The 60,267-nt window shown below is 40.5% G+C and overlaps 3 protein-coding genes across 4 annotated transcripts; 2 read left to right on the forward strand and 1 right to left on the reverse strand.

Annotated features, from left to right (window-relative positions):
• The first annotated feature begins 2,810 nt into the window (after nt 1-2,810).
• btbd8 (BTB domain containing 8) lies at nt 2,811-28,521 on the forward strand. Of its 2 annotated transcripts, none has more exons than XM_061077857.1 (19): nt 2,811-2,861; nt 3,693-3,811; nt 6,353-6,532; nt 7,241-7,365; nt 8,834-8,951; nt 10,720-10,809; nt 12,069-12,149; nt 12,237-12,333; nt 13,526-13,614; nt 15,040-15,142; nt 15,605-15,787; nt 15,868-16,038; nt 19,636-19,765; nt 20,675-20,736; nt 21,430-21,973; nt 22,905-22,992; nt 23,435-23,553; nt 23,644-25,539; nt 27,713-28,521. In XM_061077857.1, the coding sequence occupies exons 2-19, from the start codon at nt 3,708-3,710 to the stop codon at nt 28,210-28,212; spliced, it is 4,680 nt and encodes a 1,559-aa protein (XP_060933840.1). In that variant the 5' UTR covers nt 2,811-2,861; nt 3,693-3,707; the 3' UTR covers nt 28,213-28,521. The 2 variants fall into 2 exon arrangements, with proteins under 2 accessions (XP_060933840.1, XP_060933841.1); XM_061077858.1 differs by having other exon boundaries at nt 2,811-2,853.
• A 1,594-nt stretch (nt 28,522-30,115) lies between these two features.
• Nucleotides 30,116-33,387, forward strand: LOC133010034 (protein SPO16 homolog). Its single transcript, XM_061077445.1, has 5 exons — nt 30,116-30,178; nt 31,003-31,096; nt 32,759-32,930; nt 33,090-33,168; nt 33,280-33,387. Exons 1-5 carry the CDS (start codon nt 30,116-30,118, stop codon nt 33,385-33,387), a joined length of 516 nt encoding a protein of 171 aa, XP_060933428.1.
• A 214-nt stretch (nt 33,388-33,601) lies between these two features.
• LOC133010991 (glomulin-like) lies at nt 33,602-43,119 on the reverse strand. Its single transcript, XM_061078667.1, has 18 exons — nt 43,078-43,119; nt 42,365-42,490; nt 40,773-40,883; nt 40,576-40,684; nt 39,408-39,657; nt 38,960-39,050; nt 38,708-38,874; nt 38,550-38,603; nt 38,431-38,461; nt 38,260-38,349; nt 36,382-36,423; nt 36,216-36,289; nt 35,690-35,774; nt 35,457-35,566; nt 34,365-34,428; nt 34,130-34,265; nt 33,779-33,873; nt 33,602-33,697 (listed from the first exon to the last, which is right to left on the reverse strand). Exons 1-18 carry the CDS (start codon nt 43,117-43,119, stop codon nt 33,602-33,604), a joined length of 1,773 nt encoding a protein of 590 aa, XP_060934650.1.
• Between the last annotated feature and the right edge of the window lie 17,148 nt (nt 43,120-60,267).

Below are 60,267 nucleotides of genomic sequence, written 5' to 3' on the forward strand. Positions count from 1 at the left end.
TCTGCTCAAAGATGCTTTGCTCTAACGTGGATGATGTTGTTATCTTGATCTTCCTGTAAAGAAATGTCAGTGGTGGTTGACTATTGTACTATTTTGTATTTCTTCCTACACACTGCATTTTGAAATTCACTGAGCCAGGTCGAACACCATTTGATTTTATAAATAAAGTGGGTAAGTGTCAATCTGTTTCCTGACTACACTGCTCCCTAACATTTACAGCTGGTTTTAAAATAAGAATATCAGTAGTGTGTGTTTGAAGCTGCGCCACATGCCCCTACGTGTTTGTCTCAGATCAGTCACTCCAGCGCTTTTACACAGAAGACATTAAAAACACCAGAAATAGAATTGGATGTGCTGTTAAATATAGCCCAGAGCTGAGTGACACAGCAGTTGACGTTGGTTATTGTGGATCTATCTGTAGAATAAATAGTTGAAGTGTTATTTCTGGTTTATATTTATACCTTCAGCACATATGCCAGCTGAGATGTCGATGTGGAATCACATCGAGCTGTGTCAAAAGGAGCATCGACCTGTCAGAAGCTCAGTCTTACATAAACAAGATTTAATATAGTGCCAGCTCGCAGCCACACACATTCGCTGCTGCTCCTTTTAGGGAAGTAATTGATGATGATTTTTTACACCAGGAAAGTAACTATTTTCTTAATAACCACTCTTTTTTTGTGTCTGCAGAAGAGGACAATGACAGCAACCTCAGTCAGGAGCCAGTGCTGCCGTTGCCTTCAATGACAAACAATAACAATAGAGAGAATATGTAGATGAACTCTAGACCTATATAAAGAGGGAAACACGTCAGAGACCATTTTCACAACAGACATTTAGATGATTTTAGTTTTAACATTGATGGCTCTGGGTGTTTAAAGTGCCCCACTAAGACAGAACAGAGTGACAGTGAGTCAGCATTTGCAGACCCTGAAACTGAAGCAGCAAAATGGAATTCCGCATCATCAGTCATTTATTTCAAACTGTGCTCTTCCTGCTGTGATGAAAGCAAATGTCTGATGCTAAAAAAGGTTTCAAAGGCCAGCTAATTAGTGCCTACTCTTTATCGGTGGTTTCAATGTCACTTTTAGTTGTAGAGAATCGTACCGGGAACCATCTTTGGGTGAGGTGACAGTATCATTATATTTTAATGAACGTTCCATTGTCCAATCCAGCACCACCAGAAAACATCCCAGTGCAACATCATTGCTCATTGCATAAACACATCAAGTATATTTTCATCCATATCAGTGACAGATGCTTCTGCTCCTTTTGAAGCCATTTGGATATAGAACTACTTCTTCTTCATTTCAGTGACATTATCACAGGTGACCCAACATTAACAGGACGGCTATAGTCTCTCTCTTGTTCCATCTCTGACACTATTAAAGATAATCAATTTCCTCTCTGAATCTCTATAATCAGAACATAAATCTCTGCACTTTAAACACCCTTCTTTTTACTTTGATGCAATTGTCATCGCTGAACAAAGAATACCCATGAATACAAAGAATATGAACATGCATGCAGGATTTACAATATCATTAAAGAACAGTCTGAGAAACAATGCATGTCAATGTCATACAGAGGAAATCTTTTTTGAAGTCAGAATAAAATACTCAAATCTATAGCGTTCTGTTAACAAGAAGACTTTACTGATGCTGTTCACATTGCATGCTGCAAAAGAATCCTCCTCCTCCTCCAACCAAGATGACCCAGAGACCAAAGGGTGACCACCTTCGGGCTGTGAGCTTGAACATACTGACAAGCCTCTCCCTGTTTCCCAGGGCTTCACATATGGGTGTCTATATGTGGAGTATCTGTTTATCTATGATAAAATGTGTCAAATTTTAACATAAACACAATAGATTTCAATGGATAATACATGTAATGTCATTACAAATAATGTGACAGATCCGAGCCAATCAAGGTCAAGGTTGTGCAAAAGGCCAGGTTGCTGTTGAATCGCGTTCAAAAGTGTTTATTTAATTTAATCTCAATCTTAATATCCAGCCATATATGCAAACCAATGATTTGATTTAATTCTATTTATTTATTAATTTATTTTTACCATGGGCTCTGTCTGTGGGTAGCTGATACATCTGCCATAAGACACTGATTAACATAAGATAAATAAAAGGATAATATCCAGGGCCGGGTCTAGGCAGGGGCAAGAGGGGGCCTGGCCCCCTCAAATAAATGTTGTGCCCCCTCAAACTAAATCCCAATTTATAATAATAATAATATAATAAAGCACAATGCCCCCTCAAGATTTGTGGCTGCCCCCTCATACATGCCTGTAGACCCGGCCCTGATAATATCATTCTTTACTGATCCCCCCTGAGGGAAATGCTGGTATTACAGCAGCCCAAGAACAGAATACATACAGGTAAACAACAAAAGAATGGAAATAGAATCAAATAGAATAGAACTGTTTGAAGAAAAAATAGACACAAAATATTACGACAATAACTCCACGAGTGATGTGTTTAAGCGTGTTAACCTCAAACTCAAAGTGGCAGAATGATGATGAAGCTGAAGTTGGTTCATACAATAATAATATTCATTATTATTATAATAATTATAATAACAGTTTATTTTAATTTAAACACTCAAACTAAATGGATTAGATACATTCAGCATCACAAACTGATCACGACACGGCAAATCAATGCAGCATGTGGGACGTTCAGCAGAAACACCACTAGGATGCGACAATGAGCACAATGTCATTTGAACTGCGCATGTGCGTCAGCTTCCGGGTCGTGACCAGTTGTCCGCTCCTTGTGGATTTTTCAAACCCAGTGGGAGGTGGATGAACAGCGTGCGGTGGCAGTGATGTCAACAACCTCGGTCAGTGGGTCAGTAGATAAATCAAGATCATCTCTTAATCCACGTAACAGAGACTCGTACATACAGACAGCTACTGTTTAGTTATTAATAGACATGTGTGCAGATAGTCAGGGTATGAAAACAAACTACTAACGGTAGCCCAGGTTAGCTAGCGCTAGCATGCTATTCGCAGGAGGAAAATGAAAGTGATGGTGTAGAATAGCTGACAGGACAGACCGAGTCCAGCTGAGGAACAACACACACCTATGTCCGTATGTGTGTGTGCAGCGGTGTGTGTTTTATATCGGATAAGTCAAATTATTTATAATTAAAGGGAGAGGAACAGTGATGCTAGCAGAGGTGCGTTTTCCCCTGGAAGCTACGTCTCTATCTATTATTAAAGCTAATTGCTATTTGTTATTTTATTATACAGCTGATGACAGTTCTTGGTTCATTTAACAGTAGTAGAATTTATGTTTAGTCGTGCTCATCTTCTCCCATCTCCATTGGCCTTGTTTACATCGATGAAACAGCGCCCCCTGGTTCACAGTGGTTGGTAAATCATCAGTTTGTGTGATAGTGAAATATGTTGTTCATCACACTGGATATAATCAATAATGTTGAGTTTAATGTATATAATAAAATAATCGTTGTGTTTAACAGTAAAGTATGAGTGGCTTGCTGTAACTGATTGTAAAACAACACTAGCTGGCTTAATTCATGACTAGCTTTCATACATGTTTTACTTGGCTTCCTCTGCATGCCATTAGGTTTATCTTGTCCCATTTTTCTTATCTAGTCTTATCTAGCGGTGCGTGACACATTCACAAGCTGAACTCTGTCTTTTCTCTTTCTGTTAGAGAACACAATAAACCATGATCACCACTGAGGCTGCCAGAGAGTTCCAGGCCAAAGAGCGCAAATACAGAGAGCAGCTGAAGAGATGTTTATCATCTGCTTTGTCAGCAGACCTGAACAGGTAAGATATGTGACTATACGCAGTGACCTGTCAGTGGCCCAATAGATCCCTTTCACCCAAATCTTACACACTGAACCATTAACATTTGAGGGTTATTTGGGGACTGGTGCTTGAACAGGACTCCCTGGTAAAAGAGCTATTGTATCTCAGTTGGATCTTACTCATTAAATAAAGGATAAAGGAAAAATCCATCTGTAACAACACAGTGCTCCGAAGGTTGGTACCTTAAGAATTTCTCTCGTGATAAAATATTGTAGCTACTGACAAAGTCAAAATAAGAGCTGATGGAAATTCAACTCCAGAAAAGCGTATCTGGACATTTTCTGGAGTTTGTCTTTCACATATGAGGAACACACAGGAATATTGTCAAAGTCAGGCGTGTTCATAACAACAGAAAAATGTCTGGAACGTTTAGGCAAGGTGCTGGGGCCTGAGCTAATTAGATTGGATTCTTCGCAGTCAAAGCTGAAGGTCGCTGTGACCTCATAAAACACACGTTTGCTTTGTGAACGCCTTGCATCCAGAACGCTTCGACAGACTCATTGGAAGATTAACTGTTTCGATTTTGGTGGATAACAGTCAAGGTCACAGTTACCTTACATTCTTTTTCATGTGAACATGGTAGACCACATTCCATACACCCACAGAGAATGTCATTACCTCTGGCGCAAACGTTTACTTGGACCAGAGGATGTCCTTATTACAATTTGGAGCTCAAGCTTTTTTTTCTACATAACATATTTTGAGCCTTTCGCAACTGGCCTGGTTCATTGATCACAAGTTTGTTGAAATTATAAAGAAAAGCATAATCATTTACTAAGTGATGGAATGAGACCTGTAAGAAATAAGAGATAAATCCAGCTCTTAGACACATAATACCTCCTAGAATTGACCTAATCTGCACAATATGTTTATATAAAAGTATTATTATTATTAGTCACGGACGCGGCTTTTACTCAGATAATAGAATCAGTGGATTTGGAAAATAAAAAACAGGGTGAAGCTGCAATATATTTCACTGATGAGTGGATGTTAACAGTAAACTGTCCCATGTTGATATGATTAGTGCAGTCCAGTGGGTTTGTGTGGACAGGGGTATGAGTTTCCTTGTTGAATTCAGACTCTTCTCATCAGAACGTTACAGAAACGGACACAGCACCAGCATTAGAAGTCGCGCTGCCCGACTGGCTCTAAGCTGAGGGATTTCTGTGTCACACAGATCAGTCACTGAGGCAGGATGAGAGATAATGATGGTGAAGAAGAAGTGGAGTGCCTCAGGTCCGCACTTGGTGTTCTCAAGTAGAAAAAAATAAACCCTCAGTTTCATCTTTAAATGCTGTAAATTGTAGACGGTTAAGAAGGCCCTTATATATTTTCTCTGCATGGGAATATGCAAAATAGTTATTGCAATAAAATCGTAGCAATACAAACAAAAGTTTGATAGATATCGATATATTGCCTATACATTGTTCAAGCAATGCAAGGAGGTATAACACATGATTGATTTTAGTGTTTAAAACCACAACCTTTACTCAGGAGCACAATGCTGTCTTTAATAATAATAATAATAATAATAAAATAATGTATTTACATAGCACCTTTCAAAACATTACAAAGTATTTACAAATAAAAAATTAAGACATGAAGGCAAGCTATTGAAAACAGTTTCAAGATCACACAAAATATTGGGCAGAAGTAATAGAAATAAAAATGTTACAGATGAGAAAAGACTAAACACAGTAAAACTAGAATGTCACTCAGCAAAGTGCATACCCTCTCTAGTCCCCTTAAATTCTATCAAGCTGCACCATGCATTATTCCCTGGGTAAATTCTAAGATATCATAAATGCCTTTTTTCACAAAAATCTGAGATCCGTCTTCTGATCCAGATCCGCAAAAAAATGAAATGGCTTCTTCGCTGACTGATACTAAACCTTCCACCAAGTTTTGTTGAAATCTCTTCTGTTGCTTTTCTGTAATCTTGATTGCAAACTTACTAACCAACCAACCAAACATTTGACTGGAATGAAATCATCACGTCATTGGCTAAGATAATAAAGCATCTACAAATTATTGAAATAGATTATAGCCAGGATTAAAAACTTGGATATTTTAATATTTTATTTCTTTGAAGAAATAATTGTGATTATTATTGACTGAGGTAGATAACATATTTGGCCAGATATCACCCAGCCCTGTTTTCTCTTTTTTATGTTGGTCTTTGTGTGTTTTTTCATGCCGATGGTTTGTGCATGGAGTTTTCTAGTCTTAAAGCTCTTAACACTAAAAATTGTGTTCAGTCATTCATGCACGCTGTCATACATATGCCACACTTATCTATCAATCACTCTGACGGCACAGTGGCGAATGATAATTTAGGGTTAAGTGTCTTGCCCAAGGAGGTCAAACCACGACCTTCTGGTTAGCAGACAACCTGCTCTCTCCCCTGAGCCAGAGCCATAATAATGTCTCCTTTCAGTCAGTAAGTAAACAACATTTGATTGAATGCCCCCTTATAAAGGGTCATAATGTTTTTCCCAGGTTACTGCAGGAGGAGCTGGAAGCTGATGTTTCTCTGTATGCTGGCTCAGGCTCACTCCGAGCACACAAAGCCATACTGTTAGCTCGAGCTCCTCATTTCCTACAGGGACAGATCCACAAAGATCCAGCCATCCTTCACCTGCCCGACTGTGAGCTGTCCATGCTGAAAGATGTTCTCAGGTAAGCAGTGAGTTCTCACAGAGCCCTGACCTTGACCCAATCAAACACCTTTGGGATGAACTAGAACGCAGATTGCGAGCCAGACCTTCTCATCCAACATGAGTGTCCGACCTCACAAATGCTTTTCTGGATGAACAGGCAAAAAATTCCCTCAGACACACTCCAAAATACTGTAGAACGCCTTCCCAGAAGAGTGGAAGCTGTTAGAGGGGGCGACCAACTCCGTATTAATGCCTATGGATTAATAATGGGGTATCGTAAAAGCTCCTGTCGGTTAAATGTGGAGATGTCCCAATACCTCTTGTCCATATTGGGTATGTAGTAAAGCAATAAAGACGAAAGTAGGTAAAATAGCGCCACTACGGGAGGGAGACCTATTATAGTCCTATTTTAACAACATTAGTTGTCCCTTCAACATACCAAGAATTTTGTATCATGACTCACTGACAGACTGTCTGTCAGAATGCCTAAAGTCATCAAATTGTGTTGTGCTCTCAGAAACAAACAGAGCCACAGATGTGTAGTAGTGACACTTAATCATTAATCATAATTAAACAACGTTATCGATATCACCTTTTAACCCTAATATCGTTCACCCCTACACAGCATAGTTGCTTGCTACTGCACCACTGAAGTCACAGTGAGATTGTAATGTAATGTCTGTGAAAGGCCTAGTTTTAATTAACATTTAGTGTTTCCCCCCCGCAGGCGAGTGTACACAGCAGAGGAGAGCATGCGCTCGCCTCAAATAACTCCAGACGGGGAAGGCTTCATGCCAGACAGAAGTCTGTGCTATCCCGACTCCGCAGATCTTCATTGTTCCACAGACTCAGGTGAACAGGTCAACAGGTTTATCTCTGGAGGGTTTTTTTTCCATGTAATGTGACCGTCCAGCTGCCTCCTTCCTCTTTCTACACATCATGCTATCTCAGCTGTAATCCACTTTACCACTAATCACATTTGGATCTTTGTTGTCGTTACTGCTCATAGTAATGTGGCCATGCTGTTGATAATTCAACATTTAGCTCTGCTTTACCAAACTTCTTTTTGTATTTACAGTATTTCAATAGTGGCCTCTGGTTTTTCACACTCAAAAATACACTTATAAAGTTGCAAGAAAGAATAAGTGAACCCAGTAGAATTGTCTGCTTTTCTTTATTAATTGGTCATAACATTTGATCTGACCTTCATCTTGGACACAAATGCAGCAAAACACCAAATGCTTAAGCTAAGACCACACAAACAATTAAAATCTAAATGTGTGGTAGTTGCTTATCAAACCTTCACAACGTTAAGGAGGAATTTCTTCATTACAGAACAGGTGCAGCTCAGATGTATTCGAAAGGATGTCTGTGACTATTAAGTATCCTGTTTATGCATTTAAGCATGTCAACATTCTATTCCCATTCCAGTGTCCTGGATCAGGCTTCATTATGGTTTTGGAAAAACTTGATTTTACTAGATAGAATTACTAACCAGGATACTGGTGCATGTATACATCGTATCCCGGGCTCTGACCACTGCTGAGTACCTTCACAGGCTCCATTATTACATCTCAATCCCATCTACTGCGCCCTGGTTCTATGCGTCGGCAGTGACTGCACGACACAGACCAAAGTGGAGGACATGTTTAATACCTGCTGTCATCTCTCAGCTCCCATTGCTGGCAATAAGGTGGATAACACAATTACGCAATGCGATGTTGGCATTTGATAGGACAAAGCCAAAGCGGCCTAATTTTCACTAGCCACCATACAGGAATCTAAACAAACAGCACATGGTTATAAGTAACCGGAATACTTGTACTGATCATGTATACGGGCATATGAATAACCAGATTTTACAATGTTCCATGTAAAAACTATTATTGAATATGATCAAAACTGGGATAAGCTTAAAAACGGGGATACTATGAATGTCTCTATTGGGTAAAGACCTTGTCTTCAATGGGCCGCTCCAACAGGTGGACTTTCAATCCCTTTCGGTGAATAGGCATGTTGTCTTACTGAACTGAGGACTTTCTTAACTCTGATAACTTTTACCATTTCCAGCTTAAGTGGCATATTCAAAATGGACTAAAATAATAATATGACTTCTGTTTAGTTTTTTGAAGTAGCTTGGGTGTAGTTTTGACCATATTTCATAACAAACATACAGATATGCAGATAACTCCAATGGGTTCACACCCTTCACTTCATATAACTGATTATGGCTTCTACAGATTGTTATACACCTCAAGTCTTTTGCCCTGACCGCTCTCCCTAATGACCTTCCTCGTTATCCATCTCAACTTTGGTCCAGATGCTGATGTTCCTGAGCCAGCCTCTGGCCTCGGAGCTGACTTGCTTGATCTGTACCAGAGGAGAGAGCAGTGTGACATCACCATCCAAGTAGCAGATCAGGTTTTCTCCTGCCACAGGTGAAGTAATTCTATTTCTTTTGTTTTTCTATTGTTTCCTTTCCGTTCCTTCATGGCGCTACACCAGCCCTCTGTATCAATACATCAGGAAAAGCACATTCTGTTAGTTTTTTTCCTCCTAAAAGTTTCATAGCTAATTTCAGTACACCACAGCCACATTTACCAACTGTAAAACAATACAGAGGTTGTCGACTCATGCCAGTGTTGAGCAGCAGTGAATGGTCAATCATTGATGCAGAGGTGGTAGTAGTAGCAGTTGGTAACCATGGAGACAGGTTTCTCCCAGGGTATGCTCGGGGGAGCAGCCATCCAGCAGAGGCTCATCAGAGAGAAGAAGCTGGGCTGTTTTTCAGTTGCTCTGCAGCAGTGATCTGTATGACAGCCCAGTGTTAGCTGCTGCAGCAGCTCTCACCCAGAGGCTGAATCAGGGCCACCCCAGACCAATGACTTTACTGTTCCTACTTTACTATATTAATCTGTTTCACACTGTGGAGAACCATTTATCACTTTTACAAAAGAGACACAGGCAGAATGTAATCGTAGAGAAGTTGAAGGGAACATAAGTCTGTGCCATACACTAGTGAAAGACACATTTCCATCAATGCCTGCATTATTGAACAACACAGTTCTGAATAAATAAGTCTCAGCTATTGCAACTCAGCAAAGATAAGTACTAACAGCTTTTTACTTACCCATCATTTCTTTTCTTCTTCTGAAGTTAGCATTCTAACCAGCTAGCACTGGTCCATCTGACAATAACGAGACACTGTAGAATCGAGTCTGCCCTGAGGAGATAGTGCTGCTCTGAGGGCCTATTATAAGTTGTTGTCTTGTAAATGCAATGACAGCTGAAGCTCTTGACAAGTCCCCAGCACCAGCTACCGGTAAGAAACCTTTTCTCTAGGAAGAGAAAACTTGCATGAAGCATCTTTAACAAGGTCACATGCACACAAGGATAACCAACAGCATTTACATCTATATAGCTCAAAAGCAGAGGATTAATGAAGAGGCACAAAGAATAGTGCTTGTCCATACCGAACAGTTACATTACTTTTTTAAATTAGGTTAGTCTGGAAAGTTATTCACTATATTTTGTGTATTATTGTTTTACTTGGTTATTATAATACTTGGGAGTTTTTAAGATGATGTTCCCAGACTTTTCAGAACTTTTCTGATGTTTATAAATTGCTTTTGGTTGGTGTGTTTGTTGAGATCTATTTTGGTCTGAATATTAATCCACATTTAGATTATAATTACTGACGCTTCAATCCCGAGTATTTATAGCAACAGGATGGTCCATGTGGGACTGAGACAAAATAAACTTCAGTGCTGAGGTTGATTGTAAAAAAGGAAAATGTCAGTCAGTGCAACAACGTGAGTCGTTGATGTTCTTTTAATAGTTTTTGGGCAACAATGGAGCTCTATGGTGCAGAGGAATGAGATGTAACAGACTTTTATACACATAAAATACTTCCAAATAGGATCAAGTCATTGTTGGTTTTATTTACAATTAGAAAATATACATAATCACCAGACGTATCCTTTAATGTAGCCTATTAGGTACTCTAAACACCTCAGTGGAATTTCATTTTAATATCACTGACAGTACAATTAAGCCAGGGAGAAAAAAAACACATTCTCCAGGGACTAGAGAACAGACACAGATAATGTTTTGTCCTCCCGCTTGTCACTTCAAAGCCTAAGTAAACACAGACAGGCCAGATGATGTAAAATATTAAAGTGGTGACCTGCTTTATTGGGTTTCTAGGGCAGTGCTGTGTGCACGTTCTCAGTACTTCCGAGCCATGCTGAGCGGGAGCTGGATGGAGAGCTCCAGACAGTGCATCACCCTGCAAGGGTAAGATCTGTGCATCGGCATCATTAAGCAATAGATCTCAGGGATCATTAATGCACCTCCACCACTACTCTGACAATTCTACATTTCACCCCTTAACAATACAACTGAATCACCGCACTATGCTGCATTAAGTATTCATGGATTGCAACCGAGGTGTATGTACAGTTTGAGGGTTCACTCACAATGTCATGTTTAAACTCACACAAACACACACAAACATACACAGAGCGAGAGAGATTGTGTCTCCATGACTTCAGAAGACATTACATTGATTACCTGAAGAATTTAGGTGAAAGGGATTTATTGGCAGAAATTGAATACTAAATAATTCGAGTGATGTTTTCATTAGTATGTTTCATCTAAATTGTACAAATTGTTGTTTTCTTTCCCTAGAATGGGGCCTTTTTTTTATAAAATATAAAAAATACTTTATATTGACAGCCGGAGCATGTCCTCTCTGAGGACACCGGAATCTTTTTTACTGAAGCCCAAACTAAACACCTTTTGAATTTGATTACAACTGAAGGTTTTTACAGGTTCATGTTTGGAAAGGGGAGGGGGAGGAGTGTTCAGCTGCAACATCGGCTTCACCACTAGATTTCACTAAATTCCACAGACTGAATTTTTAACCATAGTTACTACTTGTCTAACACTAACCTTAATCTTCACCTTCAAATTGTAATGATTTAATTTATGGACTTTCTTTTGTCCCCATAAGGGAACCAATATGTGTGAACTTATTTGGGTCCCCACTACATGAGTCATACCTGGGCCTTACACACACACTCACTCACGCACACACTCTGCCCCCTCCCGCCAGTAGAATGTCCAATTAGGATGCACATGAATGTCTTCCCATCTGCAACCCACAGTCTACAGTCAGAGCGTCATTAGGAAACGAAGCCCAGTTTTTCATCCAAGGAGAGACGTTTCACTCGCCTCAGCTTTACTGATGTGAGAGTAACTGTGGAAGACGAGGCTGTCAGAGTAGAGAGCGGCTGCATTGACGTATACGGGAAATCCTGTAAACTAGTCCTCCAGTTGCAGTCATGTGATGTACTGCAGGATATATGGATTTCTTTTACAGTGATCTATGTTGTGTTTCCAGCCCTTACAGAAAAATATACATTACATACTATAAAATTCATATACACTGTATGCCAGGACTTGTATTGACAATATTAAATTGTGACTGGGGGACAGTTTGTGTTTTGGCAAGTCAAATGTAGCTTGTAATCAGATTGTGTTTATCCTTTCAGCTTAGGGCCCGATGAGATGGAGATTTTGCTCCAGTACATGTATGGTGCCATTGTGGATCTGCCGTCTGGAGCGAGTGCCAGGTACAGTGTGTGAATGAACTGAGTCCAGAATTAAAATACAGTTCCTGAAAACAAACTGAGCTGCATTCTGTGTCTCCTATCCCACAGTCAGGTGATGCTGGCAGCAGACATGTTGGGTTTGGAGGGGCTGAAAGATGTAGTAGAGATGGTTCTGATCCGGGACTACTGCCGCTTCTTTCCTAAGGTTATCTGTGCAAAAGAAATTATTAAAGAATGGATATTATTAGCGTTTTACCTACCAATGTGTACTTCACTGTATTTGTCTTTTTGCTGGTCAATTAAGCATAGTGATACAGAACATATGTCCAGTTCAAATTCTTTTAGATGAACTCTTAGAATGCTGTGCTGCAGTTTTCTTTGACTTTATGACCATTCTCTACATGTATAAAGCTCTAATTCATTTGAGAGCAGCTTCAAGGCTCCTGGCATGAACCTGGGCTTAGCCCCCCGAGATACATACTGTCAGTGAAGGAGAGCTGTTCAGCTGTGAGAATTCTATCAGAAAAAGAAAAATATATTTGGGAAAATAAGGAGAACTTGTCCTTGCTGGAGTTTCACTCCTTCTGGATCCTTCTATGTTCCACATTCCCAATTTAACACATTCATCAGGTTAATACTCTGTTATTTCCCCTCTAAAATTGTTTAAAATTCAATTATCCAACATTTTGATTTTTTTTTTGTTGCATTTAGCCTTTATATTTAGTGAATCCTTGTTAGGAGTAATTATCAAATTCATGTTTGATGACCCCCCCCCTCCCTTTCCATTATTATGTAATAGTATTCATATATTATGTTGATGATTGCAATATTTATGTCTCCATTCATATGTTTGTTTCTATAGGTTATATTTATTGTCTTTATTGTTCCCCCTCTCCGTGTGTGCTTTTTAAAAACCTATTTGTATTATATACATGTAGTTTATGTTTGGGGCAGAAGGCATCACAAATATGTCAGAAAAAGACAGCAAAAAAAAGTAAATCTGGTCCAGTGTCAATATTGAATCAAACATAATGAATTCCATATCAAATTTGTATTTTTAAATTAAGAAATATCTTCTCTGTTACGCCTATTGGTCTCTCGTAGTTCAACATTTAAGATAGCAGTGAAACATGTGTTGTAGTTATCTGAGATGACAGCTAAAAAACATAAGAACAAATCTCTTATCTGTTATTCCCTTTAGTTTACGTTTGCAGAATTTGTACTTTGACTGCATGTCCAGTGTCGGTATTGATGTTGGTTAAATTCTCTAAAAGCCTCATAACCATCTCACTCTGCCATGTGTTAATTAGTCACTTTTTCAACTCCTGCACCCGACAGATCCCTCAGAGATTTCAATCACTGTATGAACTTAAATTCATTGTTTTTCGTGTTTGCAGCCGATTGACGGAGTTCAGAGAACAGTTCTTGAGTGCCTGTCTCTCACACACGCCTTAGGCCTTCACAGTCTCCACCTGCTGTGTAAGAGGTGAGTGTCAAGGAAGTTTATAGTACTGCCATTCAAGCCAATAGCCAGTAAGATTTACCTTTAGCCTCAGCGTACCTTCAAGTTCGGCCAAAACACTTGATGACGCTAAGGTGGACTTCTAAAGTGATGTCCCACTCCCTAACATCCACTGGTGGCTGCTGACACCTGCTTACATCTACTGGTAGTTGGTATCCTAAATTGTGCAGAAGACTTTCAAACGTACAAGTGATATTCAACATCTTGTCCTATAATCTAAAAAAAGGAAACTTGTTCTTAATGTCATACAGGCTGGTAAGTGTCACTTTGTTTTAATTTATGCTCCTGAAAATGGAATTTTTGACCTTAAGCAAATCACATGTGAAGCATGTTCCAACCTGTCACCACTTTTGCCACTGCAAGTTACATCAGCACCTTGTTGCCAGGTTACCAGCACGTGGGTTCAAACTCTAACTTTTTGAGTGATTAATATTTGCAATAGAAATAAAATACAATTGAGAAGACACTTTTGGAGTTTCTGGGTTAGACAGCGTTGCAGCCAAATCCAATACAGTTGAAGTAAATGGTGAGTCCTTTTTTGGATGTAATAAAACAACAGAAAAACCATAACATGCCTCCATACCGCTCCTGTGGTGTCATGCATGTGTCCAGAAGCCCCGACATTCATGAAAATGTCTGCTGCTATCTTGCGACGAGGTGCATTCAGGGACCGTTGCTAGCTTAGGCACGTCTGTTGGACGTTTAGACCCAAAGCTTGGTGTAAATGACCTCGTTTTCACACCACATAAGGATTATGTGGGCATGTTGTGTTTTTTTCTGTTGCTTTATTACGACTTAAGATAGATCACTTATCAGCTACACTTCCCCCCTCTCCATCAGCACGGGGGTAGATAATGAGTGAATTTTCATTTCTGGGTAATCTATCCCTTTAAGGCGTCTCTAAAGACACTTATTTTGTAGAAGACATTTCATAAACATGGGTTTATTGCATTGCATTACTCTGATAAGGCTGCAGGTTACCTGTGCTCAGTGAACAGGCAAAGAAGTTTGCCTGTTCAGACATTATAGGGGGACAGACATTATAGGGGGACAGGGGGTACCATGTAATATGGCTGCCATGATTTAATTTCCTGTATAATTCACACAGTGACAGCAGAGATCTGCTTCATTGATTAAACTAGACCGTGTTGTATCTGCTGAGTCTGATGAGTCACACAAAATGCTCTGAATGCATCTTGTCCTCATTCGCTCTGTTGTTTTCTGGAGCAAAGCTGAGCAGACTGCTGCATGGAGCCTCAGACTCTGAGATTCCCCAAGGTTAGACTGCAGACACATTAAAAATGCCACCAGGATGTTGTCTGACTAGGGTGGAAGAAATTTCCAAATTGTCCAGAAACTGAACCGTCCACTATTTTTGTGTGTTTCCAGTTGGGTTGCTGAACATTTTGTGAAGACCTGGTGTGAGAGGAATTTTTCCCTCTTGTCCCCCGAGCTCCAAAAAGTCTGTCTATCTGCTGTCACTGAAACCATGGTGAGTACCTCCCCTCCCACAGTCGTCAGCCATACTCTATTCATGGACTCGCGAAAATATCATCAACCCATTCTTCAGTGTTTTGCCACAGGAAGGAAACTCAACCATGATCTTATCAAAGACGACCTTTATTAAATTCTCAGTTATTAAAGATGGGCTAATTTAGGAAAAGGATGTGGATGCAGACAGATGGGGAGTAAACCAGGCTTGTAATTGGTAATTGAGTCAGTCGTTCTTTGCTGCAAAAGAGCTAGTACCCACCCTGTGAGTAACTCAAGACAAATGTACTATTGTCTCTCTCTGCAAGTACAAAGGTTCACAGCTGTTACACAGTTCAGGGAATCCCTTCACTGATCAACAGGTCCCAGGCAGGAAACAAGGAATCAATCATGAATGATTATGATTACATGACTTTATTTTGTATTGTCCTAGTTTCTTTAGCTCATAGATGTTTCCATTCAGACTGTGCAGAATGCAGTAACCATGCTCGGTGGCACTGAGCAGTTGATTGGCAGTCTACCAGAAGTCAAGTGGGCTCAACAGGTGAGGTCTCTCGCGACAGAGTTACAGGAGGAGAGCCTGCGAGTCATTGTCCAGCACCTTCCCAGCGTCACAAGAACTCAGGCCTTCCAGGACCTCCGCAGGGTAAGACTGTGCTGAAGCCGTGCTGATGTATTGCGTAAGTTTCTTTCATATTTCTCAGCGTGTGTGTGGCTTTGTTACAGAGGGAAGAGTTCACCCGAGACCCCGCATTGCTGAAGAAGCTGTGTTCAGCCATCAGGGAAGGTGTGACTGTGGATAACTGCTGTGAACTTTTCACTGCTGTCAACTGTCTGTGTGGAGATGACATGGAGGAGGACTCTCTCCTCAAGCAGAGAGAGCAAAAACTAGAGGAGGTGAAATGAAGCATGTTCCCTTGGCTGACCCTTTTGTCTTTATCTCTTCATTAGACATCGTACTGTCATCAGAATCAAGCAGTTGAGCGAATAGTCAATGTAGTATGATTAAAAGTAATATTCCCTGTTTAATCTAGTTTATTTAGGCTTATGAGAATAATGTAAGTCATGGCCAACTAGCTTCCTTTTCTGTTCCGACCTGATGTTAACATCCGTTTCGAGAGATCTGATCACAAGTGGACAGCAATTAGTACATGGGCTCAAACCTGGTATTAAAGGGCCCATAAGATGATATATCAGTGGGTTAAAGTCGGAAAAACCTGCTGCAGTGTATTTCCATGTCCTCTATTCTGCCTCTCTCTAGTACTCCAGACAGAATAGGCTGTTTTTGCCTGCCTCATTCATGATTTATGAGCCCCCCCTCTGATTGGCTGACTGCACTTTGAGTGACACACTACCAGGCCTATCACCGGTCTCATTCTGGCGCATTGACCAGCTCTCTGGTAAACACAGCTGAAAGTCACGGTGTTATGTTTGGATACAGCTATAGAAGACCAGCCACATATTAACAGTCGGTTACAACAGGATGTTTCTGAACATTAAGTCCAGAGCTGAGAGAAGAGTGCAATTTCAAGATGACTGACACGGACGAAGGAAGTACGAAAGGCGACGTTTCAATGCAGTGACTGTTTTCATACTTGGAGGGTCCTTACTGACCCCCTTCAAGTCATTAAGGATTGTAAAGCCCAGAAAATGTATTTTACACAATATGGGCCCTTTAAGAAGTGTCATGAACGTGTCTCCTGTGACCACTCGTGACCAGAAGACACTTCTCGCGCTCTATATTCAGAAAAGAAAACCCACATAATGATTTTTGTTTTTGTTCAGTTTTTTTGCATGTGTATCTGTCGGAATGAGCAAGAGAGAATCAGAGGGAGAGAGACAGTGGATTCAGGAGAGTCTAAGATAAAGATTTTGCCCATTAGAAAAAAAGAATCAATCATTTTATGGTGGACACAAAGAAATCAACATATGGTGACGAGGTTTAGCAGGTCGCAGAATTTCAGTTGATTATTGTCATTCAGGTTCACACGGCTTAAACAATGTGACCATGTTTGTCCCAGAACACCTCTTAATGTAGTTTGAGTGATCAGGTCTGAAGACGCATTAAGGATGCATTTGGCTCTGAACTTAGCCCTGACCACTTGTGATCGGATCATTAGGATCGATATTCATGTCTGAATGGCATATAGGAGAACCTTTTCTTCTTTCTGTCAACCTTTCATTTTCTTTAAAGTTGCAATGTGTTGAATTTAATAACATAAAGCGGTGAAGTTGCATGTTGCAGCTGAATACCCCTCACCTCATCCTCCCCTTTGAAACATAAAAGAGAACCTGTGGTAACCTCCAGCTTTCATAGAAACTCAAAGGGTGTTTAGTTTGTCCAGACCCCCCCCCCCCCCCCCCCCCAATGTAAATATAAACTATATCAATTTAAAGGGCCAATTCTAGGGTAAAAATTACAACAATTTGTATAATTTAGATGAAACACACTCCTTAAACCATCACTAGGATTATATTGTATTCACCTTCTCTCAAAAGGCCTTTTTTTTATCTAGTAACTTTAAAAATCTTAACTAACAACGACTATCTGCTTTGTCATCTTGTGCTTAGCCTCAGTCTGGATGCAGGGTAACGTACAGGTTCCACAGTCACTCAGCTTTTCAGACCAAACAGAGGACTGGGGGGTAAATATGTGTTTGAGATTCTGAGTGGTCTGAACTGGGCGGCATGTTTGGAATAGCCTGGCTTTGCTTCATGGATTCCTAATCTGGGTGTGATGTGGGACTGTCCCTGCTCAGCTTTGGTATAAAACACTGGAATAGGGTTTCTGAAATTTCTATTGCATCACTATCGTGTGATCAAATCTATTACTGGTGATTTCTAAACCCTCTAAGCCACACATTTAACTGTCAACATCAAACTGTAGAGTTGTAAAAAACTATGGCACATTGACAGGCAACTACCAAATTTTAAGAGAATAAAAGTGTTAAAAATGTTGACTAGAATGTCACTCAGTAGTGAGCATACCTCCATCAAGGCCCAACAGTCCTCTTATGAAACCAGATTTAAACTCACTAGATCCATCTTTTGGGAGGATCTGCACCGAATTGCACACACTCATAAACATCAATCATCTCATCAAGATCTATGAATTATTTCCAGGGGAGTCTGTGAAAATGTTAGAAACGCTCTATTTGGCAATATTAAAGGAAAAGGATGAAAAAACTTCCTGGAACCACCCTCAATCTGGATCCAAACCAAAACTGAGTGGGCTCTTCTGAGGTAATGCCCCACCCCTCTACCCGTCTACGCTTTTGCATAATTGTGTTTACAATCAAACGCAGATGAAAACCTAACTTCCTAGTCTTGCCTTTGCCTGGCCAATTGCTGATGTATCTTATTCATCCATTGTTGATACGAAAATGACAACACATCATATAACCATACCATCGCATTGGGTAACATGTAACTTCAATAGGAAGAACATGGGTATTAGTAGTGTATTTATTTTCAACCTTGCTGAAAATACTATCATGCTAAATCTGAATCTGGGAATATTCCCCCAACGGCAGACTTGCTCCTCAGTGCCCTCCACTGCTAAGTTTTAAGCATCTTTAAACAATGATTGTGGCAATGTTTTTAAGATTTTTAACAAAGGGATAAAGTCTAGACTAGGAACATTATAAATTATTGAGAGATGGACTAAGGCACTGTTGGTTTTTATGTTTTCATGAGATTTGTTGACAGTAACAGAATCATATCGGTTTTAAAATATCAGCACAAACTGAGTGTACTTGGATTCTGAGTTGATGTATGAAGAAAATTGTTAAAATGCTGGTATATTGTATTTAACAATCTCACATACACTGTAAGCAGTCTGTTAAAGGTTGGGAAAGAACATTTTAGGCCCAATCATTCAATATTCTGTGAAAAAAAATACAGACTAATCAAATCTCTAGTGAGCAGCCATGTTAATCTTATGAGCTGACTTCCAGGGGAAAGTGACCTAGCTGCACAAGTTAACCCCTTTAAATGCTGTACAGTATGGCAGAATGGATTAGTCTGAGGGAGACTGTGACGTGTGCCAGCGGCCTTCACTAATCTGGCTGTGTATTTGCTGCTAAGGGGTGTGTGTGTGTGTGTGTGTGTGTGTGTGTGTGTGTGTGTGTGTGTGTGTGTGTGTGTGTGTGTGTATGTGTGTATGTATGTGTGTGTGTGTGTGTGTGCGGATAGTGCGGCGGAGGAGGAAGAGATGACTCCTCCCCACCTTCCAGCCCCCTTTTTATAATCAGGCGTGGAAACAGGAGTATGGGCATCAGTCGCTGACATCACTGATTTCTCTCAAGGGAGCTCAATTGGATTCTGCAACAGCTACTGAGGCGGAGGGAGGGACAGAGAAAGGAAGAGAGGGAGGGGTATTTGTTGCCATGGTGAAAGGTTCTTTAAGCAGCTGCTGATTCGCTTGCGCTTTAGTGCACCCCTTTCCATTATTCTCCTCTCCCCCTCTCTGTCTCTCCTCTGTGTAACCACCAGTCGCTAAGGCAAGAGATTTGCACGCTCCGAGGTCGCCTCTGGACCTTCCTGCTTCAGACCTTTTACGCAGTCCGCCACACGCAGGGATGGGAGGCTCTGTCGTCCAAACACAGAGAAAGGATACTAGCAGGTGAGGAAGCGTATTTATAATTTATATTCCACCAGTCTAACACAGGATGTTCATGCTGCAGTGTGTGGATGTATGTTTTTTTTTCCTCTTCCTAACCCAGCCTTGCGCTAAAGCCATGGCTGTGCATCATTCGAGATGCATATCTTGTTGGTTTATCAAGACTCAATAGCTTCTTTCTACAGAGCTGTCTGCTCTCTACCAACCAATTCATCGTTTTACCAGTGCAGTTCTTAGACATTTCTGCTTCTGTGCTTTTACCTCTGGCTATCGAGGTAAATGCAGCATGCTTGTCTTCACTGGGTGGAGATGAGGGTGGATTCTTGTTTTTGTGGATGTGCACATAATTAGAAACATGTATACATTCAATACAATAATATTCTGCATCCTCATTGTTGAGTTAGTAATGTGTATAAATGCATTATATGAATAATTTAGCTGGTATCAGTGCGAGCCTTCTACTGGTGCATTTCCTACCAGTGTAACCGGATTCAAGGTCTCACATTCAAACATAATAAATCCACTTTGGACAAAAAAATTCATTTTGTATGTTTGATGTTTTGTTAAAATAAGATCACTGGATAATTGGACTCTTAAATTGTATATGTACAAAATACAGAAATTGCAGTGCTTTGATCGAAATAGATTCCCAGACAGGGCTTTCTTAAGCATCCATTGATTTCATGTTTGTGTCCTTATGGTCAAAGCGTAAACACAGGATGTGGAAACTGGACTTTGTGAATCAAAACAATGGCTCCTCTAGCGCACATAATAAGTGACCTAAACATGGTCTTGAATAATGATGCTGCCCTTTTCATCTGTGTTATATTTGTATTTGAATAATCTGTTTTGCAGGCAGGACCCTATCTGGCTTATTGGAGATTACATCTTGCTTTTATTCTGTTTTCACAGAGGCTATTGATAAGGGGGACAATAGAAGACTTGGTAAAAAGCCAGTACTCTCTAGCTCACAGGTAATATTATTATTCAACACTTGTTTTATTTTTCAATCAAGAACATGACCTCAATTAATGCTATTTGTTATCCATAACTTTGACTGTTACTTCAATGATGATGATGTGAATTTATCAGTGTGCTTCATCTTAGAGAAATCCATTTTCCAAATTGTGTAATCCCAGTCAGTCATTACAGATCATGGCCTTCAGATACCATGTATGCCCCACCCTCACAGCAAACAGATGCACTGTGAAATGAGCAGCAGAGACTCTCTAAACAGATGTAAAGCTAAGATAAGCCTGGCCTGGGTGATCCAGATAGGGATTGCATAGATATGAGGCCTGGGTGGGAGAACAGTGAAGCTACAGATGTCACACGAAGAGGATGGATGGAGTCAGATCAGGAGCTTTGAGTGTTGCCATGGCCTGTCGTTTTTTTTCAATTTGTGAGAGTGCACATGAGTCAACATGAAACAAGAAAGAAGCATAAGATGCAAAATAATGAGAGTAACTGTTAATTAAGGTAGAAAACACAATAGGATAAGCAGTGGTAGGATTTTTTGCTAGTTTAGGGTAGAGATCTTTACAGACTGTGGGGTAGATAGCTTCTTTTTTTTGCTAAGCTAATGTATTCAGTTTCATAAGATTGTCCTCAGGTTATTTGAAGATGATTCCCTTTCGGTGACTAATATTATCTTTTTATTCTGGCAGCAAAGGGCTGTGAAATGTCCTTCACCTGCACCTGAGAGTCCTCCTCTGCAAAGGACCCAAAGAGTGCCTGCTTATAAAACATCTGCCCCCCGTGGTGCTACATCAACCATGAAGTCTGATGGACTGGGGACAGCTAACAAGCCTGGCGATGGGCTCACACCCAAGGCAAAGAATGTAAAGAAGCCAGGAGACCGGAGTGTAGCAGCAAAAGGGAAGACAGCATCAGCTGGTGCACCGATTGTCAATGGCACAGGAAGTGCAGGGGCCAAGCGTGAGGTAGCCGCTGCCAATGGCCCCAGAAGCTCTCACGGGGCTAAGGAGCAGGACAAGAAGCCAAATCCCGGTGCAAGGCCTAAAACCTCTCCCCCGAGCTGCACGTCTACAAGCCAAACGGCTGCAGTGAAGTCTCAGAGGAGCTCAGCAGGAAAGGCTGACGGCTCTGCTGGCACCACCCAACCTCAGCCTCTTGCTTCCTCCACATCAGGCAGCACCTCGCCAGAAACCAGTGCCAGTAGCCCTTGCAACGACACCCAATCCGCTCCAGGTTTACACTCTTTATTGACTTGTTTACATTTCATCAGTGTGACTGACACAAATTACAAGGGAAGTGGATCACTGCAGCCACTCCAAAGTGTTGGCAGTGTAGCTCCAGGCGTAACTTGTAGCTGGAACGTGAAAGCACCTGCAGACTAGTGAGTTCTATGAATGTTGTGCTGTGCCCAAGAGGCACTTTGAGAAAACCAGTGCAGCGTCATGTATGAATGTTGATTTATTAGGAAACAAAGAGCATGAGGCTCTGTCCTTGGCCTCTTGGCTTTGTCACATGGGGGAGGTGTAACTGATCACGTTGAACTTTACTGGCAAGGTTGGATGTGGGGAGGTGGAGTAAACCCTTCTCATAGCTGGAGCAAAATGTGTCCCTGTACCCCACCCTGAAATTGACAGGCTGGAAGTCTGTGATGTGAGCTCATGCCTGATGTATTATGTATACCTGCTAGCCTGAAGATTTTTTGGTTTGTTCTTCACTTGGTTCATTGTTTGCAAAACTGTCTGTTTACAGCACATTTTACATGTGTTTTGCCCATATTCAGAAATCATAATTTTTCTCAAATGGCTCAACAAGGTGCGAAATCGTCTCCCTTAATCCTCAGTAAGAGTGACGGAAAATGACCCAAAAATAAATTCTTAGCAGGGGGAGGGGACTATCTCGGAGATTAACAAGTGAGAGATCCCTCTCCCAGTAAGTGCAATAGATGGTGCATGTAATACAGGACATCAACAAAATATGTCTAACAAATCAATAGGTGTATCAATGTTTAAAGTATCTGACAGAGATGATCAATGATAGAGGTGGTAGTAGTGAAAGTGAGTAAGCATATTGTCTATCTAGTTGTAATCATTATCCATCATCAGCTGCCACCACGAACCATGATCACAGTCACGATCCAGGATCTGCTTTATTTTCTGTGTTTTAGGTGCGAAGCCCAAACACCAGGCCAAGGCAGTGAACAAATCCCCACTGGCAAAACCTCCTCAGAAATTGGACACAACAAAAACCAACAGGTGAGCTGTCATCTTCACATCAAGGGGCTTCTTTTGTCTATCAGAATGCTCAGTGTAACATTTAAAGAATCAAATCCACGTGCTGGTCAACCTATCCTTGGATGTTCCCGTCGAGTGAAAACACGTCTAAATCTAAGTGTCATTTAAATGCAAAAGACCTTTATGAAAATGTCATTATGGTAAAGTTATGGGAGATTGTGTTGAAGGGAGAGGCTCAACATCCATCAAACATTTTGGTTGCAATCATCAATATAAGTCCATCATAAGAAATGCTACCACCTACTGGTGTAAAGTATAAATTCATGATTTATTCTTCCTGCAGCTCTTTATTTACTTACATATATTTATGATGGTGTGAGACATGTATATTTATTATTGGAGTATTTTGGTAAAATATTTGTGGTCACATGGTTGTTTCTATCTTTGTTTTTATGAATCACAGTCCAACCAATAAGGCAAGTTTGCGAGAAAGTGGAAAAGCCAAGACTGGTGCAGCAGAGAAAGCTTCTACTGCAGCAGCAAGACCAGACAACAAGGGAAGAGGCACACCAGAGCATCATGGTGAGATGTTCAAAGTCTGCTTCATATAAACGTCTGTCGGTGCATTCTAGCAAGGTCTTAACGTTCTGTTCTGCTCTGTCTTTGATTCAGTCTCTAAGTATGCATCCTCCACAAAGAAGCCTGCTTCGCCAAGGAAAGAAGACAGTAAGGATGGCTCCAAATCCTCAACTGCACACAAAGCTGCCTGTGAAACTCCGAAAAAGAAGATCATAAAACCAGTTCCAGATACTAGAGCCTCTGCTAAATCCATTGCCAAACCATCTAAAGCCTGTCCGGCCCCGTCCAGACAATCAGTTGTCGCTGCCAAGACTGGACTGAAACCGAAAAGTCTGCCAGAATCATGTGCAGAGAAATCTTCACCAAAGTCTGGAGGATCTTCCAAAACCTCAGCTGTCGCTGCCAGCAAGAAATCAGGACCTAAAGGAAAAGATGCAGCGAATGGTAAAAATTCAGACTGTAAAGCTGAGCTTGGTCCAAATGATAAAGAGCTAGCGCCGGCAGCTCACAGTTTGCAGTCAACAAGCCAGGGTGGAGAGGACTTCCTCAGCCTTCAGCTGGACCCAAACCCCACACGGAGTCTCCAGGAGACTGAAGTACAGGAATCAGAAAACACCAGCAGAGGAGGAGATGAGGCGAGTGTTCCACCAGCAGCAAACTCCCCCCATGTTAAATCTGCTATTACAGATGCGTGCAAACAGACTGAAGGGAGTAAAGCGAAACAGTCTCCTAGCAGCGTCATCCCAGCACACATCAGTGGAGGGCAAGTTCGTGAGGTAAGCTCCCCAAGTTCCCAGAGAGACACTGATGTCCCCATAGACACCCCCTGCAGCGTGGGAAGCACTCCCACCCCCTTCGAGGACTCGTGGAGCAGCATCCAGCCTCAGGTCAGCCCAGGGTCTGAGACATGCAGCACACACACCACTTCCTCTGATGACATCAAGCCCCGTTCAGAGGACTACGACGCAGGAGGCTCGCAAGACGACGACTGCTCCAACGACCGAGGGGTGTCCAAGTGTGGCACCATGCGCTGCCATGACTTCTTGGGTCGCAGCAGCAGTGACACCAGCACTCCAGAGGAGTTAAAGATGTGTGAAGGCGGGGCTGGGTTGAGAGTGGAGGTGCGGCTACGCGGGAGAGAGGCAGAGACCACCAGCGAGGAGGAGGGAGTGAGACAACGCCCTCGCTCCTGGCTGCACAGAGACGAGGTTCACGTAGAGGAGGAGCACTCAGAGGTCGAGAACACTGTGACTGTGAAAGCCGTCCCCGACCACCAGCTCTTCTCTTCTGAGGAGGAGGAGGAGGAGGAAGAGGAAGATGAGACAGAAGACGAGAGGTCAGAGGTTGAGGTGATTCCAGGTCCGGCTCCTCTGCCAACTGAGCCTTCGCCACATTTTCAGGGGATCGTCAACCTGGCCTTCGATGATGATGGTGCGGACCAGGAGAAGGAGCAGCCTGATTACCAGTCCACTTCCAACTTCCGTCGGTCAGTGTTACTCTCTGTTGATGAGTGTGAGGAACTGGGCTCAGAAGAGGGCGGCGTCCAGACGCCACCTCAGCAGCCCGACGATGCTGTGACTCCCTGTGATGTTTTTGAGTCTGACTCTACAGCGCCTCAGTCCGGTTGTGCCCCTCCCAGTTACCAACATGACCACTCGCCGAGCCATCTTGAAAATGCAGAAATGAAGGACAAGAACCTCGAAGGAAAGTCAGCTGTGTTCCTTACAGAGATTCAGGAGCCTGTGCAGGAGGAGAGTAATCACATCCAGGTGGATCTCCGTGTCCCGACCGTGGACACGGACACCAGAGACCTCCCTCCCCAGGAGCGCCCGTGCCACCTGGACCTGCGGCACACTGAACAATACAACGGAGGGCCGTGCAAAAATCACACCAATCCCTCAGAAAGCAGGAAAGCCGATTTACATCTAGACTTAAATGACCCTCAGCTGACAGGGGACTCTCCTGTCAATGCTGCACAATCTCCAGCAGGTAATGTATGACCTAAGGATCTTTACTAGACCCCCCCCCCCCTCCCCAAATCCAAACCCATCAGAAGGTTTCGTTTATTCCTGCAAGATTCATTCTCCTCTGCTCCGATTCCTAGACCTTCCCCACACCCAACACACACCATCCCTCCTTCAAAAGGATATTATTGACTATACTAGTTTAGAAACTAGTTCAAGTTCAAATTAAATCAGTGGATTGTGTGGCTGTTGTTAATTTGAACTTGTACCATCAGTATCCTTTTAAAGACGGAAATTGGCCTCGTCAAAACATTTAACTTAAAGTGAGAATTTGAAACAACTGCACTACCTGTAGTCGGAGGCTTTCAGGCCCAGGGAATTCAGTTTAGATTTACAAAAAGGGGAAAGCAGTGTACATTTCACTAAGACTGATGATAGAGTTGTATTTGTCTAAAAGAATCTGCCTTGTGACAAGGCATGTGACATAGTTACACCAATGCACTTTCATGTACAAAAGAAATAAGAGTTTTTGATTATTTTTGTCATTTGTTTTATGCAGTGGAACAGTTTGGCCTTTGTAAGCCACAGAGAATTTGACATAGTTGAAGGATCTATATATAACATTTTACCGTCTACATATTATTGAATTGTTCATGTAATCCCATTACAATAACATGATCTTCTTGCAAGCCACTGAATGTAGTATTGATTTGACTGAAGCTTGTGTTTGTCAAAATGCAGAATACATTTCCCAGAAATCCCAGCGCTTCCTATCTGAGAGGATTCTGCTCCAGCATGTCTCTTCTTTATTTTGCCCCATTAGCTTTTTTCAATACATTTGTTTGAGTTTGTTTTTATTACCTGCGTTTTGAGAAACACAAATTTCTTTTGTGCCATAAAGTACAAATATATCTTGACTTCGTGGTTGACAGTGCTAAATGAAGTGTAGCATCACTGGATGCCCCTTGGCTTCCAAGTCATGGTGTCTTTGTTTACATAATTTACCATCTCAAAGTTAAAACCTTAAAAGTTATTCTTTATGTTAAAATGCTATATGTAGCACCTTTAAAATCGTGGTACGGTAAATTGCAACCAGGTAAGGATTTAATCAAATTTCTGGAACGTGGTACAAAGGCTGAACTCAAAATCTTCATATGAGATACACAACAGTAAACTGCCCCTGCTTCTCAGAAGCGTGTTAAATTAAGGAACTTTTCCCTTGCATCTCCTTGCTGTTTTTCTTTTTCTATGGAGAATGTACCTCTTCCTGGGTTCCTTGTTATTTTAATTTTGAATTTGAATTTGAATTTTTGCACTATACACATGCATGTACTATTAAAATTATTTTGCCATCCTAATGCCATCCATTATTTTTTTTTACATTGTCCCATCACCTTTTGTCATACCTCACTAGAGTAGATATAAAGATGTCTTCTTTTAAAAAGAAACTGTTTTGTTGTCTATAAGCTTGTGTTCAGTAAGCTGTGTGTCAGTAGCCTCCTATGTACAGTTTGTGATGTGTCTATCGAGCAGCTGCCATGTCTCTCTTTTTTCACTCCAAGAAATCCTGCTGCACCGTTACTGAGAGTCTAACCTAATGCAAACATGTCAGTGATTTCATTTTTTGCATCAAACAGTGATCACTCACTTCATCGTTTGCTATTTTTAACATAGTAAACAAATGCCAAAAAATAAACTGGCGCTGTGCGATCATTCGTTCTACTAAGTAAGGAGCTGCTGCTTGCATTGTGCTAAAGTCTGTTCATGAGGTCTGCTCTTTCACAGACCTGCATGTAAAACTCCAAAACATCACTGTTATTTATTTAAATGCAAAGGTTGACTGGTGCTGGCTGTGCATGGCTGACTTTGTTGGAGCAGGTGGATGAAGAGATGCATTCAGAAAAGCATTCCTCTGTGTGTTACCTTTACGGCAACTGTCCACCTCTGTGTTTCAGGTGGTTGGTGAGTTTTGAACCAATTGTAACTGAACAGAATGTGACCAACTCACTTCCTCCTCACTGTGCTCACCTCACCTCACTCTGGAATATGTTTTGAGGGACAGTTGCATTAAGGGTAGACTTTCAGTTATCAATGTTTCATTGTAGTAGGCAGTGTCTCATGATGACATGATGAAAAAAAAAAGAAATGTGGAGGAGTGAACCAGTTTGTCATTTTGCAGTATTGTCAATTGCTTTTAGGCGACAATGGTTGTGACAGATTGGATCAAAGCTGCAAACTTGACCGCCGACCATCAAAAGCCCTCTCTCCCATTTATGAGATGGATGTGGGAGAAGCCTTTGAGCACTGCTCGGACAAGGACAGGAATGTAAAACCGAAAGCAGAGGAAGAAAAGCAAAGACGGGACGATGACAAAGGCAGTTACTTTGCTGAGCGGGACTGGAGCCTGCTCAAGCAGCTCCTCTCAGACCAGGAGTCCAGCCTGGGCGTCATAAACCCTGTGCCTGAGGAGCTCAACCTGGCCCAGTACCTCATCAAGCAGACGCTGTCCCTGTCACGAGACTGCCTGGACTCGCAGGCCTTCCTGTCCCCAGAGAAGGAGACCTTCAAACGCTGGGCGGAGCTCATCTCGCCCTTGGAGGACTCCTCCACCAGCATCACTGTGACCAGCTTCTCCCCAGAAGACGCTGCATCTCCACAGGGAGAGTGGACCATCGTGGAGCTGGAGACACATCACTGACTGCACAGACCCGCTGGACTCTGATGGCCTCTCTTTGAACTTTTGAAGTCTTTACATCATCGTTTTTTTAATTTATTATAATTTATAATCATAATCTGTCTCAATTGATGACATGTCTTTTTCTCTGGACCCCACAGAACTCTGGACTTTGAAGTAGCTTATGTGCATTCGTCATCATGCCCTTAGTGGACTGGTTCTTACCACTAATGGGCTGTTATGCATGCTGATAGTTTTGTATGTTTGAATCAATGTTGCTTTGAAAGCTTTACAAAAGAATGAGACAAAAATTAAATTTTTCTCTTGACAGTCTTCTGGTAATATGATGAATAAGTTTCTTAAAGAAAAATGATATTGGCCTATTGGCTTGCATTTAGTGTCATATTAAAAATAAAGGTTTGTGTTATGGAGAAAAAAAAGTACCTTACTGTCCTGTTGTAGAAGAAAAGTTTGTCTGTTTTATTTTCTGGGGAATACGAACGTACTGAAGAGGCGTAAACTACAATGTCACTCGGATGGGTTGGGAAATGTGTAAAATGCCATTACATCTAGCAATGTTAAAGAAAGAAAAAATAGCCACATCAAAATTAGTTCTTCTTTGGCCCATGTCCCCTCCTTCCACCAGGTTTCATCGAAGTCATAGTGTTTGTGTAATCCTACTTATAATTTAACAACAAACAAACAGACAGGAGTGAAACATGCATAACCTGCTTGGAAGAAGTATTCCATAATTATTGATATTAATATTTGCTTGCTGCTTCGGCTGATTGGGACAGGAGTGGCAAGTAGTTAATGCTCACGACCGAGGCGGCAGCTGATAATGGATTCTAACTGGCGGCGGTGGACAATGACTGTGGATTATAGTGGATCCCATCCTGATGCTGGATCGTGGTCTTGCTGCTGGCCAGAGACTGTGATTGCAGCGGGACTGCCTGACACATAGTATTGAAAAATGTTTAGCCTAATGGATGCTGCTAAAAATCCTGATGATGTTTTCTTACACCTGACATCTATTGCACTTCTGTCCGTCCTGAGAGAGGGATCCCTCACATGTGTCTCTCTCTGAGGTTTCTACATATTTTTACCTGTGAAAAGGGTTTTTAGTAGTTTTTCCTTACTCTTGTTGAGGGTTAAGGACAGAGGATGTCACACAATGTTAAAGCCCCATGAGACGAATTGTTATTTGTGAATGTGGGCTATACAAATAAAACTTGATTGATTGATTGATTGAAATTTGTCCTGACGTGACCATTTAAAATGTCTGCCATTAAAAGCCTCGTGTGGGGAATAAACATCTATTCTTAACATTTTGAATTCATTCTAGAAATGCAAAGGGAATACAAGTTCTCAATTATTTTTTCTTGACTACACAAGCTAGGAAAGATTAAACACTGGCAGCTTGTTGCTAAACATTTCAACTTTATTTAATGCAAAAATAAATATCTTCCTGAAAACAAAAATATCCTCAAAATATTCAACTTTATCCTCAATATTTCTACTTCATTATCAACATATGGACTTTTTTCTTAACTTTTCTAGGTTATTCTCAACTTTATTCTCAAATTTCGACCTTAATATCAACGTTTTGACTTTCTTCTGAACTATTCTAGTTTATTCTCAACTTAATTCTCAAATTTTAATGTCAATGTTTCAACCTAATTTTCCAACTTTCGACATTATTCTTAACATTTAAAAAAAATCTCTCATCTGCTCTTGAAGACATGTGAAAGAAAAAGGATGCACGTTGTTGGGAGGTTGAACAGCGGGGCGGCGCTACAGCGACCTCTCGTGGTTTGACATGATATAATAAGTGAACTTGTCGGAACGACGAGGACAACATGGAGAACAGGAGCCGTCAGTGAACCAGAGGGTTGTTCTCAGAGTTATTCACCCTGCAGCAGACACCATGACAACACACAGAGAAGCGCCTGTCTGGAAAACCACGGTGATAGTCAGCACATCTCTTCAGGTAGAGAGAGGGCAACACTGTCCAGCATCTGTTTGTTTCAAGATGGCGGGTCAGCACCTACAGTCTACGGTCAGCACCCGGGTTAACTAGCTGTGTAGCTGTGTAGCTAACACGCAACCACAACAACTAAATATGCGTTAAGATGACATTATCTCATTTTATAAACATAGATTCGGTAATTTCTGCTTTATTATCCGTATTTCTTTCCAGCAGGAAATGTTAAGACTAAGATAAAACTTTATTTATCTTTATACACACCTTATACATTTACCATTATGTGTATATATGTATGTACATGCCTGCAGATACAGGTAAATACATGTACTTTTGGATGTACATACATGTACATACACATTTTGGTTTAAATGTGTTTATGTTCAGGTATATATACATGTATATATATGTGTACATAAAACCTAAAAGAAAAAAATTAAAAAGAATATGTTACAAATAAAGCTACTGTAAAGAAACAAGTTGAGGATCAGACTGCAATAGGTTTATACTCTTCAGTGTAAGAACATCTATTATTAATGCCCATCATTCACATGGATAGTGCTGAACTTCACTCATATAGGATCTCCCAGTGTTTCCATTGTATGGGATGAGATGGGTCTTCTTTAGAATATATATGAAGGGACCCCAGGTGTTACGACATCAGTGACATCACACAGTGACAGCTTGCTCCTGATAGTGTCTTTGTCTTCAGAGTAGTAGATCGTTCAGAAATTAGTTAACCTATACTCTGCCTACCTACCTTTTTCTTTGCCAAATTCTGAAATGATTTCAATTATGGGTTTTTTTATGTGTACATTTGTTTTTGCCAGAACCATGATACAGTCAGGATGCTGATGGCCCAACAGCACCGAATCAGATCATCGGAGAGCGTTGAGGCTGGAGCCTTTATTTTTCCTCTGTCAGGTAAACCTGCTGAGTTTATAACCTCTGTAGATCAGTGGTCATCAACCTTTTCAAGCGTAAGCAGAGATTTATGACCCCGATATCTTCCAAAAAAAACCCACTTAGGATGGCGTTTTTTGCCATCTCTGTTTAAGGCTCAATGAACAGACATAAATATACACAAAGAAAGGCAGTTATGCAACTTTGTCTATACACTGCAAAATATCAATTCATATTTACAGTATTTGTTCAATGCGCAATATTTTACTTTTTTGTTCCGCACTTTGTTCTGCAGCTGAGCTGCTTCTGCAGCATCATAGTTTTACAAAGGCTTTGCCTTGAATATGGCCATAAATATGACTATATCCTTGTATAAAAGTAGTTCTGTGTACTCAAGTAAATACAAGTACTATACACTATGAAGCTGTGCATCTTCTTCTCCTGCAAATACATCATAATAAAATCCCTTTTTTAAAAACAAGTAAATGGATTCGGTCAACCAAAACGCTGGATTGCTATTATTGGAAACGCGTACAGGAAGTGTTACAACCATTTATGTTTTATGTTTTATTTTTAAATAGCCAAACGTTGCACTATAAAAATTAACTGAATATAGTTGATTATGATAATAAACATTTTAGTTCATTAGCTATATTAGAAATGTCTCTCTCTTTCTGACATGGATTAAGCTAATTATCTTTTTGAATTCACGTTTACCCTAAACTTGCCTATGATTCTGCTGCTCGACCAACCGTTGAAGAGTCCTTTGCCAAGTCCATGAAATATGCTCCCTCTTCAAAACAAGCAAGAGGGATGAACCATGCTGTAGCATATTTTGTCACATTTTATCCCCACAGAGGTCAAGACTGAGCTCTGAACATGCTCACATTTCTGCACAATAACATAGACTGAAAAGACCTGGGTGCTAAAGGAAGATACAGTGAATGCTAAAATTTATATTTTTAAAAACTTCAATATAAAAGGGTAGGCTTAGCTGTTTTATTTGCAGGACCAAAATAATGTGTGTAAGATACAATAAACCTTTAACTAAAAATGCTTGTAGCGTCTTCTTCCTTTGGCCTATAGTATCGATAATCGTGAAAACGGTGAAACCATGATATTTCCTCTGACAATAATTGTGACACCAAAATCTCATATCGTGACATCCTTAGCTGTGAACCACAATCTTTATCTGTCTATGTCACAAACGTACAGTACGTATTACTAACACTCCCCGAACCTGTTTCAAAGTAAAAGCACTCCAGCGTTTCACTTTCTGAATCCATTTATTTGTTTGAACAGGGCTTTGATTGCAATACCAAGACTGGAAGATCAAAGCCTTTTATACTGTAATGGCCTGACATTTAGTCTAGTACATAATAGGACTTATATATATACCAGTATCTCCACCACCAGTAGTGGAAACGCTGCCAGTGTGAACAACAGACAACTGACACACAGCTGATCTGACAGATAGACACTCTGTAGATCATCTGGGACAATTAGTCCTCTCAATACACTTTCCTTACATTGTTCATACCCAGTATTGAACTAACTTTGAGCTGCCTTTGGACCCTTACTTGAACCAATAGACACACAGACCACACATTTCCATATATAAGTTGTCATGGATGTTGTGGAAAATCTAAGCCTCCACGTAAACAAACAATAACATGTTCCTAGGTACTGCGTTTCTGTTGGTGGATCCCCAAGACCTACCCGAGCAATTTCAGGAGTCAGGAGTCATTGAGAAGATAAAAAAGTTTATGCAAGTACACCGCAACAGCTTTCTACTTCTATACGCGCCCTTTACTGGGAAAAAGGAACTGGAGATCTTGTCAGAGATTCAGTGCAGGTAGATCAATTTCCTCTACAAATTTATCGGCAGTGTAGCCCACTTGTTTTGCTTGATTGAGAGTAACGTAGTAAGGCTTGTGGTCACATAGCCAATGCAATTCTAAGATATTTATTATGTATAATGTGTCCAGTCATACAATGTATTTTTCTCTTTCAGATTCTTTGGCAGTAATCTCAGGATTCTGCCCGTCAGAAACAATGCTGAGGTCGTTGAAGGAATGTTGACAATCGCCAAGGTAAATATAAAGGCAGGAAACAGAAGTTATTTGGTGAAGATAAACGATAAATTAGATATGCTTTTGTGACATTGTGATACTTGAAGTAATTTGTAGCTTATTTGTCTGCAGGCCACCAGTAAGCCCCATGTAGACAACATCTGTGAACGCATGTCTCAGGCCCAGACTCACATCGTCGACAGCAGTCCTGTGTGGCAGATGCTTAGAGACAAACTCTGAACCTCAGCAGGTGATTCAGAGTGTTCTCACAAACCCTGGTGTGGTTTTATTCTAACCACTACAAAATGTATATCTTAACAAATACAAAAGTGAAACTCGGTTTTGACACTTTTGGCATGAAATACATCAGACTTTATTGAATGCATGCCTTAAACTGTTAACAAAAAGAAAAGAAAACAAAGTTAAGAAAATAACCCAGTGATCTCATCTTGGTTTAGTTTGGAATCTTTAGCTTTTCCTCTGCGATCTCTTCAATGCGGAAAATAAGACTCTCCATCAGGTCAAAGGTCACCAAAGCGCTCTGCAACACCTGTGACACATGAGAACAGTCAGATTGTCTGCAGAGGCCAGAATCCTGAAGGATAATTGACAGGACAGGATGTTTCTGTACCTGATGCTTGACCTCGGGGGACATATTGGACACATCCTGATGTTTCACTGTGATGCGTTTGACTAATGTGCTGGATCTGGCAGATTCTCTGGCTTCTAGAGGAGGACAAAAGAAAGAGTTCACCATATAAAAAACAGTTCATAGTGGTTCCATCAGCAGCTTGTGCAGGGTTGCATCGGTTTCGGTTAGTCACAGATTAGCAGAGTGGTTCTCAACCCTTAGTCATGTGAATGCAATATGTCAGGAACACCTGAAGGGACTGAATGTTAGTAATGCATTTAGAGAATGATGCTTCAAAAATCCAAACTCTTCAACAGGTTGAGAATGACTGGATTAACAGATAATGCCTACCTCTGACTTTTAGCTTTAGATCCTCCCTCAGTGCCTTAAGTTCAGCAGAATAATATGCTCTCGACATGCTGATGCACACACTCAGCATTTTCAGGTATTCATCTTTGATTCGGACCAGCTCCTCCCACACATCTGTCTGAGGGAAAAGGAGCAGATCAGTAGATCATCAGCTCTCTGTGTTGACCAGGTGGGCTTGACAGAAGAGTAGGGCAAGCTTTGAATGACACTGACTTACTTGGCTCCACAGTTCTTTGTCTTTGATGAGGAGAAAGCGTAGAAGATTTAAACTTTCCATTATCCTGTACAACAGATACAAGATATTGTTTAATGGCTCAGTCTGAATAATATGTCCCAGTTTTCACATTTTCAGATAAAACCTAATTTTGACAAAGTTGAATTTGGACTGCAAGTAAGGGGGCTGTTTTACATCTAAATGTGCTGTAAGATCCCTCCTTCATTTAAACTGTAGATACATCTTTCTATTTTTAACAAACATGATCCTGTGATTCATCTGGCCACATGATCGGAGATGTTTCCTGGGGCGTGTTGGGTCTTTCAACATTAGACACCCTCACCCAAGCAATCCAGCTGGGGTTGTTGTACATAGGTCAAAGCATTAAGCAGATGTATATATCTACAGTTGTACAGTATATAAATATATATATATATGGTTTGTGATTTTTACCAAATAAAAGCTACTGTTTGTTTGATTTGAAAAGTTTAGACTGTCATTAAGGGATTTCGCCCAGTCTGGTAAGAGTTTGTGAGGTAACATATTTGTAAACTCGTGTCGACTGAAAGTTAGAAATGCTTGTCTCTGTGAGTTAAAGCCACCCTATGTAACATTTACTGAGCAACAGCGCCCTCTGCAGATACATGTTGTGATTAATTCAGTCCGTCTCTGAGCGATTAAGCGGTTTTCACGTAGAGAGTGTGTTGAGTGGAACTCCGACTGAACCACTGACTGAAGTGACTCCCTCACTGAACTGAAACACAACTGAAAGGTGGACATTACCGATGATCCTCAGCTTCCTGAATCAGACAACCTGCTGCTGTAACTAATCCACCTAACTCTTCATATTTTCAAACATTTCCCGGCTGAATATTTGATATAAACGCTGTTTTTTAACTAATCTACAGTTCAGCATTACTTGAAAAACATGATGATTTAATCTCACAAAAGTTACATAGGCTGAGGTTTGGGAATGAAAGACAAAATATTCTCCCTATTCTAAGTTAGTGGACCATCAATATAGTTTTGAAGCAGTTAAAGTAAAAAAAAGTTGCCCAGTTTTGATTAAAATCAAATTATTCATGTTATTATTACCTGTCCATACTGTGGAGCAGATCTGTCTCAGCACCTTGTGGCAAACACAGCACCAGTCCCAACAGTGAGAGAAACTCCTCTCCCAGGAACCATTTATTGTTGTTAGCAGGCTGGAGAACAGATGTTATACATTAAACAGATCAATTTCATCAGATAAACAGCGACAGGTTAAACGCAAAGAAGAGATTTTATGTGATAAAAAATAATGTGACTCTTGTCATCTTTAACCTCACCTCCATGGAAACTTCAACTTGATTCCTGATGTTCTTCACTACATAACTCTCTACACCTGCATGGTTGCCTGTTTTTAACATACACCTGTAAAACAAAACATGATTGTAAATAGAGTTCAGTTTTTTGGTCAGTAAGATATGATAAAGCCACAACAAACACTAAGAGAATATGCATTGATAAGGAAAGATCCACTGAAATCAGCAGTTTCAGAAACCAACCCCCATGCAACAGTTAAAGTCAGTGCGATCCTCTTTTCACTCCATTCTGATGTTTGATATGAATATGAACTTAAGCTCCTAAACCTAGCTACATTATTTTACACATTACACTCCTGCGACACGATTGGCTGATTGTATAGGTTTTCTTTAGTTAAAATGTATAAAAATCACGTGGTTAGAGGCACTAAATCTGATGTTCCAAATATTTCCTTTATTCACATTAACCTTTTCTCAAAAACCTTGAAACATTAAAAAAAATGTACTTGAATTTCAGTCATAGTTTATTTTTACCTTTGCGACTTCTCACCTGAAAAACTTGTGCTTTGCCTCAGGATCCAGTTTATTGATGAAGAGCTGTAGAACCTGTAGTCCTGATGTTCTCTGGAGAAGCAGTGATCACAAAAATTGAAAACGACACAGTATCACAGATGTGGAATAGTAATTAGTCTCTTAAAGGTTACTTGTATACTCACTAAATGTTGCAGTGGACAGTCAGTGAGTAGCTGCCGCAGGTTCTGTGAATTACAAAGCATAGCAGGTCACTGATTGGTCAGAAGATTTTGAAAAATCCAGCCTCCTTTCGGGTTTCCTGGTAACATCCTGTAACATATGCCTGTAACTATCTTGGGGCTTTAGGGTTAGGGTTAGGGTTTCCAGGTATGGAACAACCTGCCTGAGGAAATACAGCCGGCTGAGTCAGAAACTTCCTTTAAATCAAAACTTAAAACCTACTTTTATCAAACCACATTCCATGATTTTACCTAATTCTAGTTTGCAATATTGTAGTGGGTGGTCTTGCTTAAATTATTAAGTTAATAGATATTTAAGATAATTTGTTTCCTCAGCGGTTGGACTTTTAAGCAAGCTGTAGGCTTGGTGATATTGCACACACACATTTTAATATATTTTAGTATTTTAACAAAGGACTAATACTTTCTTAGTGCTCTTTTTATGTATTTAAGTATTGTTATGATGTGTATTTGTTGTGTGTGACTACTGTTTGCAAACCAAATTGGCTCACAGGGACAGTAAAGACGATCTTAACCTTACCTTAACCTTAAGTCTACTTTTTTAGGTTTTTATTCTTCTATGAGTGAGTTTTTATTTTTACGAGTTTTTATTTATTTGTGAAGCATTTTGCGTGCTTTGTTTGAGATGTGAAATAAACATTATTTATTATAACTAAATCTATTTGATTGGAATTTAATTGTTGTTACTATATGTTGTGTATACATCAGGTCCATTCCTGTGACCATGAAACAAATACGTCTTTCTCTACATTTGATTTCGGGTATTTTCCTGTTGGAACTTCTATCCAAATGTTCGACACAGAACAAATAACATAATAATATATTTTTCAAAGCCAAAGAAATCCAATCTCCATGGAAAAAGAAGTTGACTAGTCAGCACATAATGTAGATGAGCGCTTGGGCTACCCACACTAGGTTTCCATAAAGATCAAGGAGAACAAGGTAAACATGTTCTCCTTGATTGTTTCTTTTAAGTATTGTGTCCTCACATTATTTAGTAATTGTGTTTTTTGATCTGCTTTCAGAAATTAAGTGATATTAGTTTTGGATACATGTTCTTCTGTCCAAAATCTTTTTAGGACATCATTATTTACTTATACTCATCTGCCGGAAATGAAGCTGATATTAATGTATCATTTGACAATTATTGTTCATGCCTTGTGAACCTTTTTAATATTGAAGTCACTTTAACCCAGTTCTTACTAAAAAACCTTTGCTATCTTTGACACATGTAAAACCTGCTGTTTGTGTCTGTTATTACAGCTCTGTAGCCCTTTTTAAAGTTTCATTATTAACATTTACCATCACTCACACAATATGTCATTACAATATAACATGCTTTAATTTAGTTATTATGATCTGCATTTGCACAAATGAATTACTCAAGTGGTACTTGGTAACCTTGGTCGAGATGTACTTCAAATTACTGGTTAGCCAGGAAAGTATTAATAAGTATAAATGGATAAATGGATTCTGTTGAAAGCCCTCTGCTGTTAATAAAACCTAACCAGTTAGCCTGAAGGAGTCTGAATTTTCAAATTAAAACACCCAGGTTGTAATAAGACCTGACCAGAATTTGTTACATTGTGAGTTTTTCTAGGAGAAAAATTCATGGATCTAAACGACTTGTATTGCTTTGCATTTTAAAACTGTAATGAGTGCTTACTCATTGTGTGTAAGGTTTCAACTTACTAAGTAAAGTGCCTTTAGAATGTATTTAATGATTGACACCATATAGATGAATCTGTATTGAATTGAATTAATCATATTTCTGAAAGCCTTCTGTAGTCTTGTAAGGCTGATGTGATGTGCTCATCTCACCTGTAGTGCACTGTAGAAGCTCTTCAGCTCCAGTAGACTCACTGGGAGGCTGTTGTCCTGCACGCTCTGCAGGCTTGTTGTATACAGTGCCTGATTGGTAACACAAAAAAGGTCAGGTTTCCTACTAATCTCACTTTTAGCAAAGATATAGTATTATTGATGGTCAATTACCAGGCCTTTAAGCAAGTGGGATTCTTTTTTGCTGTCAAAGAAGCAAGAGATTTTAGAAAACTAATCAGTTTAAAACAACAACCACACCCACCCCCCAATATGCGATATTGAGAGCGTACCTGCTGAGAAGTTGACTGATGTATTCCACGTTGCACCGAAGAATAAACACGGGACTGGAACAGGGAAAAGGTCAAATTTTAACTGTTTGTCGAGAATTTACGAGGAACATTGTCACCTGTGCATCATCAGTGTGACACATTAAAGCCTGTTGTCACACCTGTAAACTGCTGGAAAGCTGTCTATGTTGATGCGCTGGACAAACAGCAGATAAGCCAGACAGGCTCTCGCTTCGTTCAACTGACTGTTGTCCTCCAGGGGGCTTTTCTTCGGAGAGTTGAAGAACAGGAGCTCAGAGAGGGACACTTGGATCACAGGTAGTGTGACCTGTAGAATTGAAACTGGTCTGTAAATGTAACATTGCTTCTTTATGGATTTAAAAAAGAAGAAGAAGAGAAGATATTTCTGTTACCATTATCTCTATTGCAAAGAGCCACAGTGAGGATTTCCTGTCTCGGTTTAGTTCGGCCTCCAGCAAAGGATCTCGCAAACTCCTCAGGCAGCTGCAAATTATAAACCCGTGTGTTAATAATTCTTCACTTTTCGTGCTAACTGTAAATTCTACACTGAAAAGTATTGTTAATTCTAAATATGAATTGTTATCAACTGAAAGAATCCTAAAAACTATCAGTCTAACAGAGGTATAAGAATAGAATAGAAAGTTGTTTATTTGTAGCTTTAAGAGACAGAAAATTTAAGGAAGTACTGCAATGTATAAATTCACTTAATTCACTCTTACCAAGATAACACATCTCGAAATGATTTGATTTCATAAAGTATTTAGTTAGACTCTTTCAAACTGTGATGTGCAGACTTCTGGTTGGTCTGTGTCAAACCATAAAAAAAAACATAAAACGTACAACTTGAGAAGCTCAGTCCTCAGCTCCTCATCCTCAGCAGTGCCCACACAGTCTCCATCTTTCCTCTTCACTTCCTCAACAATAGACCTTGTGAACTCAGCCAGTGCGGAGTAGCAGCGACAAAGTCCGAACTCATCATCCTCCTCCTGCTGCTGGGTGTAAGGCACCGGCAGCCGGGAGAGCTGCCTCTGCAGCGCAGACAGAACCAGGCCCACGCAGGCTGCCTTTCTGGCATCCAGCCGCAGCAACACTACATTTAACATTCAAGTACAACAGGGGGAGCCAAATACCATGTTATTCAAACAACAAAATGATCATGCGTTACATAGTGCTTCCTCTCCATGAGTGACAATGGTTATAATAATAGTTTGTCAGTGGCTGATCTAGGGAGTTCTTCTATATCAGGGACCATAAAGGGCCACAATTCACACAGAGGCGCCAATTATATGTCCAACATCAATTCACACTTCATGATTCAGTGAGTTGCATTGAAGTCATTCCTTGTTTACTGTTGGCTCTATAGTTTTGAGCAAAGCCTCACACTTTGAATATATCTTGTTCAAGCACATTGTGTTCTTCAAAAAAGCTTAGAAATAGAAATTCTAAACAACTTTTATATGTATTGTTACTAAGTGCCTAGTAAATAAATTTGTCATAGACTACCGAAAGGACAGGGACACTTGAGAGGCCTATCAGATTTTAGATGGGCCCAGTGCCCCATTTGGCCCGCCCCTGTATTTCTTACACATAATATTTAGAGAAATTGGAGTGTAAATAAGTGATATCACACAATGTAGAATATTTTGTAAATGGAATGTCTCCAGTAAGATTATAGCATTTTTCATACTTCATTATAGGAGTTGCTATGAGTGCATATCTCAGTCGTCTCCAAATACATAACCGATCATTAGACTTAACCCTGTCAGTCATTACAGTTACTTATGAAAGCTCCATATATTGTACAAGCATATATCATCAGCATGGTGCTCTCTGTTACCAGATTTATATTTGACTTTGTAAATTATGATACATTTCAAAACTCATAATGTTGTAAAACATAATCTATTATGAAGACTTAGCAGCTCTCGATACCGTATGCATGTGCTTTAAAACAGTTTATAATTTATGTTTAATACATTGTATTTCAGCATACACACAGTTGTGTCACCTGTTTGAAAATATGGAACTAGAACCAGGATGGTCTCAGAAATGGCTCCAGGATGAATGTCTTCAATCAGTCCAAGCAAACTCTGCAGGAGCTCGTCTGGCCTGCAAGTCTAAACAAACAAACAAGCAAACATTTAACCTGATGGAAAGGATTCTAGAAAGCATGCTTCATTGTGTAGATTAATAGTTCCTACCTACCCTGGTCAGATGAGTGATGGCAGCCTGGCAGTGATAGAGACCCTTCTCTTTTTTAACTATTTCATCTACCAGAGGCTCCAAGAGAACACAACCCATAGACTTCACAATGTCCTGAGAGCAAGAGAAACACAAAGACAAACCCCATCAGTTAAAAATCAGTTTTCTGTGTCCTTCCTTTAATTTGCATAAGTCATTATAGATTCATAAAAAAACATAGTGCTGCTAATAGATGCACTGTATGAATGTGTGTGTGAATGTAGAACTGTACTGTAAAGCGCTTTGAGTGGTCATCAAGACTAGAAAAGCGCTATATAAATACAAAACCATTTACTATATTAAATAAGGTGCAGGCAAAAGCAACTGCAGTTTTACACTTGCTCTGCTACCAAGTCCTCCTGCTTAAAGTGTAATTTCAAAGAAAAAATGATTGTGGGTAGCAGGGGGGCAAGATCAAGCATCTACAAGATGTTAGAGATGCTTTCAAATCCACGTCTCAGGATTCACACCATGTTTATGAACCTGGCTTCAATACCAAACTCCACTCCAAATGACATATAAGTAAATCATGACTGCAGTGCCCATTACCTCTACCAAGGAGGTGATGTTTGGCCACTGTATGTCAATTTATTTGTTGTACATCTTGTTTGTCAGCACTACTGAGTAGATCTCCACAAAACTTGGTGGAAGGATCGGACAAATATCCGGACATAGGGGTTGATCGAGGAATTTTTCTATATTTTTTTAACATTGCAAGAGGGATTACCCAGGGAATAAATCATTGATCTTGATGAAAAAATTCAGGGGATGGAAATTTATGAGTGTGAACAATTTGTTGCAGCTTGAGTGAATGTAAGAGGACTGTTGGGTCTTGGTAGAGGTTTGTGCTCTCGCCGGGGGAAAACACCTGGGGGAGCTGTTTTTATAAGACACCCTTCTGATGCAATGGATCAGGCTTTAAAACAGATGTGAAAAATGGCTATCAAAAGTTTCTTAATTTTTTCTACAGAATTGTTAATGAAAATTGTGTCGCTCTACATCTCCATCTCGCTCCCCGTCTCATTTTATTCTTTACATCCATGTTATATGCCAAGGATTTCTCATTTGATAATCAATCATTTGAACCCCATGAGAATGTTTTAGCCTGAGACTGAGGATGGAGAAAGATATTCCTTAAAGTACAGTCGACAGAGTTGCATGAAGCGTGGAGATATAGGACAACCACGGGCACTTAGAGAAATGCTGTATTGAAGAGGGTTATCAGTGGAGCGAGAAATCTGACTGAATATCTGCTTGTTTTCTCCCCACACCTCGGGGTCAAGAGGCCAGCCAGCACAGAGTAGCAGGCTGCATGTTGATGTTTGGCCTAGCTGGGCAGCAGGGGAAGAGGCTGCTGTTCACTTCAGTAGACACGTGGCCGCTGGAGCTCAGGAGGCTGCAGCGTGCCTGGGTTCGTGCTTTTAGTCCGGTTTGACAGATTAACACTATCAATCCACGATCACTTAATATCTGCAGAGTGTGACTGCTGCTTGTTTGGATGGATGATGATGGAGCAGATTTCTGTCAGTGTTTGGTGTGCGTTGGAGGAGAAATACCTGGTTCTTCTCATCCTGAATACATTTCAGTAGCTGTGCACAGTCGCCCCTGAATACACACGCACATCCCAAATTCTTGAACCACTGGAAGTCGTCTGGCGTCAAATCTTTCTCTGGAGTATCTCTCTAAAGACAGGAAGTGAGAATTATTAAATATACTCTGATAAACAGTGGGTTTTTATTTTCACATAAGTTTCTGTACTGAAATGTTGGGTGCCCCTTTTTAATCTTGATCACATAAATTTCTCTCTTTCTACTCATCACGAAATAGATTATAGAGAGAGAGAGAAGGGAATGGATGGGTGGTTTGATGTATGGATGGAGAGAGAGAGAGGGATGGATAGATAGAAAGAAAGGAGAGAGAGAGGGGGGGGTTGGGTACTTATTGATCATGAAGGGAATTAAGACAAACCGTTTAAGCAATATCAGTTTTAGAATTGAAATTACTCAAACTGTCAAAAGCTGTTTACTTCCTGTAGAGTTGGAGGTAGACCCGTCTACTACTATGATATTTTGATAAGTTACTGCAGGCTGTGAGGAGGATGCATGCCGACTCAGCGATACTCCAGTTCTAGGCCAGTTCGATGTGAATCTATCCAGGTATGTGTGTAAATAATTCAGTGCACACTTCAGAATGTCTCAGCCCACAGAGTCATCATGATGGGTGATCGTGGGTATATGATTACCTCAGTTGTAGAATATTGCCAACTTACCCATGTCTGGATCACGTCATTCACCTGGTCTTCATTCATCATCAGTGCGTCCTCGGTCCTCACAGGCAATCCTATTAACAGTATGTCTTTGTTTTGGACACGCCACAATAGAAGCAGTGGCAGGTAGAAGAGTCTGTGTCAGCAGCGATATCAAAATGACCAAATGAAGAGAAGCTTTGCTACGGCAGTCTCCAGGGAAAGAGAGACACTGAGTCTGCGAGCAACACCGACATAAACCTCTTATCTGCCTTTGTGCTCGATGCGTAATAGGATTAAACCAGAGCACTGATGTGTGGTCGCACAAGACGTGGACGTGTCTGGAAGCTTCTACTTGCAATATCACTCCCAGCCCTGTGAAATACACAGTGCACTGCAGACAGGGTCACGCTTTGGAGGGACTCAAAATATTTATTACACCAGAACTCCTTTAGTAAATAGTTTTGTAGTCAACTAAGTGTGTTTGCGTTTATCTAACTGCATCAATCAATCAATTTGATTTGATACAGCCCATATTCACCAATTGCCTCACAGGGTTGAACAATCTGTACAAGGTGGAACATCCTCTGCCCTTACACTCTGTCATACAGTTTTATGTTGTACTTATATCTGCAATTTGATAAAAATGATATTCATTTATAATTTTAATCATCTTCTGTATTAAAATTACATTGCAGGTGCCTAAATCAAAGGAAAATACAGGTTCCTTTTATGTTTCTTAAATCAATTCATTTTACATGACTGCTAATGATTCTTCACATCGTGCTGAGATGTTATTATACTGTAGTTAGATGTTCTATTCTTTAACCAAACCTCTAAAGTTAAGAAGCTTTTTGCAGAAAACTAGTAGAAGGGGGTCTCTGGCTTTGTGACCATGGTGTCGTTGCAGTCTCCTGTATAAAGCCATATAAACATATTTAAGGGGGTTCTCACAAGATGGTTGTTGCTGTGGACTAACATAATCATCCTTTTTATTATTGTTCTTCTTTCTTTACCATTGCAAGATTTAGCATTTGGCATTTATCAACATTTCCGTTGATTTCTCAAAGGAATAATTTATAGCTCTTGCCAGAAAAAATCTGCCATGTTTAGGGGACTGATATTTCAGTTTGTGTGTGTGCACTTAAAAACGGATTTCTGATTAATTTAAAAATGGTTTCATGAGGGCACTGTTGGGCCTTGGCGGAGCAATGCACTTTAGATTCTGAAGTAACTGTAAGTCAATGAGGTGTCTTTGAGTGGAAAATTACAAATCACTAGCATCACACAATGCAACCTCCTTAATGACCGTAAAGGTGAATTTTAATCGGACACATTGTTTTAGACTATATTCCAGTGTACCGCAGATGGTGCTCTTTGATATGATATGATTTGGTCAGCAAGTATTATAACTGATTCTCACTAAACAAGTAAAGCAACTGCTGTGTTCCTTTGAATTAACACGAGCAGCACTGCTCTGAGCCGCATTGTGTTCTGACAGTATGTCACATAAATACATCTACCTGCTCAGTGCTCCAGACTTCCTTCTAATTAAATGGTAAAGCCTGTCCTACAGAAAGGCACATGGATTAGAAATGCTTTTCCATGATTGTTTAATGACAACGTATTGCTCCCGTGTGTCAACACAAAGGCTTCAAAGTCATCTCTTTCCCCTCCAGCGTTCACATGCACGTGTCATATGATAGAAACACAATCAGTGACTTCCTGCTGCAGCCGGACAGCTTCAGTTAAAGGAGCAGCTCAAGTCCTGATTTCAGATGAATAGGGAGAGAAGCGTGTTTGAACGGTCGGATTTAGCCGACATCTGCCGCTCAGGTTTGCTCTGTGTATTGCCGTTTGATGAAAGCCTCAGACAAAAGCCACAAAGCAAATACAGTAGACAGGCTGTGTCTCACTCCATGTTTGTCCCTGATTCTGATAATTGCAGGCTGGTGAGGTTTAGTTTTGACAGTGGTTCCCAGGTGAAGAACAGACTAAAGTAAACAACATCATGGATCATGATTGATGTGTTATCATGATGCTGTTTATGTCCTCTTCGTACAGCAGGTCATGTAATACATTATAACTGTGGCCCGAAATTAATCATTTCTTTGGAATGGCATTCCTTCTCTTTTTGTAACAGTGTGTTTAATACAGAAAATGGTTAATCTTTGAATTTATATAATCACTTCTCTGTATCAGCTTCTTGATTAGTTGATTTTTATTTTTCATTACATAGAATACAAATGACAAGATGAGTGATGACTTTCAACTCAAGAGGGCGCTATTTATCTAGAGGACCGTATCAATAAAGATAGAATGTGCAAGACAAGTCAAAAATATTTTATCAATAATATCTATCAAATGTATTCAACACATGTGAAAACTATTGATTGATATTCTGAATAACCCAAAAATAAAGTTCACATACACTGTTACTTATTAAGTACTAATGACTGTGTGTGTGTGTGTTTGTGTGTGTGTGTGTGTGTGTGTGTGTGTGTGTGTGTGTGTGTGTGTGTGTGTGTGTGTGTGTGTGTGTGTGTGTGTGTGTGTGTGTGTGTGTGTGTGTGTGTGTGTGTGTGTGTGTGTGTGTGTGTGTGTGTGTGTGTGTGTGTGTGTGTGTGTGTGTGTGTGTGTGTGTGGTGTGACCAGATTTGTTTGACAGTGACCACACAGCTAAATAAACAGATCAGATTCTGATTCCATTATTGCTAAATCCTGTTTAATGCTAGTTCTTGTTATGTAGACAATAATATGACTATATATATAAATAAATTAAGGATAGGCCTATATGTTGGCTTTTCAAAATGTAGTATGTATTAATATAAAGTCAAAATAAATGAAAGTGAAGTCTAAAAAAACCTTAACATTGTAGCTTCCACTGCAGGTTTTTAAGAATGCAGAGAAAAGCAAGTTACTTTGTGTGAAATGATATTTGAATTTGATATTTACAGTTTTGTCTGAACCTTCTCTCAGGTTTAATTTGGTCCAATTATTTATTCTCACATAACAGTAGTGATGTATATTGCTGCCTGTATCATCGTGTCAGGAGAGACAATGTTCCAGTGTGAAATCTGAGCCAGTCTGAAGCTTTACTTTACACCTGCAGTGTATTTTAGATTGACAAGTACATTTATTTGAAAGCTTTGACGTAAGTATCTGTGGCGATGGATGACCACCGACAGCAGTCCTCAGGTCAGGTGAAGATACTGTGTGACTATCAAGGCATGTGGGGAGTGGTCAGAGCCATATCTCGGGCCACGGATATCACATATCCATTTATTTTTAATTTGCAGGGCTTCAACAACACATATGTGTAACAGGGTGAGCAGAGGTTGGACTTGTATAAGCTCCAGGATGGTGAAAGCAATGCAGCAGATTAGTTCTTTATTACTCTCTACAAAGAGGTTTTGTTTTTGTTGATGTTTCTTTTTCTTTTTTTGTGTTTGTATTTTAGTTTGCAGGATTACGCAAAGACTACTTAACCAATATCTATGACATTTTGTGATGGCGTAGGGCATGACCCATCAAAGCTACATTATTTTTACATTCTTTAACATTGTGAGATCAGGAATTTTTCAAAATTATATTGAATGGAAATATTTAAAAGAACTCAGGCATGTTGAGGAGACTGGTATTTATGTAATTCGGTGCAGATCCAAATAAACATCCAGGTTGAATAAATGTGGTTTCGAACTGTTGGGCATTAGTGGAGCTTTGCACGTGCTGAGTGCCATTCCAGTTTCTGCATGAAGTTGGAAGGTATGTTTTACATGTTGATGAGGCCTGATCGAACACAAGGTAACGTACCGTCAGTTTACTCTTTGGTTAAAACAAAATCAGGAGTGAAGCATATATGATTTCAGTCATGCAGCAGATAGTGCAGTATTTATGGGGCAGTCTAGTATACAAAGAGGCAGCACTCCTATGAGGGCGAAATAAAGCTTCTCCATTTTCCCTTCCTATCCCGTATTTCCTCTGGGCCCTTTTAGAGAGCAAGAGGTTCGAAGTGAACTATTTATGCGGCGTCCCCCGGAGGCCTCCGCAGACGGCTGCTAGCTCTCGCGTCTGCTGCTGTGCTTGTCAAGAAAAACTGCCATGTTTAGGGCCTCTCCCACGGGCCTGGCTGCAGCTGCACTGCTGCTACCTGAGACGGTCAGATGAATTCTGATTTTATAATATTTGTTTATGCCCTGCAGATTTGCTTTTTTCGAGATTGCTGCTTCACAATTTGATCCAGAGGATCTCAAGTGAATTTAAATGGTGTATGTTCTTACATCTGAAGGGTCTGTTCACCTAAATCACACAAAAAAGAAGAAATGGAGATAGTGACTTGTATGTATATGTTAAAATATAGGTATGAAGCGGTCAATAGAGGAATTGGCTTGTTTCATATTCCAGAAGCTCATCACCTAAAGTCTTCCGTCTACACACTTTTTGTTGGCTGCATGTTTTGTATGAATCCTTATTTCTTTATATTTCAGTGTAGATACTGTTCCAGTCTCTATCATCTTCCTTTTTCAAGCAATACATTTTTACTACTGTGTAAATACCGCATCTGATTGCCTGTCTCTTAATTTGAGTCTCTTTGCAGCAAGTGTTTAGTCTTCTGTGGAAAAAAAGATAATCAGTTGTTCGATTATAAAATACAGAGGTTCTTCAGGATGATACACAGATATGTGGACGGTGTTTATCAGGACTTTGTCCTCTTCCACCCGTTGTGGATTTTGAGTTGTCAGGGAAAACCACTTTGGAACAAATCCTTAGGAAAGACAAAACCAACACACCAGACTTTGTGACCCAAACATATTCAATCTCTCTGAAGATGTAAATGTCAAAAAACTATGGTTTTACTTTCAAAGAGGGCTCCAGTCATTTCCTGAAACAGCACGACACTGTGATTTCAGCAACATGACTCATTTGGTTTAAGAACAAGAAGAACACCATGAATTAACAGCAGCAGAGAAACCAGGAGGTGGTCAGGGTGGCAGGTGGGTGAACCACATGTTGGTTAAGGGCTTTGATCGTGTAAAGAGAGCTTCTTTCTGAAGTTCTACTGTGAAAATGTTTACTTCATAAACCAGAACATAGTCTTTCCCCAACTTTAACTAGGCCCTGTGAGAGTCTGAGAAAATCTAGACAAAAGTTTGATAAAGCTTTAGTTACAACAAGATGATGATGTCTGTGAATAACTCACTGATAATGTTCAGTGTTAGCATCTTTACAACTTGATAAAATAACAACATATCCTCATTATCTTCATAGAAGCATTATCCAGCCACTATTATTTCAGAACATTTACACTATTGTAGTTTGGTTGTATAGAATTGTAGTTTTCATGTAGGACCTGTTTTACTCATTTGGGCAACATTGGAGATCTTGGCCACACAGGAATAACATCTTTTTAGTTTTTGACCGAGTCACATAGTTTGAAAATAAAGGCCAATTTATGCCTCTCCGTTTTTTCTATTACGGACAGATAAGACCGCCCTATCCGTCGTGAAACGCCCTCTCTGAGTGCTTCGGACAGCTTTTCGTACACGTCTGATTTTTCTAACTATCCGTCTTCATGTTGGAGACCCGACGGACCGCTCTTGGCTGTGATTGGTCCGCGAACGACATCATTTCCGTATGACGTCATTTCCGTATTTCCGGACCTCAAACTTCCTGTTTACTTGTAGCAACAAACACGAACACAACTATGATTCTACGATTAATGTGCCGTGTGTGTTAAGCCAGCGGAGTTGTCTGGCTGACGGTGGCTCGTTAGAGCACTGAGGGCATGTGTGCACGGTCACATACGGTTATAACGAGCTTTCAAAACGGCGCTAGCAGGCTAGGCTAGCGGGCTAGCCACCATGCTAACTGCGGTGGTAACAGTGCAAGAACCCGCCGTCACGACTTTAATTCCACTTCTATCATGACACTGTTTCTATAATACCGTCAGGTTAGAAGCAAACACTGGATAGTAGTTGTTAGTGTCGGGAGTCCCTGCTGACTGTGTGTGGAAGCTGGGGGGGAGCTAGCTCCGGGTAGCTTCTAGCTACATGTAGCCTCAAGCAGATTCAAGCTGTGGAATCAGCAACACAGTTCGGAAACAAGACCGGGGAACCGCTGCGCTAAGAAACGATTACATCAGCATCTTGACACGCTGGGTGTCACTTTATTTAGTTCTGTTAGTTGCCATGGTTCAGTGTGTGGGAGGCAGGCTAACATGTAAACAGAGACACGTGGACTTCTTCTTCCCAAATGGGGTAGGCTTCTCTGAGCTCTTCTTCCGTTGCGCCACCTATGGGTTTGGCGATGAATTTTTTCCGACGGACTGTGTCGGAGAGGTAAAAATCAAAAAGACTCTTTGCCCTCCGCTGAGACCTCTCCGAGAAACGGACACGTAGTAGTATATAAGAGCCTTAAGAAATGAGCCCCATTCTTCAGAGATGATGTTCCATTCTCCTCCTTACTGTGTGGGTGGCAGCTAAAATCCCAGAGACAGAAAAAAAGTACATAAAACTACATTTTTTGTAACGGTTAAACTCTAAATGTGAGTTTTCCAGTCCTTGTGATGTGAAGGTCTGCTCCAATTATTTTTCCTGTGTAGTGTACCTTAAGTGTAGAATCCAGCCGAAGAATATACTGTATGTATGGGGAAAGAAAGAAACAGAGACCCCAGTGAACTGACAGCTAATGGAGACGGTGGTCTCACAAGGGAGAGTCCTGACCTTGGCCCCCTTTTGTAAAAGCTTTGCCCCTGAAGCAAACAATTGGGCAGGAGGAGGGGGGGGGGGGGCTGTGTGAGTGTGTGTGAGTGTGTTTGAAGAACATTTGTTTGTCGCTCTGGTAAAAGCACGTTGTGTTAGTGTAGTCCAGTCTTTCAACATGGCGTGAAGCTGCTTTATCCACTGGTGTACTGAGAGGTGAAAGCTCCCGATGCGAGACACAAAGGCCCAGGACGCACACCTCGGCCTTTCCTGAGCCGAGGCGTCTGGCTGCTATCGGGCGCCGCTGAGGGAACTGCATCAACAAATCCATACTGCCGGGGCCGAACAGACTTCATCGCCTGCTCAGCCTTTTGTAAACCGGCATTTTGATGACAATTCCCAGTGTTGAGTTGTTCCCAATCAATACACACAGAGCGGACGCCTTAATAGACACAGATAACTGCTGCTTGGCTGCTGTAACTCTGGGCTGTGGAGACTGACACCCTGTCTGACTCTGATCAATAAGTGGCGCGTGGCTCGGCCCTGCCCACTCTGCTATCACACACGGGGCCTGGGCCCCCCCCGGCCGCGGGGTAAAACTGCCCAGCAACTCCCATGGGTGGATGAATCGGAGATGTTACATGTGAACTGGCTGTCAAAACGATTTTGTCATCTTCCCTTCTCTCCGGTGTTTAAAGATGCTGACACACTGTGTTTGGGGTACCAATGTCTTGTTGGAAGTGATGGAGGCTTTTAGCCTTTTTTTTTTTGTTCCTCCCTCTATCTGTTTAAATGTTCACTTGGGTGTTAGAATTCCTATTTCACCTGCCACAGATGTCTCCTGGCACTTTCTGCCCACTCACGGCTGCTTTCAGGTCATCTGTTCGAGACCTTTCATTTAATTCACAGAACTTTGTCCAGAATCTTTTCTTTCACGACTAGTTATGAAGGTCAAAGATTTGTTTTTACTCTTAGATTTGATGACTTCATCTATTGCCGTACTAATATCCTGATAAACAACTAATCAAATAATATTTTATGTTTATCCCAGAGGCTGTTAGGTGATAATATTAGACAGGTCTGAGTAGAGACACAACAGTAAGTGATGAAGGGCAGATCAGATTCAGCTTGGGCTCATTAATGTTTCAGAGGATGCCAGAGGGAGAATGGGACAGTCACTGCTCGGCCTGGATCAACTTCCTTTGACTGTGGCTTTGTCATTTTGGATCAATCCCACCATGTACGCAGCCCTATTGTGAAGTGGCACATCTTTAATAGAGTGGTTGGCAACAAACTGGCACATGATAGAGAAAACAGAGTCATCTTTCATTAGCTCCAGCAGGAAGGTTGTTCTTCCGTCTGCATTTGTTTTTCTTTGAACCTGAAGAAGAAACCAAAATATTTTGGATTTTTTTTCTCACTTTCTTCACCATTGTGAGACAGTCCGTTTTACCAAATTTTCCTAATTATGTCTCAGAAGAATTTATGGATGCTGATTAAAACAATCTGAGAGGGGACTGATATTTTTGAGTGTGTGAAATGTGGTGCTGATCCAAATAAAAATCTGAATCAAGTGGATTGTAATGTGGTTTAATAAGCGGCCTTGGTGAAGGTATTCTACTTTCTGTAAGGAAAAGGGAAATTATGTGTTTTTGCATGTTGTTGAGGTCTGATAAAACACACGGTAAAGTCACATTAGTTTGCTCTTTAATCGAAAGAAAAAACTCTCTTAAAGCAAATGTCATTTCAGTCATGTAGCAGATAGTGCAGTATCGATGGAGCAGTCAGGTTTACAAACAGGATGCAGCACTCTATGAGAGCGAGATAAGATCATTGTAGTTTGGAAATAAAAAACCTCTGATTTCTGGATTAAAAACACTATTAAAAAACCCCTGTTTCACCTGCAGGAGTTTCCAACAAAGACTCTATATTAATATAAGAATTATTTCCCCTCCACCTTTCTTGGTTTCCCTCTGCCATGGCCCAGCACAGACCTCTGGGGCTGTTGAAGTACTTACCATCCTGCGATCCCCACAATGGCTCCACTCTGCTTTGATCCTGCCTCAGTCTGACACATGACCACACAGACCCCTGAATGGGCATTAGCGCAGGCTTCAGCAAACCCAACATCTGTGCCTCCCAGCACTGCCATTGCTCAAATCATTCATTAAATCAGAACACAAAAAGTAACTTTACTTGAATGCCTCAGCATAAATATTTGATCGTGGCTGAGAATAAATCTTTGTCATTTCATACTCCTTCCTCCGGCTGACGGCTCCTCTTATAGACCCTCCTCTGCTTGCTGTTCACATACAGGCCCCTGCTCGGCTTGGTCATTTGTGAAATGGATCTTATGAATTTTTTAGAAAGATTCACAGCTGCAATCAGGCTTCACAGTATCACAGAGTAACATCCGTTGCTGCCAGTCAGATGCTGTTTGCATAGATAATAAGACGTGAAAGAGGTTTTGTGTGTTGATTTGACAGAGGCACTAAACTTTCCTGTGTTGCAACATCTCACAACTTAATTAACATGTTCGCTACACAGCGCTGGGTTGTACTGTACATGGCATGTTAATGTATTCATGCAGTCTCTATAACAGTGAACATTTTGTGTACTTTGTTTGAGAACATTGAATCAAAGTAGATTTTGTATGGCCGTTTGACACTGGAGAACAGAAACAGTAAAAACAAATCTGTACAACATTGAGTTCAATCAAGTCAAATACAAGACGTGTTCATGTAATTAGTTCCCTGTTCCAGACCGCATATTTAGATGCACCTTTGGCAGCAATTACAGTTTTCAATCTGTGTGGATAGATCTCTACTTATCTCAATCAATCAAATTTTATTTGTATAGCCCATATTCACAAATCACAATTCGTGTCATAGGGCTTTAATATGGTGTGACGTCCTCTGTCCTTAACCCTCAGCAAGAGTAAGGAAAAACTACTAAAAACCCTTTTAACAGGTAAAAATACGTAGAAACCTCAAAGAGAGCCACATGTGAGGGATCCCTCTCCCAGGACGGACAGAAGTGCAATAGATGTCAAGTGTAAGAAAACATCATTGGGATTAAAGTTTTTAGCAGCATTGTAAACATTTGAAGGATAACTTCAATACTATATATCAAGCAGTCCTGCTGCGTCATAGTCTATGGTCAGCAGCCAGCAAGATCATGATCCACCATCAAGATGGGGTCCATCTGCTCTGCATGTCTGGACACTACTGTTGTTCTTTTTCCTAAACACTGAAGATCTCTCACGTTGCATTAGGGATCGTGATTGAACAAACTCGTCAAACATTGAGTTGCAATTAACGTATTGGAATGAGATCAGAACTCGAAATGTTGTCTTTAAGCTGTTTCTGTGTCACTTTTGAGCATGACCTGCTCTGTATACATAATAATTTCTTAAGGATTTGTTGTTGACCGATTTAACTGCACTCCCAAGATCACCTTTTTGCTGAGGGGCTTGATTGTTTGCAGTGTGGTGGAAGGTGATCCCTCCAGGTGCGTGTTTATCTACACACAGGTATGTGACTTTATGTAAAGGGGTTTAATTCTTACTGTAAACACTGCAAACACATTTTATCTGTATTATCTTTTGTTCTGATTTAAAGTTTAGATAATCTCTATAAACTGATTCTGCATGTACATATGCAGAATCTGTCGGAACATTTTAGGGCCGGAATTCTTCTTTCGTTTCTAGTTTGACCAATCACGTTTGAGCAGGCTTGGTTTGACTGCAGGTAAACAGTGTGTGTGGAGAGCAAAAGATGTAGAACACGTTGACAGAAAGGCATCGGCTATTGGCTTTTTAATTTATCGGCATTCATCTCCTAATAGAGATTCTGGACCTAAAATACCCACAGAAAGTATCACTGTTTGTGTTTTGTTTGGAGAAAAGTTCAACTCCTAAGAAAAGAGCAACTAGTCCGACTTTAAACAGTGTATAGTGAATAGAAGATGGAGTCTTGGCCTGGATATCCACTGTCTACACCAGAAGTCACAAAATATTTGTCATTGCTGCTAAAGAGGCTAATTTATCATCAGACTCTCAGATTGTGATTTATAAGGTTTTGTGCTGCCCATGCTACATGACTGTTTATTTAAATACTATTTGCTAAAGACACATTTTCATCAGCACAAAACACAGTATTGAGGTTCAATCTGTAGCCTAAAGAGAATTTTACTGCACAGTTATATTATATTCACATTAGGTGGGTAGCATGCAAGGATTTGTGCATGAATCTCACCGTTTTACACTCTGCACATCATCTCATCACAAATTCTCAGCCATGTAAAACCTTTTATGAGGGAACAAGACTATCAGCTGCACACTAAAAGGCTGCCAGCCTCTCTTTCTTGTCACTTGATTTCCTTTTCATGTGTTGTCTTTCCCCTGAAGAGAAGAGAATTGTCTGTTATCGAGCCTTTTAACCAGGCTGGATCCTTTTAATGTCACCTTCAGGATTCATACGTTATTAGACGTGACTTCGGGAACAAGGCCAACGAGCCCAGCAGCAGAGGCAGTAAAAGGACTGAACACAGGTTCTCTTTGGCCGGTACGGAATATAAATATCACATGTGTAAAACCAGCCAGAGAGCAGGGGAGCGTGACCCACACACGCGTTCTCACTGAGCGGAGGCAGAGCAGCCTTTTTGTTTGACTGACAGCTCACATCCAAATTGTCTAGTGATATGTAATGCTAAATGAACCGGAAAAACATGTCTTTAAAAGAGTGGACAGCCTCACCCGCCCCTCTCTTTCATCAAACCTGTGAGTCCCCCCCCCACCTCCCCCGGACTCATGCTGTTCAGGGCCCCAGACCCACAGAACAGAGCCCGGCTAATGGAAAGCTTTCAAGGCAGAATGCCCACCATTTTCTGCTGTCACCAGTGTGTGTGGGTGGGGGGGCTCATGGCTATTCTCATGGCTGTAGAATAACACACATATGCACAAACACCTTGGGACATTCCATTATAAACAAGCCTGAAAACTGAAAACAAAAACACTGTCACTGTCCCCGCCTTCTCCACACATACACGCGCGCGCACACACACACACACACACACACACACACACACACACACACCTGCATTGATTTGCATGAATGTGAACATTAAACTGATCTTAGCAAAAGTCATTAAGAATTTTACAGCATAAAGCCAAGGCAGACAGACAACCACAAAATGAATTACAAAACAGGACAATGTAAGCACAGAACATGGTGGACAAAAAAAATGATTAAGATTATCCAAATGCTGCCTGGACATGAAATGCTTTGAAGGTTTAAAGGCATCAGATTTTTAAATCTTTTTTTTAAACTAAAACTCAGTAGAGCACATATCAAGGAATAACAGTCAATCACTCAAGCCGCATCACCTTTCTCAAACTCATAGATATCAGTCCCCTTAATGTGCCAGATTTCTATCCCATCAAGATCCATTAATTATTGCCTGGGTAAATGGTGAAAATGTTGAACAACTGTTCTATTTCAGAATGTCCAAGTGATCCAAAAATCCACCAAAATCTTGTGAGTTATTTCCTGTCCCTTACTGAATTCCTACACCAAGTTCTGTGGGAATATGTCTAGTTGTTTTAGCTTACAAACAAATAAACAAACAACCAAATGCAGCTGAGTTCAGTGTAATCTGTGCAAAGCTTTTCGAGTGAGGAGGGCAATGACATCAGTGTTTAATGTCAGTTGGCTTTATTGGAAGTTAACTGTCATTGCATCTGTGTTCAATGAGATGCAGAATTGACCCCGGTATGATTTTCTATACTTCTGTAACATTAACTATTATCTAAACCTCTGAATCCTGTTTAGATAAAGGGTCTATGGTTTGGGTTCATGGTTGGCCTCAGAGCTTTCCCAGCATGCATCCTGCTCGAGTCAGGGTACACCCTACACCCCCGGACACTGCTGCTTCGACACCAAAACATACTAAAAGCTGAGCTCACTTTTTTGGAACTTAAACTTCAACTGATTTATTAGTGGTGTAAAAAAATCTCTAAAACAAACAAATGAGCATCCTCGCTCTGTTTCACACTGATAAAGTTTCCATGGGATGTAAAAGGATTCATGGGGGAAGCGTTGGGGAGGTTCCGGGAGGAAGGTTCCCAACTCTCACCACATGTCAGCCACCTCGCTGGTGTCTCTTGTTATTATTTTTTTCTCCTTTCATTCTGCTGCCTTTTCTTTGCAGCGCCATGAATAATTTGTGTCTACGCCTTGTTGCTCGATGACAGCTGTGCAGTTGGTTTTGCAGCCTGTTTTTCAGATCAGGTGAATAATGAATAAGCCGGAGCAACAAAAGAGCTGTGGCCTATATGAGCCGTGCCTCTCGTCGGCTGTTCCACGGCTGGGGCTGGCGTGTCCACCGCAGGGGAGGGGACAGGTGAGCAGGAAAGTCTCTCTCATGCCGAAAGTTTCCAAGAGTAGATCTACAAATAGTTTCGTTTCATATGCGTAAATCTTCGCAGAGATACTTATCATCATTTCCTGTATGGACCATATGAATCAGTGCTTTTTCTCTGAAGCTCGCTGCTCCAAATCCTGTATCTTTTTCAGGTTGTCTGTTTTCTGACTCGCCAAACCTGTGTGGAATCTGCTGAATAGGCCGTGAGAGCAAGTACCACATTATTATTACACTATACACAGCATGTCAGCTCAGCCTCAGGGCAATAATCCTGTTTGCTTTCTCCTCATATGCTCCGCTGTCAGCTTTGTCATGAATAGGCCAACATAATAATCTGATCATTCATCAGATGATGCTGATTCTCAGTATTGCTGCATGGGAACAAATTTTGCCTTTTTCTATTTAATCTGTGAGGTTCGCGTGTGATGGTGTAATCACAAAATTATATCATTGTTCAAAATCAGAGGTCTGGTTTCAAAAGCTGATGCTGCCCACTCACCATGTTTTAACCACTTACTGACCATTTTAAAGTCTTATATCAAGAGTTTTGTTTTTTTGCATTGAATTAGATACCCAAGAAAAGGTTACGCAGAGTTTTGTAAATGATCTGTATTTATTTAGACCTTTTCTAGTCTTGATTACCAGTCAAAGCACTTTACAGTTCAGTTTTTGCCATTCACCCACTCACGAATATTCATTCAGTGCATCTATGTGCAGCAGTTTCTCTATCATACATCACTCACACTGCAGTTACAGTCACCAGGGGCAATTTGGGGTTCAGTTTTTTGCCCAAGGACACTTAGGCATGAAGAATGGTGAGACTGGGATCTTCTGAGCCACAGCAGCTCAAATAGTAACTTTTTTCCTAACTCCAATGACAGGTATCCTTGTTGAACTCCAGATTTGTTTATTGTGGAAAAGATGCAAAAAGAAAAAATCAAAACACCAAAGTACGTCTGTAAAACCCCTCCTCTATAATTCATGTTTAATTTTGGATTAATAATAAATCATCCAAAACCACCACATTGAACTTTCTAATTGCACAACTGTGTCTGTCAGGAAGAATTAATCCAGTCTTACCTCTGTGTATGTGCAGTTTGCACGCGTGGTTGATGTGTGCACTTTCTAAACCGAGACGCAGGCCTGGATTTGAGACTCAGACTGCAGTGCTCTGATTACTCGCCTACTCTTTATCGATCAAGCCGGATTCTATTCATATTTGATATGCCTCGGGGCAGCAGGGTAATGCTTTAAAAAAGAACATCCAGCTGTGCCCTTGGAGGAAATCTGGTCAGCCGTATGGCCTTTTGAAGATTTGTTTATGCTGGAGGAGCTTCTCTCTCTCTCTCTCAGATTATGCTTGAAGATCTCATCTCAGTTGAGGAAAAAAATCCCTCACAGATGATTTGGTTTATAAATCACAAACTGCTTTTTGTAAAAAGTGTGTGAAAAAGTTAAATCGGCATGTTGCTGCTCTGTGTGGCAGGGACATGTCACACCTGAAGATATACCATCCTACCCATCTCTTCAAAGAGCTGTGGCCATGGCGGCTCGGTGCTTCGTCAGAGTGTTAAAGACCAACTCATCACATCCAGCATCACTGAGAGATTGTGAAAATAGTTTTGCGATCTTAAACAAACCAATGCTATTGCTTGCAGTTACTAGTGACCTAAACGTTACTAAACTCTTCATATCCTAATAACATCTGTGATAATGCAGGTGAATCAATAACATTTGCCATTCATCCAATGAAAATTGAAAAGCTTGGATGCTCATCATTATTTCACATATGAATCCAAAGCACCGAGCTTCAGGCTGCTAGCAGTGGTCTGAATGCCATCCTGCTAGGATGCCTTGTTAAAAGAGGAGCAGTTAACTTCCTTTACTCTATGCTATACGCTGGTTAAATCAGGTGCTAGCATGCTAGAGCTTTCTTTTGAAGGTTGTTGTGAAAAAAAGGAACACATTGAAACAATATTAAACGAACGTACTACAATTATATTCGTAATTTTTAAAATCCTTATTAATTACTATTATTAGTTGAATCTCAAGGCATTCTGGGACATTTTAGTAGCCCTCTCTTTGAAGTGTGGGACTAAAAAATATCAGTTTTGAGGGCTGTACAGTCTTTACACAACTCACACACACAAACACTCATCTGAATGATATAAGTGTTGATTTTTTGTTTTTGTACATGTTATTGTTAATTAGTTTACTCTCATGGGCTGTCATGTCATTTTCTGCACGTCAACTTTAGCTTATTTCGTGAATTTTTATCGATTTTAAGAGAGAGGCTTCATAATGTGCACCTGGGTTTTCTGCCTCCCCCTCCACTGTTTATTATCATTTTTCTTTTTTTCTACTTTTTTTATCCATGCTAAATAAAAATCCAAAACACAAAGAACTCCTGTTACATGAGTGGCTCTGTTAAAGTTGCACTGGACTAATCAAAAGCTAATTTGGGAAAGTGGGTCTGTTGCAGATGACGTTTTATTTCCATTGAAAGAGAATAAATGACGTGACTGACTCTGGGCCACGTCGAGCCATTGTGCACTGCCCGAGTGATGGTTTGTTGTAAATGAGCTTCCTCATGTTCTCCCTCCTTCGCTTTATCCTGGGGTTTAAAATATTCAGTATTTTTGCGGGCCGGGATGTTGTACGATTTAGAGAGTAAGTGAGGCAGAGAAAAATCCTTGTGAGTCAGTGATTTCAATCAATGTCGGGGGAAGAAAACTAACTGATTGTTTCTCTCTCGTTGGCATTAGAGAAGAAGAATTAAGAGGATAGTTTACCTGTTTGTTTTTCATGAGTTAAAGTTGTCATGTTTATGGTTTATTGTCATCTCATATTGACAGAATGGAAGTCAGTCACATCCAAACCTATTTGTATGGCACCATACTGTGTCCAAATCGAGGACGCCTATATTAATGAATACTTATTATATTTATTGGCAGTATATCAATAGTATCTCTTGTGACCTGATTGGTAAAAAACGACACATTCTGATGTCCTGTAATCCACCCAAAGATTTCAGTTTTTAAATGAATGTCCCCTCATCTATTCAACAATTCATGTCATTAAAGGAAAGGCAAGTTCATTTGTAAAGCACATTTCAATTTTTACATAAAATATAACAGGTGTCATGGTGCATTGTAAAAGCAAGACAAAACAAAAAAATAAGCATTTAAAAATAAATGAATAGCATAACTTATAGAGAAAGAAAAATTAAGAAATAGAATTAGAAATAACGGTGAAAATAACAGTGCAGTGTAAGAAATTAGAAGTGGTTTGATTTAATAAAGTGAAAGCAGGAAAGTCTTCAGCATTGATTAAATTGAACTAAGATCTGAGCTTCTCCATATTGAGTTTTGACTGTGGGGACAGAGAGCAGACCTGTTCCAGACAATGTAATGTAACACGAGGTCAGAAATATATTTTGGCCCTAAACCATTCAGTGCTTTACATACCAGCAGCAGGATTTTTGAAGTTAATCCTTTGAGAGACAGTGTAAAGACCTCAGATCTGGGTAAGTGATATACGGATATGATCTAATTTCTTGGTGAAGATTTGAGCAGCAGCATTTTGAATCAGCTGCAGCTTTTTTGTGGATTTATTTTGGAGATACCAGTGAACACCAATAGTCAAGTCGGCTTAAGATAAATGCATGGACAAGTTTTTGCAAATCCTGCTGAGACATAAGTCCTCAAATCCTTGTTAGTTCTTAAGGTGGTAGCAAGCTGACTTTGTAAGGTTTTGGCTGTTAAAGTGCAGGTCCATGACGACACCTATATATCTGGCTTGGTTCAAGCTGAGCGCTGCAGAGAGGATCACAGCTGCTGTGTGTGGAGCCTCGTCTGCTGGTTTCCTGCCAAAAGCCGTTGCTGTTTTCTTTTCCTTTTAAAACAGCCATGAGGGTTTAAGTGTTTTGTTAACGGTTAAATCAGCTCACACTGTTTAAGGTCCAAACATACAGCTGCAGTGGGCAAAACAAACAGTTGCCTCTGGGCAGCCACAATCACAGCAGCAGGGTGGTGAAGTGTCCCTTCTCTTTGGTTTCCACACAAACACAGAGAAAACCAAACATCTTACC

Source organism: Limanda limanda, chromosome 9, assembly GCF_963576545.1.
Source record: "Limanda limanda chromosome 9, fLimLim1.1, whole genome shotgun sequence".
Taxonomy (NCBI): domain Eukaryota; kingdom Metazoa; phylum Chordata; class Actinopteri; order Pleuronectiformes; family Pleuronectidae; genus Limanda; species Limanda limanda.

Bases quoted from the DNA above. Each gene is read 5' to 3' on its own strand.
- btbd8 (XM_061077857.1), top strand. From the start codon at position 3,708: ATGATCACCACTGAGGCTGCCAGAGAGTTCCAGGCCAAAGAGCGCAAA. The intron at 21,974-22,904 runs GTTTACACTCTT...TCTGTGTTTTAG, and splicing joins CGACACCCAATCCGCTCCAG to GTGCGAAGCCCAAACACCAG. The intron at 23,554-23,643 runs GTGAGATGTTCA...TCTTTGATTCAG, and splicing joins AGGCACACCAGAGCATCATG to TCTCTAAGTATGCATCCTCC.
- LOC133010034 (XM_061077445.1), top strand. From the start codon at position 30,116: ATGACAACACACAGAGAAGCGCCTGTCTGGAAAACCACGGTGATAGTC. The intron at 31,097-32,758 runs GTAAACCTGCTG...ACATGTTCCTAG, and splicing joins CTTTATTTTTCCTCTGTCAG to GTACTGCGTTTCTGTTGGTG. The intron at 32,931-33,089 runs GTAGATCAATTT...TTTCTCTTTCAG, and splicing joins TTGTCAGAGATTCAGTGCAG to ATTCTTTGGCAGTAATCTCA.
- LOC133010991 (XM_061078667.1), bottom strand. From the start codon at position 43,119: ATGATGAATGAAGACCAGGTGAATGACGTGATCCAGACATGG. The intron at 36,424-38,259 runs GTGAGATGAGCA...TGTAATTCACAG, and splicing joins GCTTCTACAGTGCACTACAG to AACCTGCGGCAGCTACTCAC. The intron at 33,698-33,778 runs GTACAGAAACAT...CATGTGTCACAG, and splicing joins CCCCCGAGGTCAAGCATCAG to GTGTTGCAGAGCGCTTTGGT.